Source organism: Lycium barbarum, chromosome 12, assembly GCF_019175385.1.
Source record: "Lycium barbarum isolate Lr01 chromosome 12, ASM1917538v2, whole genome shotgun sequence".
NCBI lineage: Eukaryota > Viridiplantae > Streptophyta > Magnoliopsida > Solanales > Solanaceae > Lycium > Lycium barbarum.
Window position 1 is genome coordinate 80231929 of NC_083348.1, and position 71501 is coordinate 80303429.

Here is a 71501-nt window from a genome sequence, read left to right on the forward strand (position 1 = left end):
AGGATCAAATTCAACAGAAACCATATTATCGATAGTAAATTTACGAACGGAAATAAGGTTTTTGATGAGTTTAGGTGCATGTAAAACATTTTTCAGGTTTAAGGAGGGATTTGCTTGAAGGGATGTATAACCATAACCACGAATCGGAATCATGTTACCATTACCAACAACAATGTCATTATTTTTGCTCAATTGATAGTAAGACGAGAGAGTACCTTGGGAGTTGGTCATGTGAGATGTGGCTCTGGTGTCCATGTACCAATTTTTGTCATCGGACGGATTCAAAGACATTGTGTGCATAGCATGATCAATATCCGTGGGCGCATACCCACCATGTGATGACGGGGCTGCCAAGTAGAACGACTGTGGAGGACGAGCACCGAGAAATCCTTGCTGTGACTGGGCTGGGCATGGCTGCTGCCAGCCGCGAGACTGCTGCCACCCAGCAGTGGGGTACGTGCACGGTAGGGTGGCCCACGGCTGTGGCCCCCAAGCAGCCCAGGTGGAAAGAACCACGACGGGGCAATGGACCCCTAGTGCTGCGATGCAACGGGTTGGTTGGCTTAGGCGTTATGCCGGCTGCCCCCGCCGCTGCTTTGCCCATTGCCGGCGCTACCGCGGTTGCTGTTGCGGTTGCCGCCGCTGCGACCGCGGTTGTTCTTCTTTCCACGATTGTTGGAATTTCCTCGATTGTTGAAGGTATTTTCAGAATTGTTGGGCTGCCCATTACCAGAGAAATTATGAGGATTAATATTGTGGGAAACGATAGCAGCATTCGACCCGGAGTCGTGAATGGCGTCCTCGCCATGGCTGTCTTCCTCAAGTTCGAGCATCGACCGGACAACGTCAAAAGATGGGAGAGGAGTACGGTGCTGCACCGTCGTTCGAAAGGTTGTATATTCTTCCGATAATCCTCGCAGAAGACGAAGCACAAGTCATTCGTCGGAAACTTTGTGGCCGACGTTGGCGAGATTGTCTGCAAGGACTTTTAGCTTGGTGCAGTATGCTTTCACATTCGGAAAATCCACCAATTTGGTGTTGGTGAATTTTGCATCAAGAGCAAGAGCCCTAGCCGATTTGTTGTCCTGAAAGAGATGAACAAGGCGATTCCAAGTCTCGGCTGCGATGTCCTCTTGATGAATGATCGTGTTGAGAAGATCATTCGATATTGTACCATATATCCATTGCCGAACGATGTCATCTAGCCGTTCCCATAGAGCCTTCGCAGCAAGTTTCTCGGCTGCAGGTGCCGGGGGTGGCACGGTGCAACGTGTAAGAGAATATTTGCCGTGATCATTCTCATTCCTTGAATAGGTTAATATACAAAATTTACAACATAATTGTAGGCTACAAATAAGGAACTAATTTGACTAATATAATTCTAACATTCGCTATCCTAAAATAGAAGATTACAAAATATATTTGACTAAATATTTACATAGTCTAACACAACGAAACTAATGCTGTCTCTTTGCATAGATTAGCTGTTGTCTGTTATGTCCGCCTTTATCAGCAGTTCTTGCATGTACTCGCTAGTATTAGCAGATGACGGTCTTTTGGAATTTGGAAGTGAACTAACAAGACAGTCTTTTGGAATTTGAATAGGAAATTTAGTGTAAAAAGCGTTTGACAAGTCATCTTATACTCTGTTTAGAATCTATATACACTCTTGATGGTGTTATTTCCATCATATTACCCGTTGAACAATCTATAAACTAAAAAGCTTAAGTCATGACGGCCCCTTAAAGTTGTCCACAAAATTCAGTCATTTTTTTGCGCGGATTGCCCTTCTTTTGGGGTGGTCTTTAAATTTTGTCCTTCAAATTTGTGGTCTTTAAATTTTGCCTCTCATATTTGTGGTCTTTAAGTTTTGCCCTTTGCTTGGAAAGGTGGGCGAATACATGAAGTTCTGGGTTCGAACCCCCGCTCAGGCATAAAATAAAAAAATAATTTCGCAAGGCAGGACTGGGGGAGTGTATGCCGGATCCAGCATACAATCTTTAAGGAAAAGCTAAAGTTATGCCGGATCCGGCATAACTAAAAGTCTGCCCCATAAGACAGAATTTTTCTTAAGACATAGTTTAGTTATGCCTTATGGGGCAGAATTTTAGTTAAGGCATAACAAAATTATGCCCCATAAGGCAAGAACTTTTCTTAAGGCATAGACTTTGCCATAAGGCAAAGTTTAAGTTATGCCTTAAGGAAAAGTTCCGCCTTATGGGCATACTTTTAGTTATGTCTTTGGGGCACACTTTTTAGTTAAGACATAACTAAAAGTTTACCTTGAAAAGTAAAAATAATATATATATATATATATATGCTTCAAGGCAAAGTCTGCCCCCTCCGGCAGACTTTTAGTTAAACAAAACTAAAAGTCTGCCCCCTCCGGCAGACTTCTAGTTAAACACAACTAAAAGTCTGCCCCCTCCGACAGACTTCTAGTTAAACACAACTAAAAGTCTGCCGGAGGGGGCATAATAAAATTTAAACTTTGCCTTATAAGGCAAACTTTTAGTTATGCCTTAAGGAAAACTTACGCCTTATGGGGCATACTTTTAGTTATGTTTTATGTGGCACACTTTTAGTTAAGGCATTACTAAAAGTTTACCTTGAAAAGTTAAAAAAAAAATACATATATATGCTTCAAGGCAAAGTCTGCCCCCTCCGGTAGACTTTTAGTAAAACATGACTAAAAGTCTGCCGGAGGGGGCATAGCGAAATTTAAACTCTGCTTTGCAAAATTTTTTAAAATTTTTGACTGAGCGAGGGTTCGAACCCGAAACCTATGAATTTTAGCCGAAGAGCAAAATTTAAAGACCACAAATATGAGGGGCAAAATTTAAATACCACCCAAAAAAAAAGGGGCGAATTGCCCAAATTCAGTTAGACACTTTTACTCGGACTTATACCTATTCAACACTCTACCATTCAAAATGTGTGTCTATTAGACACTTTTTGTTGTGGACAACTTTAAAAGAGATTTCTCTGTTGAAATTACTGTATGAGAATCTCTGTTCACATCTGTTATGGTAATTTGATTAAAATATTGTTCTTATTTCTATGTCTATTCAGTCAATTATTAATTATGGACTACCAATAGAATAATTCTTAGGCTAATATGGATATTTGGCAGAAAAATGAATGATCAAATCACAATTATACAGTACATATATAAGCAGGGCCGGCTGAAGGGCCAAGCCACCAAAGCAAAGGCTTTAGGCCCCCAGCTCTTTTACGCCGCATTTTTGTAAGATCTCTAATAGGATGTTATGAGGCCTTACATTTTAAGGTAAGAAAATACAAGATACTTATAAATAAATAAAATAAAATAAAAATTATTTAACATATCATTAATGATAACCCTTGGAAATTCACATTTTGACATCAATTTTCTTTATTCCTTTCTCATAATAAATTTTGTACCTTATAATTTCTTTTCTTCTCATATTTTTGACAATTTTATGATTTTGCATTTTACTTTATGGGTGTATATTGTTTTTTATATATATATATATATATATATGCTAGAGAATTAAGAATTGTGTTATTAAACTCAAAAAGAGAGAGAGCGTGCGCGCTAAAGTCGAACTTCAATAAAATTTCAAACATTGTTTTAAAAGGCAGTGTCAGGACTCGCCCCGAGGCTCGCCTCGGGGCAGGGCAGTGGCAAAACGCCCTGGGGCTAACGTGCGGGGCTTAGTTCCTATGAGGCTTACGACCTAAGCGCCCAACCGTACGCCCTAAACACGCCTAACGCCCAACGCCCAGGGCTCGCCTAACAGTTCTTACACAAATTATATTTTAAATTCCTTAATTAAAATCATTCACCCTCATAATTGTTTAACAAAATAATGATACTTAATAGTTTTTCATCTATAGAAATAGAAGATTGGGTGTAACTCATATAACAAGTCGTAGTATTGGATATTTACTATTTGAGAACGTCGTGAGGGTGAATATCACTTAATGTTTTTCAAAAAACACATAGCGGAATTGTACATTTTCACTTGTCATTGGTCATAAGTCCTATGTATCAGAATTATCATATAATTTTATTTTTGTTCATGAAGAAGTTGTGTTTTAATTGTAATATTGATAAATTTTATTGATTATTTGCTTATAGGGAGATAAAATGAGTAGTATGATAGTAATAGTGTTTTAAGAAATTGTGTTTTTTTCCGTGTTTGAAAGTTAAAATGTTAGAATTGTTTTGCATTTCATAATAGCTTTTATTTCATTGTATTGTTTATACTTGTAAAATTATGTTATATATAATTACAAGTTATAAGCGGTGTATAACGGATTGCTTTGATCATTTTTTTGTGAGGATCAAGCGCGCGCGCGCGCTCACACACACACACATATACATATATACATACATACATACATATATATATATATATATATATATATATATTTCATTTATTTACAGTTTTCTTTTATTTTTTTTATGTAATTTTACCTATTTAAAAATATTTATTGTAATTATATTATTTTAAGAAATACTAAAAATAAATACTCATGGGGCTTACGCCCCATGCCTCGAGGCTTACGCCTCGTCGAGACGTATGTAAAACGCCCCGCCTTTTAAAACACTGATTTCAAAAACGGGTTCATTAGACAATGTCTCAAGATTAAATGAGTTGTTATATTACTATTTGAAAAATAATTATAAGGAGTAATCTATTCAATATTGTAGTATTAACAACTTTGCATCTGAAATTGTAAAATACCTCTAAATAAAATTAATATATATTTGACATGTACTTTTTAAATTAAAAAAGTTTAAAGCCTTTTAACGAGATTTTGCTTTAGGCCATCAAATTTATTGAGCCGCCCCTGTATATATAAGGATGGAGTGTTGACACGGTAACAAGTTTAATAGGTAATGTAATTGATCCAAATTTGAAACATCCATACAAAGGGACGTAATTAGTGCAAATGACATATTGAATTGATCTTCATCAAAAAGCACTATATATGCACATCTTACTCAATGGGATAGTCAAAAAAAAAAAAAAAAAGATCTCAAATTCGTTTCTACCTTTTTTTGCAGTCATATCGCTTCATTCATCAAAGCCTTTTGCTGGCCATTTTACTGGTCAAAATGATCTTGAAACTTACATTGTGCAGCTTGAGTTTCCTGATAATCTTGTTATCTTTGATTCAAGAGATTTACATCTCTGGCATCAATCATTTTTGCCTTCAACTTCCAATAACTCTAATCAGTGGTGGAGCCAGAAATTTTGGTAAGGTTGTTCAAATGTTGACGAGTATATAATTTTTTTCCGATGAATGAGTGCAACAATTTTCTTTTTAACATCATCACTGCACACCCGCCTAAAAATTTATGGTCCATTTGATTTCGTAAGTTATTCTTGATAAATTTCATTGCTAGAAAACTCTTACGGTAATTACAGTATCAAATGCCAGCAACCACAAACAACAACATACCCAATGTACGTAATCCCACAAGTGGAGAACAACAAGGGGCATTCCGAGAATGTTACAAAGCGAGAGATAACGACTAATTGATTTTCTTTGAAAAATAAAATAAAGAAAGAGAACAAAGTTGGATAATTAAAATGTTCACAGAAGCAATTAAAAAAAAAAGAACAAAATAAGTGGTTGCTAACTTGCTATTTCCTTCTTTTCCGGGAAATAGGAAGGAAAGAAGAAAGACTAAAGGAGCTTCAACAAATGAGTCCAACGTAACTCGAAACCAACATAGGAATAAACCAAATGCAAATCATAACTCAAATACAAATAAGTTTAGTCGGAACATGGAAGAAAATAAGTTCAAATACAAATCAACCAAGTAACTTCAGACATTGTTTGTATGTTTTCTTTTAAAGAAAGAAGATGACCAGCGTTTGACGCAAGCTTTAAACCGTGACTTTTAGGTAAAATTGAACTCTCTTTACCTCTAAGCTATCTATCTCAATTATTTTAAGGGTGTTCAAAATTTAATTTATATCCAGTTAATCATAATATCTAATCCATATACTAGTACCATTTTCCAGCCAAGGGTGTGCAGGTGACCACCCTTGGCCATGAATGGCTCCGCCACTGACTCTAATAATTCATTGCGCATTATTTATTCTTATCGTCATATGTATGTTGTCATGGGCAATTCGCAGAATTGTCGTTCTTTTGCGGTGGTCTTTAACTTTTGCCCCTCAAATTGGAGGTCTTTAATTTTTGTCCTTAGCTTAAAATTTATGGGTTCCGGGTTCGAACCCCCGCTCAATTAAAAAAATTTTAAAAAAATCGCAAGGCAGAGTTTGAATTTTGTTCTGCCTCCTTTGACAGACTTTGCCTTGAGGCATATATTTTATTTTATTTACTTTTCAAGGCAAACTTTTAGTTATGCCTTAAGGAAAAGTTTAGCCTTATGGGGCATATTTTTAGTTATGCCTCAACTAAAAGTGTGCCCTATAAGACGGAACTTTTCCTTAAGGCATAACTAAAAGTTTGTCTTATAAGGCAAAGTCTATGCCTTAAGAAAAAATTCTGCCTTATGGGGCATACTTTTGGTTATGCCTTAACTATAAGTCTGCCCCATAAGGCATAACTAAACTGTGCCTTAAAAAAAAGTTTTGCCTTATGGGACAGACTTTTAGTTATGCCGGATCCGGCATAACTTTAGTTTTTCCTTAAGGAGTGTATGCCAGATCCAGCATACACGCCCCCCAACCTTACCTTGCGAAATTATTTTTTTATTTTATGCCTAAGCGGGGTTTTGAACCCAAAACCTCAGGTATTTTCCCACCTTTCCAAACGAAGGGCAAAACTTAAAGACCATAAATATGAGGGGCAAAATTTAAAGACCACAAATATGAAGGGCAATAGAACACCATATTCGATTTTGAATGGGAAAACACCCTATGAATTTTTGTATGGGGAAGCACCCCATTATGACCACTTAAAGGTGCTAGGGTCACTATGTTATGTACCGACAAAGGGAAGAATGGGGGACAAGATTAAAAGTCGGAGTCGTAGGTGTGTCTTCTTGGGATATCCCTACAGACAAAAGGGTTAGAGATTGTATGACTTAGAAAACGAAGAATATTTAGTCTCAAGAGATGTGAACTTCTCTGAGACTGAGTTCCCCTTTGCTGTAGGATCATGTAACTTAATCGACAACATAGAAGTGAACCCGAACGAAACGGAGAAAGGAAGAAACCCAACACGACTTCTAAGAAGACCAGACTGATAATGTGGGAACAGACGAAATCCGGATGGATGAAGTACTGACACCAGATAACATACCCACGGAACAGCCAGAATTAGACTTAACATATGCAGTTCAGATAGAGAAAATATAGAGGAAGCACGGACGAAAGATATCCGGGCCAACGATATGCCACCGGAGGAACAATTTGGTCAGGGTAAACGTTGGAATCATGAATCGATTCGGTTGCACGACTACATCGCTGAAACATTCTGGAAAGAAAGTTTATCAACGCGACTGTTCGGTCCTCAACAACCCTCAGGTGCGCTTTATCCTTTAGCTCACTATATATCTTGTGCTAATTTTTCCTTGCAACGCCAAAGATTCTTGGTAGCAATCACCTCGGGAACCGAGCCATAAACCTTCTCGGAAGCCATAAAAAAGAAACATCGGAGAAAGGCTATGCAGCAAGAGATCCAAGCATTGGAGGATAATGAAACGTGGACATTAGAAACATTGCCACCGCATAAGAAAGCACTCGGATGTCGATGGGTGTACAAGATCAGGTGCAACTCTGACGGCACAATCTACCGATATAAAGCTGGGTTGGTTATTTTCGAAAATAAACAGGAGGAAGGAATTTATTACAATGAAATGGTTGCTCCGATTGCTAAGGTAGTAGCCGTTCGGACCTTCCTGGCAGTTGCGGGTACGTGTAATTGGGAGTTCCATCAGATGGATGTTCATAATACCTTCTTGCACGGTGACCTTATGAAGGAAGTTTATATGAAATTGCCATCAGGATTTCGTGTACCTGGTACGGACCAAGTATGTTGGCTCCAGAAATTTTTGTATGGTTTGAAACAAGCCTCACGGTATTGGTTTACAAAACTCTCAAGTGCTTTGATGAAATATGGTTCAAACAGTCATACTTAGACTACTCTCTGTTTTCAAACAGTCGTACTTAGACTACTCTCTGTTCACGATACACCGAAGAGTATGAACTTAACGTCTTAGTCTATGCGGATGACTTGATTATCTCCGGCAACGATCATAATGCCATTGAACGATTCAAAGACTACCTACATGCATGTTTTCACACGAAGAATTTGGGCCCTCTGAAGTACTTTCTAGGAGTTGAAGTTGCCTGTGGACCAACTGGTTATTTCTCTGTCAACGAAAATATGCCTTGGATATAATCTCTGAGTCTGGTTAGCTTAGAGCTAAACCAATCAATACTCCCATGGAACACAAAATCACGGTTTGGCGCTGGCCAAAGAAGCGTTATTGGGCGATCTAGAACCGTACCGACGTCTGGTCAGTAGAATAATATACCTCAATTTTACGAGACTTGAGTTGTCGTATTGCGTGCATGTTCTGTTCCCATTCATGCAGCAACCAAAAGAAGCACACCGGAAAGCAGCTCTCCTGGTGGTACGCTACTTGAAGAAGAACCCGGGGCAAGACATTGTGATGATTAGAGATTGTGATCTCCAGTTGTACGGATGGTGTGATTCAGACCGGGCTGGATGTCCGTTGACTCGAAAAATACTTACCGGTTGGTTTATCTCCCTCGAAAATTCACTCGTATCATGAAAAATCAAGAAGCAACACATTGTCTCTCACTCATCAGTGAAGGTGGAATATCGATCAATGGTAATGATAGTTTGTGAGTTGACTTGAACTTTGTTCCTAAAGGAAATTTTTTAGAGTTTGGGCGTTGAACATAAATCTCCGGTGAAAATGTACTGTAATAATCAAACGACATTGTATTTTGCGCGATATCCAATGTTTCATGAATGAACTAAACACATTGAAGTCGACTGTCACTATGTTCGGGACGCGCTGCAGTCTGGAATCATACTTCCCAGTCATGTGTCTACTAGTGAGCAATTGACCGATGTGTTTACAAAGGCTTTGGGCAAATCACAGCATCAATATTTACTTAGCAAGTTGTGCATTCGAGATCCTGATGCTCCAACTTGAGGGGTGTATTGAGACTGAATGAGACCGACCAATTTGTCCGGTCACGTCGGTGCGTCGGTAAATCCTAAGTCGGTAGGAACTCTATCCTAGTATAATAGTAATAGTTATTTATGGTAAATTTGTAATTATGGTAAAATTGAATTTTTAGTTCTTTTAAAATAGGGTTACCTTATTAGAATAGGGCAAGGAGAAACTTACTTATATATAAGGAGGTCCTTATGATAAGTGAAAGGTAGAAAGAATTTTTCTATTTTTCTTGTGTCTCTAAATTTTCGTCCATGTCTCGATTTTAACAAGATGCTTTTAACATAAAACAATTCCTTTAGATGTCTTCCGCCCTCGTAATTTATTTTAATATAGATGATAATCAGCTCGATGTTGGCTTAAAATTCTTGATAAGCATGTATGTCACTAAAGTTGTTAAGATGTCGTTTTTTCCCAAGAAAATTAACATGGATGTCACTATGAAGTTTTCACAATTAATTGATGAAGCTCCAATTCTACTCACTGCTAGAGTAAAATTAATATATTTACACAATTAAGTCATTGAAAAAGTAAAATATTTGACTTTTCATAATAATTACTGATTGGTAATCTAGAAAATGGCAAGTAACTTAATATAATTAAATTGCTTGGATAGTGTAAAATTTTTCATATAGTAAATGTGCATGACTTAAATACGTTTTAATTTAATGTTCACCCACTTTAATTATCTTCCTCTGATAGATATGGTAAAACGACGTCTGAACTAACTTTTCATCCAAGCTTCTAGATTTTGTCATTCACCAAAAGGGTATCTTATTTCTTGATTCTACATTTCTGAGTTTCACTTTTAATTTTAGATAGATTTATACATAAATCACAAGAATTCACATAAAATAATCAAAATCTATTTAAAAATTCAGAAATATGCCGCAAATACTTTAATGACTGATTGCTTGTGAAATGAATTGGCTCCAGAGCTTTTTCAAATAAGCTTTTCCTTTTTTATTTGGTTTCCTTTTCTTTTTTCCCCCATTCAATAAGACGAATATGAAGTGTTAAAAATGGAAATTTTCCTGAAATATTCACTGCCAAAAGGGCAGTCCTTGAGTCCCAAAACGTTAAATTACCACAAAATTTGCAAAATTCAAGGGTCTCTTAATCAATAAAATCACGTTTAGCTTTTCAGAAATTAAATAAATAACAAAAAGTTTTCTCTACAAAGAAAGTAGAGTCGCGACTTATAACAAGTTATTAATTGGAAAAAGAAAATGGTAATCATCTAGAAGCCGTTTTGTATGTGCACACTTTTGTGTTTGATCATAACTATTTATATATCTTCGTCTCGATGATTTATAACTAAACCATGGAATATTTAGAAAAAAAATATAGGGCATAGGCAAAAAGAAATTTCTTCGTAGAAAATAATTTGCTTATTTAATTCAATAACTGCTAACTTCACTCATCATATACTTCCTTTGTTCGAGTCATAGTTAAAATTGATGCTTGATAACTTAAGCTCATCATATATATACTTCACTTGTCTAATTTTATTATGAATAAGATTTTTTCATATTTTTAATCTATCCAAAATTCCAAATGATACATACTTATTTACACATCATGTTGAAAATTACCATCAACCCTTTAGGCTTTAGCCTTTAAGACATCACTTGAAATTTATATTTAGTTATTTACCTTCTCATCTTCGCATTGCATATTACAAGAAAGAGATTTACAATTCCTTATTTCATTTTGCAAACATACTTACCGAGAAAGAGACGTAGATTATATACTTTAATTCTTTCTTATATTATCAGCATAATTTAATATTTACATTAATGACTTATTAATTTTTTATTTCTAATCCGTTGGTACTTGTCATAGAAAGTTATTTGTAATTTAGGGGGCAAAAAAGCCACCGCACCTGTAAGAGTGGTTGAGTTGGTTCAATAAATGATTTCCCACGTAGGAAACATGAAGTAGATTCGCCTCGTTAACAATCTTCTCAATCTGAAATTATCACACGAGACTTTGCTTAATGCGGGTTTCCTAATTTTACTGTATATATAAGGGAGAACCAAGGGCTTTTATAATCCTCACAAAAATTTCCAAATTAATATTAAAATTTTCAATTAATTACTTCTAGATCCTAATGTTATTTTTTAAAGTCAATTTTACTTTTTTTTTGTTTTTTAATTATTTTATTACATAGGGGTAGGGGAAGGGAAAATGCGGGAGGGGATTACAACATGGGGATTCGAATCCTCACTAACAAGGTGAAAGTTCATGTAGCCAACCAACTGAGCTACTAGATCCCCACGTCAACTTTACTTTTTATTCTTATGGTCTACTTTTTAAAAGCTGTCGAACACATACCTTATTTCTTCTTTCACTTTCTTCTATTGATCTTATTTATTATCCTAAAAAAACAATCATTTCTTCGTAAGATATTCTTGCTTCTTATCGCTCTCTTCTTTTTCCTTTTTCATTTGTTGCATATTATCCTCCAACTTTTTTTTCCTCCTATGATTGGTTCGTTGGTTGTAGATTCTCACATGTAGGTATTTCTTTTACTTTATACTTGCATCATTGAATTTGAGAATTTCTGAAAATGTATTTACTTACATGTAGGCATTTCTGTTACATTATATTTATACTTTACCGAGCTCATGTGTTTAAAAAAAATTGTACTAAAATGATTTTCAGGTATAATTTTAGAAATTATTTAGTCTAAACTAAGGTTAAAAATCACATTTAACCAGCATAAATCCTTAACACAAAATAATGAGTGCATAATTTAATAAGTATCAAAACAGATTTAGTTTTATCTATAAATAAAATCACACGCTTACAAATTCAAAAAAACATGAAAATATTTTTTGATATATAATTTTTGCAAGTTGTAATTATCCTATTTTATCATCTTAGCTTAGGATATCGAATCACTTGTGTCCCTTTGAGATTTGCTAATTTTTCTACTTAACTTTGTTCCTCATAAAATAAAGTTTTCGTTAAAAATCATCTAATTGTGTGATGAAGAAACTTTAATAATTATAAAACTTATTAATAAAATATTATTAACCTGCAAATACATTAAATTAGTTATCCGGTAGAAAAATGTACTCCCCCCGTCTCAATTTATGTGATATAGTTTGATTAGGCACCTAGTTTGAGAAAGAAAAGAAGGACTTTTGAAACTTATGGCCTAAAACAAGTCATATATATTTGTGTAGCCGTAAATCATTTCATTAAGAGTAAAAGGAAAAGTTTTAAGTTAGATTATTTCTAAATATAGAAATGTATCATTCTTTTTTGTACAGACTAAAAAGAAATGTGTATTACATAAATCGGGACAGAAGGAATAACAAGTTATACTTATTTAATAAAATATTATATTTTATATTTTGAGTTCCATAACTAGTTAAAAAAATAAATCCGCGTGATCATTAGGGGCTTTGAAATAATGCCCACACGGTTTCGTCGGCCCAAGAAATTCTAGTTAGCTCACCTAAGCAATGGCGTCACTAAATAATGTGTTTCATTACCTTCGTCCCCAAGAAAAGAACACAAATTTTATGCCCGTCTATTTCAATTTATATAATAATCCTTTTTTTAGTCGGTCATAAAAAAAATGACACGTTTTTTATTAAATAATAATTTAATTTAATATTTTATCTTCTATACTTAATGAGATAATCTATAATTATATATTTAATTTATTTTAGATCACAAGATTCAAAAATAAAATCTTTATTTCTTTAAGGAAGTGTCTAGTTAAACTACGTCATATCAATTGAGACGGAGGAAGTAGTAATAAAATTATTATAGTAACATTTCTATGAATATCAAAGAAACAAAAAGTTTAAAATTAAATTATTACATATATATATATAAAAATATCATTAATAGAGTTTTTTTTTTTTTTTTGCTAATTAAAAGGAGACAGGAGTATAACAAAGAAACGAATTCAACACCAAGCCATTCACGACATTCCAACGACGCCGCTCGATCAACCAAGAACCAAAATAATTTACAATAATTTTTACCGCAATAATTATAAATTTTTAATCTCTACCAAATTATTCTTCTTTCTGCAAAAAACAAATGTTGATTAAATTATTTGTTCATCATAAAATATTGTTAAAAATTAAGTCTAGTGAACCTTGAGTAAATTAGGAGTTTTGATTATTTATTGCGTGATCATTAATGTTTCACGAAACCCTAGAAAAATTGCACAAATTTCAATTTACCTGTAAATTCCTCACAGATCCCAATAAACATAACCAAATCCTGAAGGTACAAACGAACCAACCAACTATTTCATCATTATTAGAAGGAAGACAAAGCAGCCTAAACAATTTTCTTCTACTACTTTTTTTCTGGGCATCAAATTGTTTTTAGCGAGTTGTTTCCTCTCTCAGGTAAAACATCAAACACTTTATGAGCAAGATTTTGTTTTGTTTATGTGATTATTTTTATAATTCTTGTTGGTCTCTGTTGCTTTTGCTTGAAATTTGGGACACTCGTGACTTTTTTGTAACGACTTTGATGTAATGTTTTTGGAAATTTATCTGTTGGGTTTTTTGACTTTTCTTACTGTCTAATTTTGACTGTTGTTTAGTGTGAATGCAGGAAAAAATTGACCTTTGATTGTGATTTTGGGGTACAAACATAATATTTGGAAAAAGGGCTTATTTTTTTGGAAGATAATGCTATTTTTCCAGTTTTTGAGCTTTGGAAAATTTTGGGTTTCTGGAAATGATTGCAAAGCTGTTGCTTTGGTTGGTTACAGGGTGTCAAAAGGTGTAGAATTTCTTGAAATTGTGAAGTTGACTTGTCAAGATTGCGGTTGACATAAGGAGTTTCGGGTATTATTAGTTTGGGGCTAATAGTTTCTGGAATGTGTGAGAAGTTTTTTATTTTTTTTTCTACTTTTATTAATTGTTCCTTGAAGTTTCTTTTAGTTGACTATAGGGAGGAAGATCTTCTGGAATGTTGAATATCTTGGCAAACTTGAATCTTGTCAGATATATAAGATAAGAATCTCCTTTCACAATTGAGCAAGTAGTCTGGAGTGTGGGGGTTCTGGAAACAAGCATGTGCTTGTAAATTGATGGAGATCTGAAATTGCGAGATGTTTGTGTAATCAGGTTTCTTTTTCACCTTTCTTTGAGTGGGTCTATCCGAAACAACCTCTCTGTTTGTGTAAGGCCTGTGTACACTCTACCCTCCCCAGACCCCACTTGTCTGGGTGGTTGTTGTTGTTGTTGTTTGTGTAATCAGGTGAGAGTTGCTACAATTTGATTGTATTGCAAGGAGATCGAGCTCCTCACGAGCCTTACTAGTTGTTTGTGTGTTCTGGAGTGTGATAATAAGAAGTTTTGTTCTCAGTAGATGCTTTTTTCGTCATTTTAGTTTAGGGGTTGTGATTTTCGTTTAAACCTATCATGGATGAAGCTACGTGCAGCACGAATGCACTGCCTCCTTTTCTTACAAAGACATATGAAATGGTGGAAGACCCCTCCTGTGATGCCATTGTCTCCTGGAGTTCGAGTAATAAAAGCTTCATTGTGTGGAATCCTCCGGATTTTGCAAGGGATTTGTTGCCTAGATACTTCAAGCACAATAACTTTTCGAGCTTTATCAGACAGCTAAATACTTATGTAAGTGAGTTAGTTCCCCTCGCACTTTTGAAGTGATATTTTGTTTCTGTCATTTTCATCTTATTTGTTAGTATTCACATGCCTTTGGTTTCTTTTGTGCACCAGGGATTCAGGAAAATTGACCCCGAAAAATGGGAATTTGCAAATGAAGATAATTTTGTTAGAGGTCAGCCGCACCTTTTGAAGAATATCCATAGACGTAAACCTGTTCACAGTCATTCTGCACAGAATCTTCATGGCCTGTCGTCACCATTATCTGAATCAGAAAGACAAGGGTACAAAGAAGATATTCAAAAGCTGAAGCATAAGAATGAATCACTTCACTTTGACCTACAAAGACATAAGCAGGATCACCAAGGACTTGAATTGCAAATGCAGGTTTTGACTGAACATATTCAACACGTGGAACATCGTCACAAGACCATGCTCTCTGCTTTAGCTCGAACCTTAGATAAACCAGTACCGGATTTGAGTCACATGCCACAAGTTCAAGTGAATGACAGAAAAAGAAGGTTGCCGGGAAACAGCGGCTTCTATAATGACAGTGACCTGGAAGATACGCGAGGGATTTCATCTAGGGCTTTGGCTCTAGAGAATATGAACCCGTCCTCTCTTCTGACAATGAACGCAGAACTATTAGATCAGTTGGAATCTTCTTTGACATTTTGGGAGGATGTGCTACAAGATGTTGATCAAGCTGGGATAAAACAGAATTGTTCAGTGGAGTTGGATGAATCTACAAGTTGTGCAGATAGTCCTGCTATATCTTACGCACAACTAGATCTTGATATTGGGCATAAGGCTTCTGGAATTGACATGAATTCTGAGCCTAATGCAAACATTACTCTTGAGGTTGCGGGATCAGAAGATCAAGAAGCAGTAGCAGGGACAGCTACTCATGTCCCAACAGGGGTTAATGATGTATTTTGGGAGCAGTTCTTAACTGAGAATCCTGGTTCAGTTGATGCATCTGAAGTACAATCGGAAAGGAAAGACATTGGTAGCAAAAAGAATGAAAGCAAACCAGTTGACAGTGGAAAATATTGGTGGAACGTGAAGAGTGTAAATAGCCTGGCAGAACAGTTGGGACATCTTACTCCAGCAGAGAAAACTTAATTTGGTAGGTTATATGATAAATGCTTTATTCGCGGTGTTGCCCTTCTGGCTTGTTGTATATCTAGTGTACTAGTAGTTTTTATCAGGGGGGTAGATATACGTGTCGATGTATAAATTGATTTTGTTCTCACTGTGCATTGCATAATATGAGGGAAATTTCGAGGTTCTGAAAATTCAATTGCATGAATTCCATGTTTTTTGTTGTTTTTTCTCTTATTAACCTTGCTCGTTGTACTTCCATTTGTATACAATAATTTCTCTTAGTATTATTTGATTTAAAATCTCCACATGTTTGCAGTCTTCTGCGCTTAATTGATTTTAGTTGGTTATCTTGTAAGATGCAGTCTTTCTTATACCTAAATTTTACTTTATTTTAAGCTACTCTGAAATTATTCGATCTACACAATTTATTCTCCAATTGTCCTATGTCATGGAATGCATATGCACTCTAAATCACAATATTACTGAAATCCAGGCTTCTGGTTTGCCATTTTCGTGATAATAGTATGCTCTTAAGTTGTAATTATGTGTAGAGATGTTAAAGAGTTTTGTTTCTATCCTCAAAGGCACTTGGTTATACAATTATGGTTGAACTTCTAGCAGTTTCTCCTGGAAACAGGAACATATGCTGCTGTTTGGAAAAGACAACAAATGCTATTTTAGATACATAAACAAGGTTAGATTACAATTTGGTTTTGAACAGTGGAGCACAATTGTGTAGAAAATAGTCAAATACACACTCCTCTTTCTTCCCTTTAATTTACCCCCCTGCACTTTTCTATGCGTACATATTGTTGTAAGAGGGTCACTTCAGAGTATAGAAATTCTGTTGTGTCTGAAGCACAACAAGAGCAAAGCGAAATCGAAGAAGCAATATGGTGAAGGAAAGACATAGTACTTTGTCTTCCTCATCATCTTATTAGAATTTTCCTACTACCCCTAGCAGTGAACACAAAACTTTAGAAGACAAATAGAACATATTCGCTTTTGATGTAGTACCAGAGAGGACAAGAGGGAAAGGGAAGGGGAAGAAATGAGAAAAGGGTGAAGAGAGAGTGAAGAGGATATAAAGACAGAAAAAGAGTATGTGTAGCAGCAGATGTTTCCTGTGTGAAGAGACAGTGGAAAGTTCAGAGCATTGAAATATGCATTGTTCTATATCCTGGAAACCTGCGGCTTATTTACCAATAAATTTTTATATATAATTGGGTGATGCCAAGCAATCTGTAAGACATAATTAAAAATTGGAGATATCAGAAGATAAAGAAGAGTCTTAAGGCAACATGGAACGCCATACATCAGTGCCAGTTTTGGAGTATATGGAAGGAAATGAACTCCAGTTGTTTTGAAGGAGAAGCAGTTGCATTTCATCGTGTAAGACGCAATTGGTTACAGTTTTTGGCTTTCTGGTGTAAGATGTGAATCCTTTTGACACCTTCTGAATTGTATTGACTCTTTCAGTTGGTAGGGATTACAACCAATCAATACGTCAAATATTATTCAAGTCTGTTAAACAAAAATACACGAAGGTCCTATTTATGTGATACAAAGTATTGAATTTGAACAAATTAGAACACTTTGAAAGTAATAGAACTCTACCTGTACTGGAAAATAAAAGACTAGATAAAATTTCATCTCTAAAATGAGATTTATGTTTATTTTATTTCTGACTGATTGAGATATAAATAAATCAATATCTTCATTTTCCTCATCAGTTCTCTCTCCAAACTTAAACACAGAAATTTTCTATTGTAGCTCCTTCGTGCAAAAGGCAAGAAGAAAGAAATATGAATATCTAGAAGAAGGAAATTTTAAAAAATTATAAATTCAGTCTAAGGGGTGGATATTAGATACCTCACCAGTAAGATGGTTTGTGGTAAAATTGTGAAGTCTGGTTAGCGTTTTCTTCCCTGTATGTGTTAGTGCTCTTTATTTGTGGTTTTGCTTTGAACTTTGATTAAAAGAGATTTCAGATATCCACTGTACTGGCGAGTGGACATGACTCTTTATTTAGCAAATGCACTATTTTCTCTTATTAGCCTTTATTTTCTGTTGGAAGCTGTTCCTTTTACCTTTTGTTTAGTAGTTCAACGGCTGAGGTTGACATGAGATTCTAACCATAAACTACTAAAAGCAGCTCAAGTAAATGTCATCACTGGGGAGAGCTTTGAAAGTTGTTACTCCTATTTAAAGACAGAATATCAGATACAAAACCTGAATTAGCATTATGTTGTTTTAATGTCAATATTCATCATGGGAGAAAGATGAGGTTTGCATAATTCATAAGGAATTCAAATCTTTTCAGTTTCTTGTTTCATTTCAGATTCTGGAAGAAAGTTTAAGAGAGCCTACCTATTTGGCTTGGTGTTCAGCTATTTTCTTTTTTTTTTTGGAATAAGAAGAGGTAACAGGCAAAATAACATAGAATTGTTTTTTTTTTTTTTTTTTTTTTTTTTTTGATGAAGTAAGAGGTTGTATTGAAAAGGCACATCAAGAAGACGCAAGAGAGTTACAAAGAAAATAGATGATAACTCCGGAATTGCAAAAAAAAACAAATGAGATCTGGGAGTCAAAACCTATAGCAAAAACTCAAAGCTGTTAAGCAATTGAGAGGGAGCTAATGAAATCTACAAGGGAAATCACATCATTTACAGGGGAATATTTGCTTCAACTAAACAGAATAACATAGAATTGTTTCCTCTCGGACTCAGGTATTCTTGGCTGGGATGAAGTCATTTCATCCATAATTTGCTTACAAATTTTTCATGAAACCAAGTGAAAGCAAGAATGTGGTTTCTTCTTTTTCACCTTTGTGTGGTTTTTCCGTTTCCTTTTATTATCCGCTGATTGTTACATCTTAAAAGCACTCCATTTCTCTATCAGGGAAGTTGTCAAAGGGGCAAAACTAGTTGCATCCAACATTCTACTAACTAGTTGCATCCAACATTCTACTAACTTAAAAGCTTCTTTCTTGTCCGCGGAAGTTTCAATAGTGACTAACTGTCGTTATTAGAGTCGTAGACTAGAAGGTTAGGAGTGAATAACAGAAATCTTGAAGTCAGATCTCTACGCTTATATCTCGTCTGGATAGATAGATCTCTAATGTAATTATTAGGTCTCTACACCCTATCATGCTTTAGCTTGTAAACTTTGCAATGTGAACCAGTTCCATTTCTTCAACCTGAAAATCCTCTGTTTCAGATTAATATACCTGGTGTTCCACTTTGCATTTATTCATGAAATGCCTTAGTAATAGGTTAGGCAAATTTCCTCCCTGAATGCAACATTACAACTCTGACTTGTAGATCATTGCTGGATCTTTGCTCTACACCTCTTTTCGAGAACCAAAGAGGGTGATGTTGCTGCAAATCTATTCAATAGCTCAAATTATGTCCTGGGAGGAAGAAACTGATAAACTTCTTCACTGCATTACTTTTTGAACTAGTAGAAGCCTCTGTAAATATACATTGCATCTTAATATTCTGTCAGAGTGAGCCTTATCGACCACCGTGGCCAGCTACAGCTTCTCACTTGTATGTGTTTGTTACGATGTCTGCACCTTTGACAAGTTAGAAACTTTTAAGACCTAAACTAGCCTATAAAATAACGAGTTCCAATCCTGGTCGGTGTGATCAAAGGTATTTGTAGAATGGGCTTGTGTATGTGATCCGTAGGTTTAGTGGAACACTGGAGGATAAAACAGCTGTCAAGATTGCAAATCGCGATGCTAAGAAGTGCTTTGTGGCTAACGTGCTGCATAAAACTTTATGGGGAAAGGGTGCTAGTGGCTTATCTAAAGTTGTGGAAAGGTATATAGAGCCTTGGAATCAGCTTTTCCTGATGAAGCTAATATGAGCTATGACTCAGAGGCAAAGGCATCAATACGAGCTTCATTTACCTCGGATTGTTGTTATGGTTGATGTAAATTGCTTAACCGTGATTTCTAGGTCTAAGACAGATATGTATGATTGCCTCTTAGTCCTCTTAATCTCGGTTTAGCTTGAGCAGATACCAAATCTGTTGAATCTGCATAGAGACTTTGCTCCAATAACAGTGTGATGAGCTAAATGTAGAGTTGAGAATGTAATAGAGTGTTTTTAGATGGTACAATTTTATTTTTTTTGACAAGTAGATGGTAGTTTCTTTTCTTCTAATCTGAAAATGTTTTATGATTTCTACTTGCTAAATTTTAATCATGGAAATGTGGGAGACTGCCATGCTCTGGACGATCTTTAAAGCTGAACTTCCTTTCCTGAAATGTGGCCAAGCCCCAAGGATGCCTTGGGGCCAAAAAGGATACCTCTATGTTATGTTGGTGTGTAGCAGGCTATAATGCCAAAGCCCCTTTTTCTTTTCATTTTAAGAAATGTTAAATCTGTTGCTGCTGCTCCTTTTCTTTGACCCTGACATCCTAAAGTGGTGGTTCTTTGTCTGAAGGCATCGACGAGTAATAGAGTAAAAGGGATTTGCAGAGGTTTCTTTTTGCTATGTAGCTGAAAGTCATCTTTGTTTTTTTCCAACTAGATTGCATATTTAACACTTCTGTCAAGAGGCCTCTTAATTGTCCCCAAAATTGCAGTGTTCTGTAATATTCATTAGAAATTCTACCTTTGATGCTATGGTATTGTAATCTGAAACTTATTAGTGAGATGTTGATTTCTCACAATCTTTTTTTAAAAGGAAAAAAAAAAAAAAAACAATGGTGATTGATTATCTTAATGTATGTCATTTTTTTGTCAGGTTCGTCCTCATTTACTTGAAATTTTAGTGCCTGATCTAGGTGTGTGATGTATCGCTAGCTCTTTGCTTCCTTGGCTATGTAGATTGTTCATTTTTGTCTGGACCTCATTGCAAAATCCACCTTGATCAATGAGAAGGTCTCTCAATAGGTTTATGCATTAGTTAGCTGCACCAAGTTTCTTATGCTCTAAAATTGAAAGTGTCTGGGATTCCTGTGGTGCTAAAGGCAGCTTGGTATATTTATCAGTTAACTTGTCACTTTTTTCATAGTGGAACACTTTTGTGCACCAAATAGCATAGGTTATAAGACCAAGTTGCGGGGGCTGCTATTTTCAAATGTGGGGCTCCTTCTAGAGACTGGTCTTTGTTTAAGATCACTGTCTTTTCTTCCTGTTAGAAGCTACATCTCTGAAGTTGTGCAATTCAATCTTGGTCAAAATTTTGTCAGGCCAGAAAGCAAATTTAGAAAATTCAGAGCTTGTTGGGGTTTTGGAAAGCAGGATTCAATCACGAATTCTTGTAATTTCATCGTCGTCACCCCAACGAAACACCCATCACCAAAAAAAATAAAATAAAAAAAAAAAATGAAAAGTTGAACAATTCGCGAATTCTTCTAATTTCAGACTGCCAATATAGTCGGTCTCTCAAGCCAAATTTGTCTGGCCCAGTGATCATTTCCAAGCACACCTGATCCAATTTTTTTTGAGTTTTCTATTTGAGCTATTAGATGCTACCTAAGTTATTAGTACCAACTATTTGTCGAAGTTTACTAGACCAAGAGCCTGTTTGGATGAGCTTATTCTAAGCATAAGCCATAAGTTAGGAATTGTAGCTTTTGACTTATTTTAGTTATTTTAACTTAAAAATAAATACTTAAAAACACGTTTTTACTTTATCCAAACACTATAAAATGGCTTAAAAACACTTAAAATAAGCCAATTCAAATGGGCTCCAAGTGTACGAATACAATAGCAAAAGCACAAAAATATTACTGTATTAGGATTATGGAGAATAAAACTAGAGTCAGATATATAAAAGTCTAAAAATCAGAAAATATGACAGGCAAAATGTGTACGCTCCATCAAACACATACGGCTCCTAACAATTAGCACCAAAATACATTGTCAATGGCATCAATCCTCTCCTTTATAGAAATAGCCACTTCCATGTCCCAACTCCACCAAGCTCACGCTTTCATGCTCAAAACTGGCCATTTCCGCAACTCTTTTGCTGCTAGCCGCCTTTTAACTAAAGCCACTATTCTTCCCATTTCTTCACCTGATACCCTTTCATATGCACTCTCTGTTTTCACTCACATTGAAGAACCCAACTCATATATCTACAACACTATAATTCGTGCTTACTCCAATAGCCCCTTTCCACAACTAGCACTTATTATATTTCTAAAAATGCTAAACTCTGTAAATAAAGTTTTCCCCGATAAGTACACTTTTACATTCATTGTAAAAGCTTGTGTTACTATGGGAAATGTTAAACAAGGTGAACAAGTTCATGGGTTGGTGAAAAAAGTTGGACTTGAGGAAGATGTGTATGTGTATAATACATTGATTCATATGTATGCGAAATGTGGGTGTTTTGGTGTTTCGCGTGGTATGATTGATTGTTTGGTTGAAGATGATGCTATAGCGTGGAATGCGTTGCTGAGTGTGTATGTTGAAAGGGGTTTGTTTGAATTGGCACGAGAGTTGTTCGATGAAATGCCTGTGAGAAATGTGGAATCTTGGAACTTTATGGTTTCTGGGTATGTGAATGTTGGGTTGGTGGATGAAGCAAGGAAGGTGTTTGATGAGATGTTGGTGAAAGATGTTGTTTCTTGGAATGTTATGATTACTGGGTATACTAAGGCTGATAAATTTGAGGAAGTTTTGTCTCTTTTTGAGGATATGTTGAGAGCTAAAGTGAAGCCTGATGATTGTACGCTTGTGAATGTGTTGTCGGCTTGTGCTGGTGTTGGATCTCTAAGTCAGGGAAAGTGGGTTCATGCGTTTATCGAGAGGAATGGGATTGAGGTTCATGATTTTCTCGCTACCGCTCTTGTGGATATGTATTGCAAATGTGGATGTATTGAGAAAGGTTTGGAGGTGTTTAATGGTACTTTGATAAAAGATATTAGTACTTGGAATGCAATGATTGCAGGGTTAAGCAACCATGGGTATTTGGATGATGCATTAAAGACTTTCGATGAGCTTCTTGCTGATGGTATCAAGCCCAATGAGGTCACTTTTGTAAGCGTTTTGTCTACTTGCAGTCAAGGGGGCTTATTAAATGAGGGCCGCAGGATGTTTGATCTCATGATTAATGAGTATAAAATTCAGCCTACGCTCGTGCATTATGGTTGTATGGTTGATTTGCTTGGGCGGTTTGGATTATTAGAGGAGGCTGAAGAACTCTTAAGCAAATTGCCGGTGAAAGAAGCTCACGCTATCTGGGAGTCCCTCTTGGGTGCTTCCAGAAGCCACAATAATGTAGAATTGGCAGAACGCATCGCTACCAAACTTTTAGAGCTTGATCCTCGAGACAGTGCTGGTTATGTTCAACTAGCAAATGTCCTTGCATCTATGGGGAGATGGGATGATGTTAGGGAAGTGCGGAGAAAGATGAGGAGTGAAGGGGTAACTAAAGAGCCTGGTTGTAGCATGATTGAAGTAGATGGAGTTGTTCACGAGTTCTTGGCTGGTGAAGGCATAATACTGTAACAAGGACAAAAGACTTCTTGTACAAGGCCAACAATGTAAATTAGTAATGGCTCTACATGCACTGCATCTAGGCTTCAGAGGAAGCTGAATTTTCCATTTGTCACAAGTGCTTGTTATTACTGTGGTACTATTTTGCTGGCCTGCTTCTACTACAGCCTGCAACTGATTCCCTTAAAACTCTTGTATTTTTCTGGCTGCCAGATGGAAATTATGGTATGTAGACTTACTTGAGTTGTAGCAAGACCTTAGGAATCATATATGATGCAAACTGTTGAAATGGGTGGAGTTTGTCTTCTTTATGCAGACCAAAACTGTTGCTCATGTTGATAGAAATAGCTCTCTTGATAAGAGAAGCAAACAGTTTGTTGTAAACTATAACAAGCACCTATCCTAAACTTGTGCTAGAGCCTAGAAGCAGCAATAAAATCTGTGTTGTAATCTCGGAACTAAATTTATTATTCCTTTGCAAGAATTTTCCTGCTCATAATTTACACTGCAATTCTTATCATTCAGGTACTTTTTTTTTGTAAGTTTCTTATCCATTAGTTAATGCATTGGTATCCATCTGCAGATGGAAGTTCTGGCTGCCAGATTGCAGTCGCAATTAAACTCAAGAGAGCTAATACATCTTGATGAACATGAATTACTTTGTTCATTGCCCTGGAAAATATATAAAACATCATTGCAAATTTCAAAAAGCAAAGCTTGTGATTCCAATTCCTTTTTCCTCATTTTAGTATTAAAGTACATTATAATTTTAAAAAAATTAACATACTCCTAACAGAGGGTAGTACCTAGAAGTTTTTTACATTTGGATTAAGAAACTGAAACTAAGCAATTGTTAGTCATCAGAACAACAGCATTTCTGTAATTCTGCTCCAATATTGACCTGGTTCAGCTCAAACCATACCTGCCGAAAGACCTTGATAATGAGGTCATGGTATTCATCACAGTTGAGTGTTAGATAACAAGCCAATAACTCTTCAAGCTCCTCTGAGCTTTTTATCCCTCTCTCTGTGATCATCTCAATCATCGAGTCTCTGAAGTCGCTGAAAGGGTCATATGAACTCTTCATAATAGCATAGCTATCGAAAACTGTCCTGTCTCCTCCCGATCTTTCCTTTGTCTTCTGTCTCATCTTCATCTTTGCTTTCTTCATGTCTTCAAGAGCTTTGATTCTGCATTCCATCTTGGCTGTTGTTCTTGGTGAATATGCTCTGACTTTAACACCATGTTTTCGTCTTCTCTTCTGGTTTATGTACACTGATTTTCTCTGCTGATAGCCACTTTCCTCTGACATATCTTTGATCTTCATGTCTTTCATCTCAAGGCATTCTGATTCAAATTCTTCTTCAGACAATGCATCCACTTCTTCCTCTAGATTCAGAGATTTAAACATCATGCAACTTTCCTCGATTGAGTTCAGACTGGAATCCGTGTAAGACAGACTCCTCGTCTTTCTTGAACTATAGGCTGTTGATTTCTCCTTCCCCCTTCTCATTACCTTCTCATTCTCGGGCTGTATCTCGAATATATCTTTCTCTATCACCTCTGGTGCTATTTCTTCCTGTTGATCAGGTTCTCTAGCATTTTCCGCTATTCTTTCCTCCAAAGCTTTTCTGCTAAGTTTCCTCAACTTGTCATCTCTGATAGAACTCCTCTTTCTGTTGCTCAATTCTGCTTCATTCTGTGAAATGCAGATTTTCTTGGGCTTTTCCCGTAACTTTCTAGAAACCATATCATTAAACATGTGAGTCTCTTCTTCTCCTAAAGTACTCTTGGAATTCCAGGATGAAACTTGATCACATTCATCATAAGAACCACACCAGAGAGGGTTCTGAATCTGTTGATTCTGTTCATGAGCTTCAAATCCGTCTTCAGTAAAAGAAAGCCTCCAATAAGGATCATCATCATCATCCCCACCATAAAATCTTCCTTCTTTCAGACGAACATCCGTCCGCGAGGTGAAAGAAGTTGAATTCACCTTGCCCTTGTGCTTCATCTTTGCTGCTTCTTGATGCTCACCGTTGCTATCCTTCTTTTGCTTGAATTTTGACAGCCAAGAAACAGGAAAAACATGAGTGATCAACGAAGATGAAGGTTTGTTTTTTCCCCACTTCATCTTTCACTAGGAAAAAACGAAAAAAGTTGAAATCTTGGAATTATGCTAGTAGTGTTTTTGTGAATGATTTTGCTTGGAAGTTTTGGAGAGGGTAAAAGAAGTGAAATAGAAGCAGTTAGGGGGCAGTTAGACTGTTAAATAGGGAAGTGGGATTCATGTTGGAGAAGGTGTCCACTTTTTTAGGTATTGTGTTTGCTTTTTGGAAATGTATTTACTATTTAGTTCAAAAGAAAGGCCCGCCATTTGAAAATCTTGTGACCACTTACCCACTTCCCCCACTTTCTAGTTTTCTGCAGAAATGCTGTTCTATCTTGAAGGAACCAAATTCACTTGGTCTCCTACCTAAAGTTATTACCCACAAGTACTTTAAAAGTCTTTTATTTTGTAGTACTACCATTTTTTAAATAGAATTTTACTTATATATTTACTACATCTTCAAAAAATTTACACTATATATATATATATATATATATATATATATATATATATATATATATATATTGTAACAATTAACCTGTCAATGATGGAAATTAACTCTTTATTTATAACTACCAAGGCTCATAATCTAATGGGAATAAGTGAAATTTTACCCTCGATAAGTGTAGGTTCGATTTCCTTTACCCCATTCCCTTTCCCTTTATGTGATCCCATTGTGATGGAAAGAAAAAAAAAAAAAAAGAGAGGGTAATGGAATTCACATATATGGGTGAAAATGTTGCAAGTTTTTTTCTATCATGATGTTGAAAAAATATAGAGTTTATTTATATAAATTATAAATTCAACATGTTTTTTATGTGCCGACTAAAATATGACCCCTAATTTGAGGGAAGGAAGTTTGGTGTAAATGGCGGTGCCCATATGCTATAGTAAAGCATACTATAATAATAATAATTGGATTATGAGAGACATTTCTAAGTATTGTTAATGATAGGTATTTTCGAGTAGTGAGACTTACACTCATTCATATTAGTTCATTCAAAGTTTCTTAGCTTTATGCAAAAATTATTGAGTGAATCATATTTTTATCAGAATTGAGGAGTCAATGGAGCACATTAACGACAAGATTGAATACCCGGATCAAATCAGAGGAAATTTAGTCCGAACTCCAAACTTGTGGAGAAGATTAGACGTCCAAAACCTTGAACATTTAGCCAACTCCTTATGAATTTATTACTTATCTTATTTCTAAAGAGAAAAAGTATTTTGTTTTATAGATATCACGAGCATACCAAAATTGTATTTAAATGCAGGTCATATGGGTAAAAGTTACAGTACTAGTTTGATGTGGAGGTGGTAGGGCACATACTAGGGCCCAAAAGTTTGCACTTTAGTTCTACCTTAAACATGATTTAGCTTTGTCTTTCTTTTGTAGATTTAGGTTCTTCTTTTGCTTTTAGCTTTGTCTTTAGTAACTTCCCCTTAACTATGGCTAACAATGATGCTCATTAGGGATTTTTACACAGTTTGCGTGATTGAGACTTGCATTATTTTAGGTTCAACTAGCAAATTATGGGCCAAAATTGCTTTGTCTTTTGAGAATGGACATTGGCTTCAGCAGGGCAGCCAATTTGTACTAATTGCTTTTCTTCTTGGCCCAATACCCAAGGTTCCTAAAGACTCTCCAAGTTATTAGTAGTGATAATCCTTTATACAAACACATACACTAATTCGTTTATAACCATTGATATCCAAACTTTCCAAAATCGATTAATTCAAATTCACGTTGGGTAGGACACATTAAAGAAAAAAAAACTTTCTCTAATCAAGGACGACGGGATCTCATCCATCCCACTATACCCATGGTGATCACATAAAAAAAATCATCCTTTCCCAGCTACTAGTTTTTTCTTTTGAAGAAAACAAAGTTCTACGCACCAGAAGAATGTGATATGCAAGCATTCTTCTTTTCTTTTCTTTTTTTGTGAAAATTTTAGTTGTAGCTCTCTTCGTTCCAATACGTAGTTACTTTTCGCCTTCCAATAATCAAAAAAAGGATTTTGCTAATATGACAAAAGTTATAAGTTTAGCTCACTTAAGTTGGTCAACTTTAAATTTAACTAGTATACGTACCCGCGCGATGCGCGGATAGTTTAAAGAAAAAATGAACGCAGAGATAATAGAAACAAATGTGTATGAACCATGTGTGATATATTGCAGATTTTATATTCTCATTTTTGTGGATCGACTAATATTTTTTATGATATATGTAGCTGCTACCGCTTTATTGGCGTTTAATTTTTGCCTATGCTATTAAGAGGATTCAAGTCTAGATAAATGTGTGTGTTGATGCTACTGTCGGCTCAAAAGTTGTTGCTTCGCCATCTTCCCGTCACCTTGAAGGATAAATGTCAATGTGTTAATTGAGAGCCATAATGTTCATCTAATTAGTACTCCCTCCATTTCAATATAATTGAATTTTTGGGGTGTGACAGACCCCTTAAAAAATCTAATTAATACCATTAATGAAATAGTCATTTGGCTAAATTACCCTATGTGTTTCCCTAAATTTTTCGTAAAGATTGAAATAGTAAGTGTTGGGATATGAAAAAACTATTGAAAATAAGGATAACTTTGGAAATATTTAATTAATAACCTTTTAGATTTTGAACAATTCACTTATCTTGGACCAAATAAAAAGTTTTAAAAGTTCACTTAATTTGAATTGGAGAGAATAGTTGCAAAAATATTAGCTTGGTTATCATTTTTTGAAATGCAACTAAAGGTGCAAGTACGAAAAAGTTGAAGATCAAAGAGTCAAAAAATAGAGAAACATTACCAATAAAGAGAAGTCTAAAATTCCCTTCTCTGTTCTTAAGTACATATAAACAGATTAAACATGTATGAGCAAAGGGGGATACAGAAGCTACTTAACTACTTGAAGTAGTAATAGGTTACTTGATCATGTTTGCTCTAATCTCTTCTATATATGTAACTCAATCCATTTATACGACATTCAATGGAAAATGTCCCGCGTAATGCACGGCGAACAACAAAAGAGCATAAATGTTTAACCAACTATATTCTGATGTTCGAAGCCTAACTCGATTTTAGACAAATATACAAATCAATGACAAGTGTTAATATATTTTACTCACAATCGGATGCATTCATTGCATTGGATGAAATGTGGTATTATTACAATGCTTTAACTTTATCATGTGGCTTTTTCTAACACATCACTTGACTTAATAAGTTAATATCCGAGCTTACTAAGAGAAAATAAAAGAGGTTAAGAAATTTATTCCAACTCAATATCAAAATAGTATCAGTTTATGAACTGTTAGGAACATAATTTTTTTAATTAGAAAAATAATGTATAGGATTTTAAGATCCAATTTATTCTTATCCTTCAAAGATAAGATTTTCTAGATAAGCCCTGCAAAAAATTGAATGGTATTTTCATGAGCAATTAACTTTTACAACTCTTAATACTTCCGAGGGTCTACGGAAATAATCTCTCTACCTCCCAAGGTAAGACTAAGGTTTGCGTACACCCAGACCCCACTTTGTGGGATTTCATTGGGTACTTTGTTGTTCTTGTTATCAAGTTGCATTGAGTATGTTGACAAAAGGATAATTGTATATTAAAAGATTCATGTCTACTTCATGATTAAATATCTCATTTGTAGTACGCATGCTTTATCCTTCAACTGGGTTTATTGTTAGTGCATTATGTGTGCTCCTTCAATAATGATATGAATTTTCATGAAATTTACCAACTCTTGATCTTATATCCTTTGTCTCCCCCGGCAATTCTCTTTGAAACGCAAGTCTTGATGCTAATTCTTGCTATGACATGTTATTTTGTCTAACAATATATAATATAATTTTAGCATTTGAGCAAATGATAGGTTTATGGCCAAATAATATCTCCTGCATTGAAAAGAAAATATGCATAAGAGCCATGATCCAAATACAAATCTCCAAAACATTTTTGGAGGGCATGATTTAGTTATTAAAGTGGAAGCAACTACGGTCCATATACTAATATATTTGTATGAATTATGTTTGCCATCCTTTTTTAATTTTGCTTTATTTCATTATTAAGTTTCGCTGAAATGTTTTAAGGATAAAATGATTAAATAGTTTCTCAACGACATATATATAATATAGTGATAAGCGATTCTTAATATTATTGAACATACGTAGTCTTAATCATGAGATGAGAATGTTGAGATGGATGTGTGGCCACACCAGGAGTGACAGGATTAGGAATGAGGATATTCGGGACAAGGTGGGAGTGGCCTCGGTGGAAGACAAGATGCGAGAAGCGAGATTGAGATGGTTTGGGCATGTGAAGAGGAGAGACACGGATGCCCCAGTGCGGAGGTGTGAGAGGTTGGCCATGGATGGTTTCAGACGAGGTAGGGGTAGGCCAAAGAAGTATTGGGGAGAGGTAATTAGACACGACATGGCGCAGTTACAGCTTACCGAGGACATGACCTTAGATAGGAGGGCTTGGAGGACCCATATTAGGGTAGAAGGCTAGTAGATAGTCTCATTACCCTGCCTTATTAATAGTCGCATTATCGTAGTATAATTTCTTGTGCTCTAATTTATGCTATTATGCTATTATCTGTTATTTCCTGTGCTTTGATTATTCTATGTTATCTGTGTCGCTTGCGTTACTTCATTTCCATATCGCTTTGAATCTCTTAGCCGTATCTGACCTCTTTTTATGTTTTTATTGAGTCGAGGGTCTCTCGGAAACAGCCATCCTACCTTGGTAGGAGTAAGGTCTGCGTACACTCTACCCTCCCCAGACCCCACGTTGTGGGATTTCACTGGGTTGTTGTTGTTGTTGTATACGTAGTCTTAATCATATGCATCATTAATTTGGATAAACTATTTGTATAAATATTTGACCAATTACATAAAAAGATTCAAGAATTGTAACAGTGGATGCTGATACACCAGGTCACCCATGAACTTTATCTGTCCTATAAAAAAACAGGTGACCAAAAAAATTGAAGAAAACAATATAGTCATAAAGATCACAGCGACTCACCGAATTGAAAATTACTTCAAGAAACTCTTTGATTCTTTCAATACAAGATTTCCTTTCAAGGCATGTTATATAGAGAGAAAAGAGGAGAATTAAAAACATAAAAAATTTGAAGACCATCAATATGAACATTAAAACCAGACAAAAAAAAATTCTATAGCTTTGTCAGGAAGTGAAAAATCAGTTCCTTACCTCAGAATTAGCCGACGACGACACTATGAAGCAGTTTTTTGCAGTCTTCAGCGATTGTTCCCCTCGATAAATTTTCTCTAATATGCAGAGGACAAATACAAAAAACAAACCAAGGAAGAAAACTACAGGCCTACAAACAACAGAAAGTAAACCAATTGATCCAAATTCTTACCTTGTGATCCATAAAAATCGTACATTGCTTGTTATATCCTTTAAATTATGTTCCTTTAAATATAGTACTTAATTACGGTTGTAACTATCCTAGCACGTTCCATTTAAATATGATTTCGTGATCTTCCCATGAAATTTAAAGTATATTTTTTTCACATATATTTCTAAAATTTAAAATAAATCCTAATTTCTAATTATTAGGATCAACTGCTGAGATGTACTCAATTCAAATGGACAACAATCATTTTTTAATTATAAGGATACATGCCTTAGATTAAGCCTTAAATTCCCCAAAAGTAGGGTAAAAACCTTAAACAATTTAAAAGAAAACTGTAAAAAATTTAAGTAACTGTCAAAATTTAAGGGAAAAAACCGTCTTCTCTTTTTTCTTTTCTTTTTCCCCTTCAGATTTTCATTTTCCTAAGTAGAATTTAAAAGAAAATGAATTGTAAATTTTTATTGTTTAACTTAAATTAAAATACATCAGTTTATTTAAAATTTATTTTTTAGTTTAAATAGTTCATATAAAAAGTATGATAACTTCACAAAAAAAAGACTCCTAAACGTACCTTGGATTATGGTGCATGATTTTAGGACTGAGTATTTATCTTTTAACTTAAATTCAAATACATCAGTTTAATTAAAATTTATTTTTTAGTTTAAATAGTTAATGTAAAAAAGTTGATAACTTCTAAAAAAGAAAAAGAGTCCGAACAATTTTAGGACTCCATCGTGATTCATGGAACAGTAGTTTCAACCGCACAAATGTTTCCTTGACAAAATATTTTAATATAATTAATTTTAATTAACAATAACTACTAACTAATTATTAACTAATTAACCACTTTTTGTCCTAAAACTATCCTTTTTTTTAATAATATATAGATAACCACTTTTTGTCCTAAAACTATCCTTTTTTTAATAATATATAGATGTTTATGAAGAAGTAATTAAAGACTTAGAATTCCATCTGAATAAGTAATTGAATATTTTTCATTTTTTGGGACAAAGAAGTTTACTAGGGGTCGTTTGGTTTACGAGTTAAGTTATTTCGAAATTATAGTTCTGAAATTATAATTCTTAGACTAATTTATTCTATCTTCCAGGTGGGATAAAATAACATCAAATTTGATACATAAATTTATACTTCAGCTAGGGGTGTACAAAGCAAACCGACAAACCGCACCAAACCGACAATCCGAACTAAACCGAAAAAAAACCCGACTAATGGTTTGGATTGACTTGGTTTGGTTTTAAAAAGAAAAACCCAAACACTATTGGTTTGGTTTGGTTTTAACTAAAAAAAGTCAAACCGAATCAAACCAACCCGACATTACATTTTTAAAATTTCAAACATAGTTTATACATAATTTTATTTATTTATAATGTAATTTATAAATGTTTATTTAACTTTTTCATAATTTTTTGTCTTTTAACATATTATTTCAAGCTTGGAATTAGAATTTTGAATAATCCAATAAGTTTTATAGCCCATGATATTAGTAACTCAAATAAAACTCAACAAAAATCAAATCAATACTAATGCTAACAAAAGTAATTCATACCTAACACTGGAATGACAATAATGTTTATCTATTCTTTAGTTTTATATTAGTTTAGAAAGTGAAAATACATTATTTAATTTATTTTTTTTTCTTTAATATCTAGTCATGTAACTAATACTTATTAGCCGTACTTATTTTAGCATGACTTAGGATTTTTAGATTATGATCATTTTCTACACGCGTTATAAATTAGCCGTATTTATTGTAGCATGACTTAGTACTTTTAGATTATGATCATTTTATTTTATGCAATTTCATTAATTTTTTTCGTTGAATATTTTACCATAATGTCATCTCTCATCTCACGTTTTGTGTTATTTTCTTAATAAATATCTTAATTAGATAGTTGTATCTTACTATGACTAAAAGAATATTTGAAGTACAAGTTATATGCTTTGTATGAAGACTTTACCCGAAAAAACCCGAGAAAACCCGAAGTTGAAAACCCCGACTTTTGTTGGTTTGGTTTGGTTTGGTTTATAGATTTAAAAACCCGATACAATTGGTTTGGTTTGGTCTTTAAAAAACCCGAACCAACCCGGTCCATGTACACCCCTAAGTCCTCAGCCAAACAAAGTGTAAATTTAATCTCAAACTTAATCTTAGATGTCCATCATATCTCATCAACCAAACCACCTCTTAACATACAATGCCAGCTTTCATAGCCCATAACGAATATGGAGTTGTCTAAGACTAACCAATTTTGTGTATTCTCACCAAATGGTTCTCTCCAAGCTACCTTCTTGTGGGGTCTGTTTTTGGTATATTGGGGTATATTGGGTTTTAAGCATTTGTAGTGTCAAGAAAATTAAAATGACTTTAATTGTATTTTATTGGAAAGAATATTTGCTACTACTTGACATCTTTTCATCTTCAAAAGCATAACTCTATTACTTCCTCAAACATGATAAAAAGCATGCCTTTATGTTCAAGAATTGATACCAATTTTTCTTAGGCTCAAAGTTCATTAAACACCCCCCCCCCCCCCAACCAAAACCCCACACCCTAAAAAACTATACTAACCTTTTATTCCATTTTCCATTTGCACTTAGCACAGCTTGTCCTTCTGAAAAAAAAAAAGATTCTTGAAATTGCTTTACATATAATAACTTCAACTCTTAGAAATAAGCTAAAGTCCTTTTTTTTTTTCTCTCGTTCTAGTGGACAAGATTCCATTTTACATGTGATATAGGGAACAAAGTTCACTTTTATTTATTGCTTTTAAGTTAGATATATGAATTTCAAAGTTTTATAAAATATGAACACATAGAGGAATACAAGGCAATCAACATCTAGTTTGTTAGATGATGCCGTTAAAAAGTATATTACATCATTCTTGTTGGAGGTTTTGTTTAAAAGAAACCATTCTGATAGTGATTTCAAGATCAAGTTTGAACCTAACCAATTATGGGAAAATGGAGCAAGTATCAACCACCAACCAGCTGCAATGCATTATTTTCTTTCTACACTTGTACAATAAAGAGGAAAATTTGGAAAAAGGACAAAAAATGATCAAACAGTCAACTTTCAAATACTTAATGAAACAATAAAGGGAGCAATATTTGGCCAATCTTTAAAGATCTGAGGTTGTTAGAATCTACAAAAGATTGAGATATTTAAAGAAAATCAATCTGAAGTCCTTCATATTATATATATAGAGCTAGTTTTCACCCCAGACTAAAAACTTAGACATGGCTCAGTATCAAACTCCACTTTCTTGGTTCAATTTGCTTTCTCTTTTGTTAATCAATGTGTTTGTTTCTGGGGTTTTCTCCTTAAGTCTTGAAGGAAATGAGTACATTTCAGCTGTCGGAGATTCAGGAATGAAATGAGACGCGCTAAGAGTGGCCATAGAGGCATGGAACCAGTGCAATGAGGTTGGAGAAGAAACTCCTAAAATGGGAAGCCCAAGAGCTGCTGATTGCTTTGATGTTCACAAAGCCTCTTCTCAACAACGAAGTGAGTTGAATTTCTTTTCCCCTTCTTTTTGTGATTCTGTTTTCTTGGTTTTCTTATGTTTGAAAATTGTTCTGTCTATGGTGTAGATCCATACAAGTTGGAACACAAAGTGACTGAGAAAGATAACAAGTTAGGAGTAGGAAAATCATTTCCTGGACTGGGGAAAGAGGCGCTTAACAACGCAGACCTTTATGCAGCAGAGAAGGAACTATATTTGGGATCAAAATGCCAAGTTGATGACAAGCCAAATCCATGGCAATTCTGGATGATCATGCTTAAGAGTGGTAACATGGATACTTATGCTGCTATATGCCCGAAAAACGGTCACAAAGTAGGTCCATCCAAACCTGTTGGCCGATTCCCATGTTTTGGCAAAAAATGCATGAATCAGCCATTGATTTACCACAATTACACAACTTTACAAGGGACTACCCTTAAAGGAAGCTTTTATGGAACATGGGATTTGAGCAAAGGTGCAAACACGACTACCTCTTTCTATTCTGTAACATGGCAGAAAGAACTAGGTAAAGGTAGCTGGATTTTTCACCATGTTTTAAGGACCTCAACAAAGTATCCTTGGTTGATGCTGTACTTAAGATCAGATGCAACATCTGGTTTTTCTGGTGGATATCATTATCAAACGAGGGGCATGTCAAAAATTGTGAGTGAATGCACAAACTTTTCGCAATTTTGTACATTTTTATGACTACTTTTTTCTGATATTTATGGTTTGAACTTACTGCAGGTACCAGAATCACCAAATTTTAAGGTAAGATTCACCTTGAATGTGATTAAAGGTGGAGGTCATAATAGCCAATTCTATTTAATGGATATGGGGAGCTGTTGGAAGAACAATGGAAAGCCATGTGATGGGGATGTGACTTCAGATGTCACAAGGTACAGTGAGATGATATTGAATCCAGAAACACCAACCTGGTGCAATCCAGATAGCCCAAAATTGTGCCCTCCATATCACACATTCCCAAATGGAACAAGAGTTCATCGAAACGAGACGTCTCATTTCCCCTATGGGGCTTACCATATGTATTGTGCACCAGGGAATGGGGAACATGTTGAGCAGCCTAGTGTTCCATGTGATCCTTACAGTAATCCTCAACCTCAGGAGATTTTGCAGATTTTGCCACATCCTGTTTGGGGTGAATATGGTTATCCTACTAAGAAAGGACAAGGTTGGATTGGTGATCCAATAACATGGGAGCTTCATGTTGGAAGGATGTCACAATCCCTTTATTTTTACCAGGTTTGGATCTATACTCTCTTCTTGGTTTCATAGTAGTATACAACTTAGGCATTTTGATCGGATTTAAGTTATGTATACTGATAGCGCAAAGATTTTTATAGCAAAAGTTTCTTAATTTGAGGAATGACATGAAAATTAATGACGCAACATGTTTATTGCAGGATCCAGGCACTGCACCAGCAAAGAGGAAGTGGATGTCAATTGACTTAGGAACTGAAATATATAGAGACCCTAATCAAGTGGCAGAGTGGACTGTCACTGATTTTGACATTCTTGTACCCAAGTAGAATTAGAAGTATTGAATGTAAAAAATATAAAAAAAGGAACACCAGAAATTGAGGGTGTACTCCAATTGAGAAATCGAAGAAGATTCTCATGAATTCTTTTCTAAATGGAAGAAGTTTCTCATGAATTTCTTTTTTTATTCTTGGATATTCTGTTATTTGATTTATTTATTTTTAAATTTAAGCAATGGTTCTTTTTTTATTATTTGGCTTAAAGTGGAAATGGTTGAACTAACCATGTTACAACAACTGATTGGTAGTGTAATTGGACATATATTAGCAAGAAAACTCCTGTCATTTCATGTCGATTCTCATTATCAATAATCAACTAAACTTCAATCTGTTAAAAATTTGACTATATGAATATTCTGTTCTCTTATGATACGAAAGATAAAACATTTTTGCTTTAATTTAAGACAACCATTATCCTTCCGTTTGGAACAATCATTTGTGACATCCTTCCAACATGAAGCTCCCATGTTCTTGGATCACCAATCCAACCTTGTCCTTTCTTAGTAGGATAACCATATTCACCCCAAACAGGATGTGGCAAAATCTGCAAAATCTCCTGAGGTTGAGGATTACTGTAAGGATCACATGGAACACTAGGCTGCTCAAATATGCCACTGCCGTTCCATGCATAAAGCAACCGTATAAGGGGTTAGCTTTAAGTAAGGGCTAATTCTTCACACAAACATTGTTTCCCACAGAGAATATATTCTAGTAGTTAGAATGTTAAAAGTACAAAGTTATTCTAAACACTCCTATAATGGGATTGACTAGCGAATATATGTTTTATTTTCAAATCAAGCACTTAAATCACGTATATAATGAAAATTTTACACATTCTATTGTTCAAAGTTAAACACTTAAATCCCTTATATAATCTAAAAATAAAATTAAAAAACTCTAAAAATTTCACACAACATTTTTGCACAGGGTTCAATATATTTAAAACTTAGTCAGAGTTGGGCGGGTAGAGGCGTAGAGCTATGACTCATAGTTTAGCCAATTTTAACCCAGTTCCTTTCAGTCTAAGTAGCAACCCGCCCATTTATTAATTTAACTCATTTTTACCTGCCCAAATTCAACTCAACCCACCCATTTAGACACCCCAACTAAAAGTATATTTTCTTCTTTACTTGTTTACTATCCCGTGAGAATCAATAATCCATTTTCAATATTACTCTTATCATTAAATAACTGTTTTCTCAAACTAAGGACCCGTTTGGTCATGAGAATTGTTCACTTTTTTCTGAAAAACTTTTTCACTTTATTTGGAAATCAACATTTGTCGGAAACTGAAAAACACCTAAAAACCTGTTTTCACTTCTTTTTTTCACTTTCAGTACATTCAAATAACCAAATATTCTTTACAAATATTATAACCAAACACAACTCCATCTCCAACTCCAACTTGAAAATTCCAAATAAAGTGAAAAATATTTGGTCCTACTAATTTTAGTATTAATAATCAAATTTAGATTTTCAGATTAATAAAGATGCAAAATATAAACTAAACAAGTAAAAGGGAACAGAAGGAGTACACTTTAGAGGACGGTAAAAAAAAAAAAAGTGAGTTGTCCTTCAGCGGCTGGCATTTGTGTGTGACCATAATAACAATACGATCAAAGGAAAGGGAATAAAAACACCAATGCCCTTAATTCAAATGCAGTACTCTGCATTTGTAGTGAAAACATTTGATTTTCATAATATATGTTAGTATGCCTCAAACACCTATATAACATATTTGCATGCATGATCAATTCTTTCACTCACTTCCAAATTCTCTCAAAAGGTTTCAAAGAAAATACTAATATCATCAATCAAGAATGAAGATCAACAATGCTGAAAATAGTGCTGCTATTGGACGAAAAGGAGGAAGAGGAGGAGGAGCTGCTGCTCGTGGCGGATCTAGACTCAATGGATTGCGGGGAAACTCTCCGCCACCCTTTCTGTTGAAGACATTTGAGATGGTGAATGATCCTGACACTGATCATTTGGTACATTGGAATACTAGCAAAACCACTTTTCTTATAACTGATCCTAACAAGTTTGCTGGAGAAGTACTGCCAAAGTACTTCAAACACAAGAATTTATCTAGCTTCATTTACCAACTCAACAACTATGTGAGTAGGATGCTGCAAATTTGACTTCTCTTTCAGTATTATTTTCTGTGCTGTGTTCCTATTTCTGTTGGATTATGTTTTCGAAATTTTGTTTCCATCTCTACTAGCTCAACAACTATGACAGTGTGTTACTGCAAGCAATCCTCTTCTGTGTCTAATATATGTTTTCTCTCATTTGAATGGATTCTTGAAATTTGACTTCTCTTTTAGTATTGTTTTCTGTTTTGTGTTCCTACTTCTGTTGGTTAATGACTCGAAACTTTCTTTTGATCTTTACTCAAATTAACACCCCTGCATTTGTTAAAGTCATCATTTCTTTGTTGTATGCTGAAAAAAGAATTCAAGTTATCTCTCACATGAAGTCTTGAATGATTATACATGGAGTTTAAAAAAAAAAAAAAAGAGATGGAGATATCACATTCTTCTGAGTCCATACAGACCTCCTATTAGAATTATAAATTAGTTGCTTGCCCTACTGCTCCAAGCTCCAACTCAAAATCAGTAAAATCACTCAAAATCACGATTTTACTTTTTTGATCTTCATGGTAGAGATTTGCATAATCTAAATAAATATATTACGCAACTTGGTTTAATTTTAGAACGCCGTTAATTATATGTACATCTTCACAAACATTGCTACCCATATATAAAGGGAGAAACACTATAATTCAATCATATGATCATCTGACAAGCTTACTCATATTTCTGAAATTCTTAAAGGATGCAATGATCTTGTAGAGCATTAAATGAAAAGGCATGTCAGAACATCAAAATCATCAGAGGAAGCAACAGGATCCAGTATAGGAGATTTTTGGCAGAATTTCAACCTGTGAAATATTAGTACATATTAAGCGTAACAATCCCATGAATCTCTGAATGCTTAATTGCTATTGAGAGGAAGTTTTTTCCCTCTTTGGAAGAAAATTTCACTTTTCCTAGTTCAAGTAGAAGTTTCTTTGTCTTTTGATCAATTGCTTGCGATTAACGAAATAAATTCCACGAAAAGTCGATGTGTTCTTTCAAAAAATTGAAACCTGGTAAGTGTAAGTTTTTTTTTTTGGCAGAAACAATGTGTAGAATATTACCAGATTTCTTGTACAGATCAAAGGCTCTCTCTATCTCTTTCAGCAATTTAAGAGTCTTTCGATGGATTTATTTATTTAAAAAATGGCTTGTTCATAATCAGAATGGAAGAAGAAGGTGTTCCTTTTCAATCAAATGTTTGGCTTTTGGTAGTTAGTAGTTAGTATTAATTAATGTGGTAAATGATTAAAACAAATGCAGTTAAAACTAAATGGCAGTTTTAGTAGTCTCTGTGTTCTGATATGTTTGCTAGGTTATTTTCTCATGTATGTTGATTTCTTGACATTTGGCTTCCTTCCAGACTCGCCCCTTTTTTACTAGGTCAACATCTAGGTGGCTTCAATCTCTAAACACTAAACCATGACATGCTTTCGTCTTAATTTGACGTTCTAATAAGTATGCATTTGGTGTGATTGTCAAAATGGCATTGATTTGTTAGAAGCTGTTTGGTTTGTTTCCTTTCTATATGAAGTACCTGGAACTTTGATTTGATAAGAATGAATGAATTTCAGCGCTTTAGGAAGGTCTGTTCTTACAAATGTGAGTACGAAAATCCATGGTTTCGAGCTAGAAAGAAGCACTGGCTGAACAATATCAAAAGCAGGATTCAACTATCCAAAGAGAACAAGCCACAAGAAGGTTCACATAGTCCTCGTGTTGATCCAATGAAGGATAATCTGGAAGAGGAGCTGGAAAAGTTGAGGAATGATCACGTTAGTCTGAGAGTAGAACTTCAGGAGTTGAAAGAAAGACAAGAAAACATGAGATCTTTCTTTCCTACTTTGCAAGGATGCAGAAAGGAAACAGAAATTAGGAATATTTTGAAGTTGCTTCTTGAGAAATCGGAAGTCAGAGGAGATTCTAGCAGCAATGATACCAGCAAGAGGCCACGAGTAGTGGAGTCGCCATATCCTGTTGCTGGTTCTGTCCAGGATGGGATTGGACATGCATTAAATTCTGCTGGTGGCTCTGTGAGTTCTAACGAACAACAGAAAGAAGAAGCAACTACTAAGAATGAGAAGAATCGCAAGTTCTGGGAAAAACTGTTTGAAGATGATTCAGAGTCTAAAAATGAAGGAGCAGAGTTTGAGCAGGAACTGAATCGTGCGAAGGCTATGGCAGAGATCGAGGAGATGGTGGAGAACAAGATTGCTATGGAAGGAGATGCTTTGATAGCAAAGACTGCTGCTAGTTTAGATGAGGAGACGGAGGCTTATCTTCAACTATGGACTTAGTATATTCTCTTTGCTTAATTCCACTACATGTTTAGATTGTGACCTTCTTATCAAATCAAAATTGTTAGTTTGTCTGCAGGGTGGAGAAGAAAAGTGGAGATGAACTACAGCTGATGAAGGTCCTCTATCCATATAGATTGTTCTTATATTTGTTCCAGGAACTATTTAATGTCTTTTCTGTTTACATAATTTCACCTAGAAACTATACTGGAATTTGGAAGTTATGGTAACTTTGTAATGATTCATAATTGTAACTATGTAGAATATCTATGGGAGTAGCCTATCTCTAAAACTTCCTCTGAGTTATGACATCTCAAGCTGCTTCTGCTTTATGTTCACAGTTCTGTGATAGAAAACAATTAGGTGAACCTCAGACAGTAATTTTCGTTTGAATTTACACTGGAAACTACACCATGGTTCTCAACTACAGTATCTTATTAAGTCACAGAAAAATAAACAAATGAAACCAATAAATAGCTATATAACAATGATATCAGACAAGAAATTGGATAATGGAAGGAGGATAGTTTCTTTGTTTCTTCTTCATCATGCTTAGATATTCCTTACCTAGGTCCTGAAAGAATTGAAGGAAACAAGGTATTGGTTGTGTCTGTCACTCTTTTGATTGCTGCAATTGATTGTGAATTTGGAACACTGTAGTCTAAGTGAGATTCAATGTCCATTGTCCCCTCTATTACTTTAACCACTATGGACATGGAAGGCCTCAGAGTAAAATCACTCTGTAAGCACCAGACAGCAAGCTTCATCATACGGACCACTTCTGATGTATTGCATTGCAGATCATCGTTGTAGTTTCCGATCATATCGATCAACTGATTGTTTTCAGCTTTTTTCATTAACAAACTAAGCAAATGTGGAGATTCCAGTGAGTGTGAATAGTCCAAGTTCTTGCGTCCACAGAGGATCTCCATTGCAACAACTCCAAAGCTGTAGACATCTGCTTTTTCTGTAATGAATGCGGTAAACCATTCAGGAGCTAAGTATCCCGGGGTTCCCCTAATTCTGGTCACTATCTGGCTCTGATCTTTATCCACTAACTTGGCCAAACCAAAATCAGAAACCTTTGCACAAAAATCGTCATCCAACAGAATGTTCTGCGGCTTTACATCTAAGTGGACTATCCTTTGCATACATTCTTCATGAAGATAAGCCAATCCTTTCGCTATATCATGGATGATTCTTTTTCTTATTTTCCAATCAAGGGTAAACTGTGTATAGCCTGTTCCGAAAATCCATTTATCCAATGATCCGTTACTCATGAAATCATAAATTAATAGCTTATGCTCTTTCTCAGCACAAACTCCAACTAGTCTAACAAGATTAACATGATGGATGCTTCCTATGGTCTGGATTTCTGCCAAGAATTCCTTCTTCCCTTGTCCAAAACCTTCGAGAACCTTCACTGCTACTTTTTGACCATCTTGAAGAACTCCTTCATAAACTGAGCCAAAGCCTCCCTGACCAAGCTTTTTCTGGAAATTCCCTGTTGCCACCTTCAGCCGTTTGTAAGAAAATCTCGGAAGGCCAGATATCTCCTCTGAGTAATCATCATTATTTTCTTGCAATGCTTGTTTTCTGTTGAAAGCAATCAAGATGCCAACACTTAATGCTATCAGAAGAAATGCTCCACTAGTTGATCCAGCTATAATGCCAATTCTTCTTGCAGCTGTAGACTCCGTACTTTTTTCCGCATCATTGGGTAATTTGATGAATGCAGATGACTCATAGCCACTTCTTTCCTTTCCATCATTTATAAGTGACAGAACAGGCGATGGTAGATAGCAGTCACCACTTGAAAAGTTAGTAAAATAGCAGAAGAGAACTACTTTACAAGAGCAGTTCTTCAAGCACAACTCTTGGCAGCTTTCCTCATCTGTTCCTCTTAGAGCTGCTGCATCAATGTCAACATAGTTAAAGTAATAGACATCCGAAACACGCACCATTTTGTGGGAGCGTTGTCCATTGCATTCCACCGGACTAACTTCCACGCACCCATTGTTTTGTTGATCATTGCTTTTTCTGAATGAACCCGGACAAGAACAAAATCCATTTGCACAAAGCTCCAAACTGCCACAGGCTGTGGGGTAATCACAAGAACTGATGAAATCTGCCAAAAGATTTTTTGGTTGATCACTTCCCTCGATGTAGGCTCGAATATATCCATCATAATCATATCTCAAAAATTTCATCCTAGAAGGTCTTGACAATACAGCATTTGGCTCATTTGGCTCAGTTGATGATATGTACAAGGCAAGAGTACCACTCACTGCTTTCACATAACTTTCATCAAAGCTATCCCTTTCTCCTCTAACCAAAAACTTAAAAATACATATGTGGCTTGTTCGATATGTAAAATGCAAACAAGCCTTGATTTGATACAGAGAGAAAGTAGTTACCTTCAGTCCATTTGGATGAAGAAACTCTAGCCACAAGTTTTTGACCAGCCCTTAATTTCTGTTCCGGAAGGAGTGCATCTGTTGGATGATCAAAAGACTGCCAGACAGTCTGATTATACATGTCATGAAGGACAAGGTTTCCAGTCTCCATCATGTTAATGCCTGATATGAACTTATTTGCAGTACTTGTAGACCACACAAGAGTTCCATCCACATCTTTTAACACTAAATCTCCATCTTGCAGCAATTGCAGCGTTCCATTTTCACGAACTGGATGGTTTCTGTTTGCAAACCAGACCAGCTCAAGGTCAGACCAGTTCTCGGCTCCTACAAAGTCCTGAATAAGACGTACAATTCCTATGGAGAACACAAAGGAATCGTCTTCTCCATTTGAAGCAAAACCACAAGCATATCCCATGTCCTTTTTTATCTCTTTGAGCATTACAATTCTCATGAAAGGTCCAGAAGATTGATTGAATGAGTAAAAAGGGTACGTTAAGGGCTTTGTAACATTGACAGCCGAAACATTATTGTTTATCCAGGTTGTGGGGATTTTTGCGGTGCGATAGTCAGGAAATTGAGCTAAAGTAAGATTCTCAAGGAGCAAAGTGATCAAAAGCTTCAATACATGTTTGACAGAGGCTAAAGCCATGATTTTTTTTTAGACAAAAAACTAAAATACCAAAAATATAATTCAAGGGAAAGGATTCAAAGGAATTCTTACATAGATGAATAGTTCATCTGTGAAATCTCTAATTTATATCAATGACTTGATGATACTTGTAATGAATCATTCCCGTCTGCTTAACTACTTGTCTGGATAGGGTAAAGATAACTTTGAAGCTGATATTGTCTTTACCTTTTTTCTGTGCTTGGAAAACTTTGGAATTATGATGTATGGACTGGAAATGTTATTTTCCTACAGTTACAAATGGCAATAATGCATTTGACTAGTATGCTTTATGTGGACAATCATGGGAAGAGAAGTGTATACGGTAAAATTCGTAGGCACCGGGCGAAAGTATCAAAAGATGACAGTGGTGATTGTAACATGTCCGATTCAAGTCGGCAAGTGAGGGGATTTGGGAAAGCATATGACGCTTCGGATAAGTAATTTGGTAATAGCTATCGGAGGAAAAAACTATAAAGGGTCCGAAAAAGTATGCTAACTCACCGATCAAACATCATTCAATGTACAACCGTTACAAGAAATCCCAAGTTTTCCTCAAGTCTTAAAAGCGCATTAATACCCTTTATTACCATTCATTATCACCCCTAATTATCTTTTATTGCAGTATGAATATTAGTAATTAATGGGGCATGATTGGTGAATCATGCACACCATAGCTCTAGTATAAGTAGAGGTTTTTAAAACATAGGAAATCATATGGCAATATAGCATACTTACTTTGTTCTATATATTCTTTTATTCTGGATTCAAAGTGTTCTTAACGGCTGAGTGTTCAACTGGAGTCATTCTTATTAAGAGATTCCTCCGAGTTTCTACAGCCCAGGCTTATTCTATATTTTACTTAATTATTGTTTTATATTTACCTGATTTCATTACTTTAGCACTTATTATCTTTTCTTACTTATAATAAATCAATTTACGTATCCTTTAAACCACTAATTTTTTTGGGTAAACAAGAAGTACATTTGAAATATCGAACTAAGTTGAATGTTATCCCTTTGTCCTAGTTGTCCATGTTTTAACATTGGACTTTTCTTCTCGTTGCTGAGATTGACGTTGACTGGGGCTTTACCCAACTCCCGTAAAGAACTCTGACAAATGAGTTGGGAAGGAACATCTGTTTCATCATAGTTGTCATTTCACTAGGTTCTGATCAGTGATAGAATTAGAATTTTTATTGAAAGGGTTTGAAAAATAAAAATATAATGATTGAAATTTAATTTGTAACTTTAAGGTAAATTTTGAACATCCTAAATCATTGAATCAACCTCTTCTCTTATTTTGTAGAGTGTTCAAAATCTATATATGTACATAAAAATTAAAAAATACCTTATATGATATAATTTTTTATCGAGAGTGTTCGGGTGAACACTCCCGGCGGGCTTTAGATCTGCCCCTGCCGAGAGACTTGTAAAAAAAATAGCACAGAATGCTACTCGAGTTTTTGTCGTGGCCAGGATAGTGTTGTAAGGTTGAACGTCCAAGAAATGATTTTTATTCCATCTGTCAGGCTTGTATGTACTCACGCTCCTGTTTTAAGTATTTTTGTATATCCGTTGTCATCTTCATTGTGTGAAGATCATCATTCCCTGATATCTTGTAGAATTCTGTGCTTAAAAGAGTAGATAACTTTTGATGTTCTTCAATTCACAGACCTCACTTTAAGTGAGCAGTGGATGAATTAGAATCTTGAGAAAAGTCTTTCATTTGTCTATCATTATAGACAGTCCCATCCATATTATCTATTCTATGAAATTCGAAAAAGATAGTCTCATGAATGACTTACTGATCCCTTGACTAACCAAAGACCTCAACTTCAGAACAGAAAAAAGTGAAAGAAGTTGGAATGTAGAAGAGGAAAATGAAGGTTGGAAATTTAACTTAAAACAAGAAAATTCTTTAGGACAGTCCATAGAAAAGAAAGATTTGTTTGTAAGCTGATATTTCCTTAACCGTGTAGCTGTAATCTTTGATTGTAGCTATTATTGACTGTCAATTTTCTCAAGAAAAGAAAATGTGATGTAAGCAGCGTATGACCTGAAAATTTGAACTTTGAATGACTGTTAAAAAGTTGAATATTCCTCCTCTATAACTTTTCTTTTTTGTCCCCTTTCATTTATAGGATCATTGTTTATCAACAAGGAACTAATTTTTATCGTGATAATCTAGAAACTATCATGGTAAATTTAGAAATAGTTTGAAATTTTGTGGATAATGGGCTCGCCTCTCTATTCTTCTTCAACATAAATAGCAAACTTTTATCTTTGACAGTATTCGAACTAGTGACGGGTGTTAAGCCCGTCAACCGGTTCGGTTTTACCGGTTCAAACCGATAACCGGACCGGTAAAACCGGAACCGGTTCCGGTTAACCGTTTATTATATATCGGTCCGGTTTTAATTTTTTTAAAATCGAAACCGGTTAACCGATAAAACCGGTGGAATTTTAAAAAAAAAAAATAGTTTGTAGCCGTTGGTAGGCTTGGGCTCCAAATTGGACCGTTGGGGTCTATTTGCAAAAATGGCCGTTGTCAAACGGTCCCCAACTCATTTTTCCCCCCCAAACCCCCCAAACGTTTTTTTAACACTTAACCCATCCCCCACCCCTATATAAGCCCCTCTCCATTTTTATTTTAATCCACATCAATTCACTCTTCTCTGTCTCTCAAATCTCAATCTCTCAGTTATAGTTACTTTGCAACAATTAGCCACTTTAAATTTCTCTCAAATAAATATTATAAAGTCTTATTATAGTTTCAATTATTAATTTTGCAATTATAATATTGTTAGTGGAGTTGGTGATTTTGCAACAATCCGAAGTAGCTTTGGTGGATTTGCAATTGTAGCCGCCTTCACTTTGTTGGAAATTAGTCCGGCAATTTAGTACTTTCGTTCCAACTCTATCTTTAATTTACGCAATTTAATTCTAGCAATTTAATTTATTGCAATTCATTTTCTTGTGATTTATTTGAGTATGATTTAAATTAATTCTATTTAATAATGGCGAAGAGATTTAGATGTGGTGCCGGTAATAGTGGTATTATTAGGCGTGGGCTTAATGAGGAAACATTTGTGGAAGAAACACCTAATTTAGGTATTGATATTGGTGAAAATAATCCACTTTTAGGTCATGAGGCAATGCAACAACATTATACCGACACTTTTAATGAAATTGATGATAAAACACAAACCCCCGAAAATTCCATAGGAGATACATGTCCTGCACAATCACATACACAAGACAAACCGCGTAGAACTCGTAAGTCAACCGCTAAAATTTGAAAATTTATGACTAAGGATAGGAAAAGTCAAACAGCTAAATGTACCCTATGTGGACAAATATTTACTTTTAAGCAAGAAACTAGTAAGGATGGTGGAACGGGTACACTAAATGGTCATATGAGAAAGAAACATATGGATGTTTGGGGAGAGCAAACAGGTTCAAATGTGGGGGTATTCAAATGACGATAGACCCACGAACCGGTAAAAATTTTAAGTATGACAAGAAAAAAGAGCGTGTAGAAATATCTAAAATGGTAGCTTATGATTTTTTACCATTTTCCTTTCCTTCGGGTTTGGGGTTTGTTACTTGCATTCAACGTTGTTATAATCCGTTATATGAGGGTATTCCTAGAAGTACTTGTAGAGCGGATGTTATAGATTTGTATAAAAAATATAGATTTTATTTGCGTCATGTATTTAATTCTTTAAATTGTAATGTTTCTCTTACCGCTGATTTGGGTCATAGTCTTAACAAGTTAGAGTTTTTTGCTATTACATGTCATTGGATTGATGACAACTGGATTATGCAAAAAAGAATTATAGCTTTTTATATGATGAAGGAAAAGGTCGTCACGATGGAAAATTTTTAGCGGATTCAATGTCTACTATTATGAGATTTTTTAACATTTATAGAAAAACATTTTATATTGCTTTAGATAATGCTTCTAATAATACAAAGGCGATTGGTCTTTTAAAAAGAGAACTAAACCCTCCGCTAAGAAATATTTTTCATGTAAGATGTAGTTGTCACAATTTAAATTTAATTGTTAAAGATGGTCTTGTGCGTTTTGACAATTCTATTCAAAAAGCTAGAGATGCGGTTGCGTTTCTTTTTTGTAATGCTAATAGGGGAAGAATTAGTGATTTTATGCTTGTGTGGAAAATAACCTTAGACCTAGGAAAATTCAAGTAGAAATTGAGACTAGGTGAAACTACACTTATATTATGCTACAACAAGCATATAAGTATAGGATTCCCATACAATAAGTTCACAACAAATATAATATTAATAATGATGATTGGTTAAATTTTACGGATTGGGAAGATGTTAAGGAATGTGTTGAACTCTTAGAAAATTTTTATAATGCAACTCTTGCTTTTTCTAAACAATTCTATCTCACGGTAACCGAAATTTTAGCCTACTTAGCGGAAATAGCTAGAGTTTTACAAGAGTATAAATATAAACCTGGTTATCAAGCGGCTATTTTTGATATGACAATAAAATTTAAGAAGTATTTTTTTCCCACCCCAACTTTATTTATATTGGGTTCTCTTTTAAATCCTTGTTTAAAAATGTCTTATACTAAAGCATTGGTTGGTCAAATTTATACATTTTTAGAAATTGAAGAGGGAGTTCAACCATCTTTAGCTGAAGTCGAAACCGCTATTGATGACGAGTTTAGAAAAGTTTTTACTCATTATTCTAATTTGAAAGAACATGCTACACTCGTTGCTCCACGCCCTACTACTTCTCAAAGTAGCAAAAATGACTTATCGGGTTTAAAAGTTTAAAATTCACATTCAACTCCTTCTTGTAATGCAAACTTTGATGAATATCACTTTTATTTGATGCAGCCAAATGTGGATATTAAGGAACTAGATGAGCTGGACGTCTTAGCATGGTGGAAGAAATACAAGGCAAGTCATCCGATACTCTCAAGAATGGCTCGAGATATCCTTACGGTTCAAGTATCAACCGTGGCTTTGGAGAGTGCATTTAGCCAAGGAAGACAACAAATTGGAGACCATAGACACTCATTATTCGGCTTTAGCTTACAAGTACTAGTGTGCATTCGCGATTGGATTAGATCGGAGCGACGCAACCAAAACTTAGAAGCGAAGGAAGGCGAAGAGGAAGAGATTGAAGATTTGATAGCAAGTGGACCGGACCAAATAGAAGACTTTGAAGATATCTCCATGGCCGAATATGATATGGGGGAAATTAACCAAATGATTGAGAATTGGTGATTTTATTCTACTATTTCTTTGCAACTCATGTATTATTTGCAAGTTAAAAAAAACTACATCTTGCAAATAAATGTTATCCAAGAATGAATAAAATATATGGCTCATTGAGCTTTCTTCTATTTACTTGTGTTCATATTTTTACTTATATGAAGTTAGGAATATACCTAAAATATACTAAGAATATACTTATAATATACATCTACTTAAATTAAAAACTAGAAAGTTATATACTTGAAAAATAACTAAAATATACTAAGAATATACTTATAATATAAATATACTTAATTTATAAAATACGAATTTATAAACTTAGAAAAAAATTAAGCTATGAATAACTTAAGTTATAATATATAAGTATATATAGTATATATATAACTTAAACATATATATATATATATATATATATATATATATATATATATATATATATATATATATATATATATATATATATATAAGTTATAAGTCAATATAGTATATATATAACTTAAACATATATATATATGTGTGTGTATGTTATATAACCTAAGTATATTGATATATATATATATATATATATATATATATATATATATATATATATATATATATATATATATACGTATATGTTGCTTGTATTGCTGTTAGTCAGTTAATATATAAACTTTACTTATAAATAAATATAATATATGTAAATATACCTACAATATACTAATAAATATTATAGTATATATATATATAATATACAAAAAAACAAAAAGAGATTTTGTCACTTTTGAACCGAACGGTCCGGTCCGGTTCAAGCAGGTTAACGGGCTTAACGTGCGTCTAATTCACACATCACATGTTGTGCTCTTACTACTGGACCAAAAGTCCTAAGAGCTTTTTCAACAAGGAACTTTAGTAAAGTAATTCTTCAAAAATAATTTCTTAAAAAAATATAAAAGAAAAAAGAGGAAAAGCACAAAGTCTAATTTCTTTTTTCGTTTCCCACCCATCAAACATTTTTGTGGCTCCTTTTTTTATATGGAACAAACATTAATCGATTGTTTGGCAGCTTAGAAGATCCCTTGTAAACCCCAAAAGCAAAAAAGGTGCACAACTTGTAATGAAAATTAAGCATTACCCCACTAGAAGTCTTAAGACATCATTTCTAAACCATCGACTAAGATTTTTTCGTTGTTTCTTTAAAAACAGAGGCTGCTTTTTTGGTTCCAAATAGAGGCAGATAATGATAGGTCAACGTATCAAACGAGTTAAGAGATTATTGCAGTGGGATAAATAATTCATAATCTTGCCTAAGTTTGTTGCCTTGTGATAATAAAAGATAAAAGAATAAAGAAATAGGTATTGGAAAACAACCCAAAAGAAGAATCAACAACGGCTGGTCTCAACTTTCTGTGGAGGAACATTTTGGTGCGCCATGCCATCATTTCTACCATGGAAATTTGCCTTGTTTTCCCACAATTTGCTAGGTTACCAGGAGCCACCATTTGATTATCCGTACCCCCCTCTGTCTCTCTCTTTCCTTTTTGTTTACTTATTTTTTATTCTTTTGATGATGTTTGGATCAACTTGCTTACACCTGAATACCTACTATTTTTCATCTTTATACATATATAACTCTTACTTCTTTTTTCATTTTGGGCTCCTGGTTCACTCAATTTTCTTTCTTTTACGCGGCATGGGTTATTTTTGGTATAACCATTCGATATCTTGAAATTCATTGGTTCGACTAATTCGAATTTCGTAAGACGAATTAAAACGAAAACTGCTCCCTACCATGACTTTTCTCCTATGACTCGAAAATGAGACAAAATTTTAAGGGTAGAAGGATCCTATCCATCCCATCATAACTTTTTATGGTCTCAGCGGGGGTGTAATTCAAAGTCAACATTGATATCCAGTTGGAGAGTTGAATAGAATTTGAAGACAACTAAATGCTTGCATAGGCAAAGTCTAATATTATCTGTTTACTCACCAAACCATTGAACAAAGAACAACAGATTTGACTAAAAAGGAAGGTTCTATTTACTCTTTCTTAGTTTAGGAATTGGTAAAATCACCATATTTGAAAGTTACAATGTAACAAACCCAACCCAATATCTTACTCAGTTACAAAGTTTTGTGCCAGTTATGAAGTTGGAGAACCATCTTTATCATATTCAGCAGACAATTTAACTTAACAGATTGATACCTTTGCAAAGTTGATTTGGTTCATGATCTCAAAAAATTTATTAGAATAAGGTAAAATGGGCATGATCAAATTAAGAGGAAGATTGAATCCAAAGGCACAAGGGAGAAAGGACTAGGCCAATAAAATCAAAGCCACAGACGGAACCAAAGAAAAGAAAAAAGAAAATTATAAATCAAAATTATGTTTCTCAGAATGAATTTTAGGACATTAACATAGTTAATTTCACCTTGTTACTACAAATGTACCCAAGAAAATATGCCAAGACTGCAATTTCTAGCTTGCACTACCATAGGTTTTTATTGAATCAACCTATTATTCACTAACATCTCTGGTAAGCCAAACGCAAAGAGACTTGAAACACATTATTCTGCAAGATGCTAAGACCACATGAATTTATGGTATTCCTATGATTTTTCTTTTTCTTTCTCGCGTTTATATTTCAATGAAAGAATGTTTGGATATTACAGGCAAAACTAAGAACAAAAGATGAATGGTGATAAGAACAGTGGGAAATACCCCCTATAATACTGGTACTGAAATGGACATGGATACTGAGACATCACCAGCAAACGTTGAATCCCTAGCTGCACCTGAGTTTCCAGCAAATGCATATCCTACACCTAACCCGCCATAATGCATTGATGCTGCATGCTCACACCGTTGGAATACTCTAGCCAGTGATGCTGCTTTCCGCCTTGCCCGCTTTGTTCCTGTAAAGAGCAATGTCTGAAGTAAACTTGCTAATGACGGAGCCTTCAAGACCCTCTCAGTAGCAGCTGCTCCGCCACCACGACATAATTCAAGCAACGCAGCAACCGCGTTCTCTTTCCCTCTAGGGGTCCCACATCGCATCATCCCAATGAGTCCTGCTACCGCCATTTCCTCATTGCCGACAGCTGTAGCACCAATTGGTTGCCTAACAATAAGCGCCAATGCACCAGCAGCTTCTTCAGCAACACCTTCACTCCCCAAAGCTCCAACTAGAGCAGTAACAGCTCCCGACTCTATCATCCTCGCACAATTTTCTGTGTGGGTAGATAAATTAAAGAGAGCAGTTACTGCATCCTTCTTCCCTCTGGGAGAACCTTCTCGCAACAGACCTGCTAAGGCCTCGACTGCCCCATCTGCTTTTGCTATTTGCTTCTTATAATCATGAACAGCAGACAGACTGAATAATGTTGCTGCAGCGTTTTCCCGTGCCTCTGTGGTGTGCCCGAATCTCAAAACTCCAACTATCAACGCCAGACACCCTACATCATCCATGATTCGGCCTTTATTCTTATCAAAAATCGATAAGTTAAGCATTGCAGTGACGGAATTTTCTTGTGCCACAGCATCTGGAGATGCAAGCAAATTCTTCAAATGTGGGATTGCCCCAGCCTCAGCTATGTGAGCACGATTTTCCTTACCGGTTTTAGCTAAAAGTCTTATCTCCCGAGCAGCAATAGTTTTTGCAATCTGTGTCCCATTCTCTAGCTGCTTAATGAGAAGAGCTGCCGTAGCTTTATTAGCTTCTAATGCAGCCTTGCTAGGTGACGCAGCTGCAAAACATTCAACAAATGGATCCCCACCCTCCAGAGGGTCATAGGGAATTTTATGAGCAGCACACCACTGCATAATCAAATTCCTAAGTGCCCGGTTTGGTACAAGTCGGGTATGATCAAGCAACTGACCTGTCTTCGGGCAAGTACAATGACCCTCCTCCATCCACCTTGATATAGATGCTCGATCGTATGTCTGCCCCGTTGCCACAATAACTGGATCCCTCATCAAATCCAACGATATCGGACAACAAAAGTCCTTTGGTACAGAAATGAATGTATCTGCAATCTCTTGACTAATCAGCCCTTTCTTCGGCTTCTTATGCTTACCGAATCTCAGTCCTATATCATCCTCTTCAAAGCCAAATAGCAAAAACCTGGAGTATCGCACCAGAGCCACAAACCCATTGAGCACTGAAGCTGTGGGTTCAATATCTCCTTCATGGTTCACAATCTGCTCCTCCAAAAACTCAATCTCAACCCTACAACTCCTAGGACTACAAATCCCCAATTTTTCCACAAAATAAGAGTACAACTGAGCAGAATCAGGAACACCTCCATTCTCAAACTCATTCAACAATGAGAACAGCTTCAACCTCAACATCTCATCATGTTTATCAACAAACAACTTAGATTTTCTTGCTTGTTTCTGCAACAATTGAACCTGTTCCCTAACATCTTCAGGTAAATTCAGTTTCTTTAAAGGGAAAACATCCAAAAGGGTTGATATTTCCTGGTTCAAATCATGAAAATGACCTGAAATCGAATGGTTTTGAAGCAACAACCATAACTTACTTGAGTGGGAGCAATAATCAAGCAAGATTTTTGACCGGTAAAGCAATAAATACAACTCCTTGAAGCATAAAAAAGCTGTAAACGGCAAATCTGAAGAACCCCTTCTACTACTACTTCTGTTATTATTCTCAAGAAGACATTCCAAGAGAACAGAAAAGACTTGAAGTTTCCTTAACAAAGACTTACAATTCTTCCTTTGATAAAAAGGCAACCTTTTACCTGAAAATGTAGAAATCAGCTCAGAAGATAAGGCTGTTAGAGTTTGTAACAACCCCACATCTGTTAGATCTACAGGTGCCAAGAATGCTTCCAGTGAAGGTGATCTTTGTCTCCTTAACGATGAGAAAATTGCAGCAGATGCCATCAATCTTGATAATTAACTTCAAGATTCTATGACCCTTTTCTTTTTGTTTCACAGAAAATTGGCTTCTTGATCTTATTTGTACAATATTTCAGTGAGATTTCTATAAGGGGATAAGAAAAACCTGTAAAACAACTCCAAGATTCTACCTTTATGTAGTTTTCATGGAAAAATTCTATGAAGAAATGTCTGAATGAAAGACCAAGAATGAAATTGGCTATTTATTATTTATTTGTATAAAGGGAAAATATAAGTATATTCTATAGTGAATCCGCGTTGAAGAAGAAGAAAGCAAAGAAAAAGCTGGAAGAGAAAGAAATGTGAAAGGGTAGTTTTCACTGGGTAATATAACATTTGTGTGTTGACAATGTCTTTTCTTTTTTTCCTTTTTTTAATATCTTTTTTTTTTCCAATTTTTTTTTTTTTTTTTTTTGGTTTTTGGCATTATCTCATTTCCAAGAATTTCAATGCTGGAACCTTAGCTTTGACGGATTATATTATCCAGATTCTTAAATCCTGTCCATTCATTTTCTTCTCTTTATTTTTCACTCACAGTATATTAATTACCAACTTTTATCAAATTCACCCTATTGAACTTCAAAATACATACTGGATAACAATTTAAGAGCAATAATAATTTCTAAATGTGAAAAAAGAGGTTGAAGATATAAAAAATTACATAAGTTCTAAGAGTTGTTTCTCAAAAGGGGGTGATGGAAGAAAAAAAAAATTACATGGACTCCTGTAAAGGATAAGTCAATTTAAAAAGTATGAAAAAAAATAAGTGAATGATGAAGCATTTACATATTGCAACAAAGTACTCTTAGAATAAAGAAAATAAATAAAAATTAATCAAGTGTACTAGATTATATATATATATATATATTCTTTAATGTGTTTATGTGGAGCTTGATATGATGATGTCAAGTAGTGAAGCATGGACACTTTTAGTGGAAGCTGATCTGTTTAATTATCATCTTCAAATTTATATTCAGTGACATTCATAATGAATATGTTGAACTATCATAATGAATATGTTGAACTAAATACAGGAAAGGGTTGGTTAATGAGGTGAAAAATTCTTACTTCGATTAGTATTTTGTAATTGTTATGGCTTAGGGTTTTGACTTATTTTGAACTAATTATTATCAATCAAGAGTTTTCTTTGTTGGGTTGTTTTACGTTTTCTTAGCAATACAAAATAAAATTTAATTTGTCTAATAATTGAAATATTAAGAGTTCTTTTTATCTAAAAAGACGTCGAAATATTTGTAAGAAAATTGGAAAAAAATGTAAGCTTTAATTTTTTTTTTAAGAAAAGAAATTAAAGAAGTGATTTCGCTTCGGCAACATTAATTTCTATTGATGACGATCCAATCTTTGCTCGACAAATATAATATAACCTTGATTGGTCCCAATGGTTTGAATGTTTGATGACCATAGAATCATATTTATTTTTCTTTATTTTCCTTTTATAATTTTTCCAAAACTTTATGGAGCAGTTAAAATGGAAAGTATAAGTACCAGTGAATAGGATAGTACTTAATAACAACAACAAAAAGTGTGTATTCTCATCACACAATTAATTCCAGGGTTGACCATAGAAAAAAGGGCGATTAGACCTTGCTTGGGCCCATTGGAACTGTAACGCATGGAAAAAGCACAAAAAAGATTATTCTATCCTTTATTTGGCAGTCTTTTGGGATATACAATTCAATATTTGGGCATTTTTAAGGGGGCTTTGACTAAACGAAAGGTTCCAAAATCCAAATCATGAGAGAAAGTGAGAAAAGTAAATAAAGATAAATTATTAACGCTAATAATAGTGCTTTTTTGGAGTATTTTTCTGCATAGTGAAAGGAATCAACATTGGCATAGGGTTCTCAAGAGCCTTGTATTTTTATTTCATGTGTGCTCTAAATGCACCATTAAAAGTTCTCAACAACCAAAGCTTTTGGATAACTTTGAGATGTGCATATCTTTATGATTGTTTTGACTTTCTGATCTCTCTTTCCTCTATAATTCATTTCCGTTTTCCTTTTTCCTTTTTCTTTGCTAATTTAATTCTTTAACACTTTTGTCAATTTTCTTTTTTAGTCACTAGGATTGTTCACCCAAGTTATCTTAGAGCCTGTTTGGATGGACTTATGCCTATAAGCTGCAAACAGTTTATAAGCTAAAAAAAATAAGTTGGGTAGTCTAACTTATTTTTTTTTGCTTATAAGCTATTTTCAGCTTATAATCTACTTTAGATAAGCTAAGTCAAATGGGCCCAATTATTTTTTTGAGCTTATTTTAAGCACAAAATGACTTTAAGTTGGCTAGCCAAACACTCAAAAAAGCTGAAAACAACTTATAAGCAACTTATAAGTCAATCCAAACGGGCTCTTAGTGTGAGCATCTTACAGAAAACTTTACTTTTTTAACTTCTTCCTTTTATCTTTTTATTATTTAAGGCAAGGATGAAGAAAATCGTTCTTATAGCCTGTTTGACTAAATTCTTGAAAAGTTAGAAGTATTTTTATTTATTTTATAAAAATAATTATTTAGAAAGTTGAGGTATTTGATCAAGCTTTTAGGAAAGAAATAATTTATTCGAAGTAATAGCAGAAACTATTTTTCAGAAATTAAAAAATATTTGTTTTCTAAAATATTTTTGGAACCCTTGCCGAAGCAAATTGTTGCTTTAATATTGGCAAAAGTAGTTCTCAAATTGATTTGTCAAATACAAATTGCTACTTTTCAAAATAAACAGATTTTAGAAGTTTAGTCAAATAGGCTATTAGTTATTCGATTTCAAAAAAAAAAAAAAAAAACTAAAATTCAAGTTCACGTCACTATATATTTGGAAGAGATTGTGTACAGAATATGAATGTTAACTGTTTATTTGGCTAATGATATGAATATGCATTTGGAACAAGTATATCTTGTTGACTCCTAAATTACTGGCACCTCAAAATATATGCAGAATTGCAGATTGTCCAGGAATACGAAATTAAATTATTAAACGTTGTAGTACTAATAAAATATTCATCTAAAAATATGTCTGATTGACGTCTAAATTGATTGATAATATATGTCCAGATCGTTCCATATATCTTTTAGGCCTTCTTTAGTGCTTGGTATGTAATGACTCTGAACATCTCATTTTTCTTTCATTTGCACTTAAAAATTGGAATATCTTAATTTAAATCAGACCTGTGTTTCTTCTTGTTCTTTTTATGTCACGTAGACATGTATGACTTTTTATGTTTGGGATTTTGTAACACAATTTCAAGTAAGATATAATATTATCGTACAAAAATTTTAAATAGCTTAATGCTATGTCAAATTACACATTCAAAAACGTAATTTTAAACTCATTACTCGCAGTCACAGGTAATACTATTGAATGAAATAGACTCCGATTTTTCATGTGATTAAATTCTTTAATCGTGCTTTTTACAATTTGTTGATGTTATTAATTGGATAAATATAATTGTCTCTAATTGATTGTATACGGGTCTCAATTTTCAAAGGAGTTTTTAATGTCATGTGTCACATGACAGTCCGTTCACTGCCTTAAGATTTCGAATTGGATGTTTAAATTTTTTCACATGGTGTTAGAGCCAAACTTTAATGAGATCGTTCAGACAATTTTATTCTCTAGTCATGTTCTATTACTTTACGCTTCTCTCAACTAAACTCATTAAGCTGTTCTAAGCTCCTTGTCTCTCAATTCATTCCATCGAGCCACAAGCTCTAGGCCTTCTTTGTAGCCTGTTGAGTCTACTCTCGTCTCATTTCTAGACCCACTCTTCAACCTATTGATATTAATTTCTCTCTTCAATCTTTCCAAGAAAAAAAACAAAAAAATTATACAATCCACATATACACCTTTCTAGCTCCAATGGGTTTTGGTCCCACTATTCGGAGGATCGAATCCTTCCGTCCCAAAACATATATATATTCTATGAGAATATCGATTGCTTATCCCCATGTTTTCCCCGTGTGGCGACATGGGGAAAAAAGGAAAGAGAGGGATGAAATTTCTCTCGCTTTTGGCATAGCGGGCCCTCAATGGGATGGCAATTTGATCATTTATCCATCTGAGTCTAATAAATTCTATTTTTCTCTTTCTTCAATAGAAAGGAGAAAGCAGGGGGGTCAATTTTCAAGATCAACCCCTTGGCTTTGTGTTTTCACATCAAGAATTATTTGCAGATGAAGAGATATCAAAGGGGCTTGCGGGAATCGAACCCACATCTTCTCCTTATTGAAATCTCTTTCTACCGGGAATTCGAAAGGTTTTTTTGTACGCCAAACAAAAATAAATAAGTAATAAAACGGTAGAATAATTTGAATCAACTTGAAAAAAAAATTCAATTATTCTCAAATTATTCAGTCAATTGTTATCTAATTGAATAATTTAACGATTTCCCTGCCATATTTGATATTGATTAGCTCACAATACGTAATGGAACACTCTTCGCTATTCTGATTGATATATAAAATAATTGAATTAGGAAATCCTCTATTTACTATTTACTGAATAATAATTTTTTTGTTGACAAAAGAATAAAGATCATTTCTATTTCAAGGTGGGGAGTTTGATTTTCCCCATCGACCTATTTGCAGAATTCAATTAAAAAAGAAAAAAAATCTATATTTCCATAGTTTTTGCCCTTAACCCAATAGATAAAATTGCTTAATGAAATTCTGTATCACTATGTCAATTTTGAGTGATGCAAAATAGGTTCTATCGAGGATCATCGAAATAAGCAAGAATACTATTTCGATGGAAAATACCATTTACTAGTATTTCAATCGAGACACTTGAACAGGGCATTAGTTCATTCTTCAGTTCTTGAATCAAGTGTAGTGGAATGATGAATTTATTTCTTCTCATTTTTTACAATAAATTAGAATTCTCGTGGAGAATAGGCAAATATACGAGATTATCCTGACCAGTACAGATGATTCGATTAAGGTCTGAATAATCAGGAATCCTATCTTCTTTTTTACCAGAAAAAACCGAACTAAATAATTTCTGCCTCGCCTGATCATTCGTTACTGAGAGGTTAGAAGTATATCTTTGCTTGCCAGAAAGAGAATGTGCATTCATTTGATCCTGATCCTTGTGGATCGAAAGGTAGACTAGACTGGACCTGCACGGCCCTCCTAATAATATTCATAAATGACTTGTTTTTGGTAATAGATGAACATTACCATATGTAAATTTGGGTGCATGATAGACATCGGTACTCCAATGCATTTCTCCGTCTGAATAAGAATAAATATGTTTTCGAAACTTCACTTTAAAAATCAAAGTGGATGTTCCTGCGCGAATCTCAACAATTAATTTTATTTAACAAGGAACTTATCTACTCCATCCGACTAGTTCCTGGTTTGAATTCCTGGCAACCCACTATCATATCGAAATTCTAATTCTCTGTAGAGAAGTTCGTATTTTTCCAATCAACTTCATTAAAAATTTGAATAGATCCACATATACCTTGGTTGACACGAGTATATAAGTCATGTTATACTGTTGAATAACAAGCCTTCCATTTTCTATTTTTATTTGTAGAAAACTCATGTGCTTGGGAGTCCCAAGAACTGAGTATATGTGCGGGAGGGAGTTAGAGAAATACATGTATCCATCGTGAATTGCTTAAGGATCTCCAAGGAAATTTAAAATATTTTGGGTCACTACATAATCCACTCAACACCCTAAGTTGTTACTCCCTCCGAATAAAAAAAAAAGTCCACTAAGTAATTTGCACACTCCTTAAGAAAATACTAGTTCCTGGGCAAAAATAAATAATTTGACTAAACTACCCCTAATTAAATATGTATTGAGATTTTATTACTTAACACTTAATAAGTGCAATTTTGGAAGAATAAGGTTAATTGTTTTTTGATTTGGCAAGTGAACACCTTTTTTTAACCAGAAAGAAATAAAAAAGTGGACACTCTTTTTTCTCTGGAGGGAATGTTGTATAACATATGGCTTGTTTGGTCAAGCTTCTCTAAGATCAAGAGTGTTCTCTCTCTCTTTTTTTTTTAATTTAAAAAATGCTTTTTTATTTAAAGTAAAGGTGTTTGGTCAGGCTTTTAGAAATTAGGAGAAGAAATATATATTTTAATAGAAGCACAAGTTGTTTCTAAAAGCTGAAAAAACTAGTTTCTAAAATACTTTTGAAAAAAACATATTCAGAAGCACTTTTTCAAAAGTTTTGTCAAATATTAATTGCTGCCCAAAAGTGTTTTCCAAATTACTACTATTAAGAAGCACGGGTGGGGGCTCATTTTCGTCATCCGTTGTGGCCCCCAAAGAAAAAAAAAATTGGGCCCCATATTAAACAGTCCATAAAAAAATTAAAAAACAATTGTAAAAAAAAAAAATGTGGGCCCCATATATATTAAACAACAACTAATATTAAAAAAAATTGTGGGCCCCATATTAAACACCAATCAGTATTAAAAAAAAAAAAACTGGAACCCACCACATTCAAACTCACGGGAAAAAAAAGTGGACCCCATATTAATAACATTAAGCAATATTACAAAAAAAAGTGAATCCCATATTAAAAAAACAAACAACGTTAAAAAAAAATATGGCCCCATATTAAACACCATGCGTATTCGTAGCAAACACTAATATAATAAAGTTTTAAATACGGAGCACAAACTACAATGTTATTGTTATATCCCGCATTTTTTTCCGCATTCGGATAGTTTAAGGTAATTGCGGGAGATTAAGAGCAAGATTATAATTTTGACCTTGTTGGTGTACAAGTTGTTTATAAATTTTTTTAAGTGGAATTAATGAGGAAGGTCAAGGGCATAAAGGGAAATTCGCAATATGACTCGTGAAAATATGGAGGAAGACGAAGGGCAAATTTGAGATTTGGAACATAATTTTTCATGAATTAGAGGAAATTTGCTAGAATTTTCAAGAAAAGGGGCCACTTGGCCGTGGACCCCACTTTCAACTTGGCCAAATGAAATCAAGCCAAGCTAGGGGCAAAATGTTTAATTACTATTGGAAGGGACTAAGTATATATACATGTGGAAAGATGATTTATTCATCTTATTTCCTCTAGAATTTTCAAGAAAAGAAGAACAAAATAAAGAAGGAGAAAAACCCTCAAGGCCTTTCGGCCAAGATCAAATTTCCAAGGAAAAATTGATAAAAACTCTTCAAAAATTATTTTCTACCAAGTAAAGGGTGCTTAACAAGGTGGAGTTGTTGTTGGAACAAGAAAGATTCAAAATCATACAAGATGCTAAGTTGTAGTTAACTGAGAAGTTGAAAAAGAAAGGTGAGTTTTGATCTTTCTTTATGTGTTGTACATGGTTTATATGTGTTGTAGTAAGTTAAAATGGATGAAATTCATGAAAGAGAGGAATATGGTATGTGGCCGTGTATATATGTATATGTGTAGGAATCATATTTCAATTATTTTGTTTAGTGTTTGGTTGGGTTGTTGTTGTTGTAAATACTATATTGATAATGGAAGTTGAATGAATTTTGAGAGGTTGTAGTGTGTATGTTGGTGTTGGCCGTATGGTTATGGTGGAAGATGGAAGAGAATAAGTCAATTTTATTTAATATTTTGCTTGTTGTTATGTTGTGGACTCTATGTTGCTAATGAATGTCTAAGGACCTTAGTGAAGTTGTAGTAGTGGAGACTTGTTTTAGAAGTTATATGAATGGAATGTAATGTTCTTGCATGCATGGAAGGTAATGTGGTTAGTATGATGTTGTTGGAATATAGATTATGAGGTTGCTATTGTTTTCATTGAAGTCGGAAGGTTTTGAAGAAAGTAGTAAATTGAGATCATGCATATTGAATGGAATATGTGAATTGCTAGTGTGATTGTTGAATTATGTTAATAGTTTGGCCGGGTTTGAATTCCCGGATTGTGATTGATGAGAATTTGGTTGTGTGGAATATTGAGGATGGTGTATTTACAGAGGAAATGCTGCCGAAATTTCGGTAGCCAAGTGTTTCCTTAAGATTCTAACTCTAAGAATCCTAATAAGAGTTTTGGTAAACATGACCAATTTGCAGATTTTGACGAGATTGCGACGTGAACTCGGAATAGCAAAAGAAGCGGAAAGAGGTATGTGAGGCTTCACCCTTCTTTCTATGGCATGTCTTAGTTGTAATAAGTTGGGTACGAGCCTCGGGGACAACCCGGTTCCCCGGAATCCGCACCGAAAGTTTTCTACCTTTTGTTCAATAGAATTGAACTAAAAAGTGTGCCAATTGTTGGAAAAACCTCCTACACCCTTAGAACTTGTATAAATGGGACCCGATTACCCTAAGACCCTCACAAGTAACGCTATAACGCGTAACATACGTAAATCGCATACGCTACCTCATCCGGCCCGAGGTGGGCCCGTTACTCTCGGATTCCCCTATAGTCTTGGTTGACTTACTTAAGGTGAATTCAAAGGGGACCTTTGATCCCGATCTTGTCACCGAATGATAAAGTACTATGACTACTCTAGCAAGAGTGTTTCTATGGGATAATGATAACGACAATGTTAGACAAGAGAATGCGCTTGATAAGTACGACCGGAACGATCCTATGACTGAGATTTCTAAGCTAAGGATCCAATGTGAATATGAAATTGATAAACTAATTTTCTAAATCGTATTTATATCTTCTAGTTATAACTTTATTTTCTAAGACTCCAAAGCCTATGACTGTCATCTACAATGCCCACGATTTCATTCTACGGTTACTGTAACACTATTCTCCGTTGATAGTCTCGCCTTAAAATTACTTGTTCCTTCAAGGTGAGACAAAGCTATCACTAGCATTCCGTAACGTAATCGGAGATCGCCGACCTTATGTCACTCCGATGAATATGTGATTTTCCTTGGCTCTCTCGTGTGATTATATGATATATGTATATAAAACGGGTATATGTGTATGGATATGTATATATATAAGATAAAGTAAATTGTATATAAGAAATGTATATGTATGTGTGTATGGGGAAAAGGGAAGGGCCACTGTTATATCACCACCTGATTCAGCTGGATTCCATCCTGGACGCGGGATGCCCGGACGCGGGATATGGGAAGAGCCGTACGCGGCGACTGTATACATATATATATGATGTATGATACATATGTAATGTAATGTGTTGGGTCACCGTTGGGGAGGGGGTTGGGAGAGCCGATGTATTCGGCGCCTGTAAATGTGAATGAAAGATACCGTTATTGAAATGTACTGTTTTCTGCACACGAGAATAAGAAATATAAAAATGTTGACTCCTATGCCCATGAAAAGAAACGTTTCAAAGATGAAAAGACAAGCCTACATGACAGCCGGCCTAAAGAGGGGCCTTCCTATGTACAGGTTACGTTCTTGCCTCGTTATACGCCCTATGGCTCCGTGATATTATTATTGATCGTACTTTATGTTACTGCTTGCATGGTTTTCCATGCCTTACATACTCGGTACACTATTCGTACTGACGTCCCTTCTTGTGGACGCTGCGTTCATGCCGCGCAGGTTAGCAGGTATACGGACCGGGTCTCTAGGGCTCTATCTGCAGCATTGGGCAGCGCTCCATTCGTTCCGGAGCCTCATATCATTGGTACTATTTTGTGTATGTATTTTCGGCGCGACAGTACTCGACCCTTTCTATGTATAAAGGTACTATGTCTAGAGGCTCGTAGACAGATATACACAGTCAGCTATGTACAGTTAAACGTATTGTATTTTGAATGGTTCGCGTCCCGGTGTAACGCGATATTAGAAAGTTTACTGCTAATGTTTATAAAAAAAAAATGTGCCACTGTTCATACAGGATAGCGAAGGGGTGCTCGGTACAAGTATCGGGTACTCGTCACGGCCCCTAGTCGGGTCGTGACAGAAGTGGTATCAGAGCAGTTCGGTCCTACGAGTTTGTCTACGAGCCGTGTCCAGTAGAGTCTTGTTTATGGGTGTGTTGCGCGCCACACTTATAGACAGGAGGCTACGGGGCATTTAGGAAATGTGACCTTCTTTGTATTCTGAAATCGTGCGATAGAGCTATGTTACCAGGCTTCCATGCTCCTTTTCTAAAACCGATGTTATGGTTTCAGTAATGCCGCCGAAGAGAAAGGCTACGACGGCCGAGAAAGCCAAGGGGGTGGCGGCCCGCAGAGTTGAACGGGAGCTAGACGAAGAAGAATCTCACAATGAAGCTCCCCCTCAGACTGTTCCTGTTCCCCCTGCACCGACAGAGCAGGGAAGAGCTCCAGCTCCAGCCCCCGCACCTCCAGTTCCGCCGCCAGCAGTTCCGGGCCAGCAAGTGGCAGAGGCCATCCAGTTACTGACCCAGTTAGTCGCCACACAGGCTCAGCGGCGAGATGCAGATCCGGGAGATAGGGCGGTAAGTGCAAGAGCTCGTGACTTTATTACCCTGAAGCCACCAGAGGTTTATGGGTCAAAACCAGAGGAAGACCCGCAGAGCTTTATAGATGAGATGCTGAGGACTCTAAGGATCATACATGCTTCGGATACGGAGTCTGTAGAGTTGGCTTCATACAGGCTGCGGGATGTGGCAGTTTTGTGGTATAGTAGTTGGATATCCTCGAGGGGAGCGAATGCACCTCCCCCGGTTTGGCAGGAGTTTACGGAGGCATTTCTACGACATTTCCTACCACCAGAGGTTCGACGGGCTCGAGCCGACATGTTCCTGAACCTTAGACAGGGAAATATGAGTGTTCGGGAATACAATCTTCGTTTCAACTCGCTAGCCAGGTATGCCCCCGCCCTGATAGCTGATAGGGGAGACCATGTGCACCGGTTTGTAAGTGGGCTAGGGCCACATTTGGTTAAGGAGTGTTTGACGGCCTCACTCCAGGACGGGATGACTATTACCCGCATCCAGTCCCACGCCCAAAATCTGGAAGAGCAGTATCAGACACGGAGAGAGGAGAGCTATCCAGATAGGGGTTCCAGAAAAAGAGGCAGATTTTCCAGAGGTAGGAGCGAGTATAGAGGGGGGCAGGCACAAGAGCAATCTGGGTATTCGGGCCAACCAGCGGCCAGTGCACCTCCTCGATTTGCGGAATGGGGATTTGACCGACCTACCAATTCAGGAACAGGACAAGGCTCTAAGGCTTCAAGACTCCAGTACAGAGCCGATTCTAGCAGGACGGGGCTTCCCCCACCACGATGTGCTCGGTGTGGCAAGCCACACTCTGGGCAGTGCTACCTGGACACCGGTGGTTGTTTTGCCTGTGGTCGGACTGACCATTTTGTACGTGATTGCCCACTAAAGGATGGAGGAGGCCAAACTCAGCCAGCCGGATCAGCGATCGGTTCGTCGTCCACCGTGCGCCCTCGTGGACAGACTTCTCAGGCTCCAGCGGGCCGCGGCCGAGGTAGAGGAGGAGCACCTAGTTCAGCCGGTCCTCCGCACCGCCTATATGCACTGACAGGACGACAAGACCCTGAACCTTCCGCAGACGCGGCCACAGGTACTTTTTCAATATTTTCTATGATAGGCGTGTGTTAATTAACCCAGATTTTATTTTACCCTATACTGTCCTCTGTATTACTGAACATATTAAGAATTCGGGAATTTAGACGAAAAGTGGCCATACGCACAGGTAAAAGGCGAATACTGGAAATTGCGAAGGTCAGAACTGTAAATAAAGGAAAATACGTGTTACGCGGACGTTTTGAAACTACCGAGACCCCAACTTGCCCCATTTTATGTGATATAGGTAGTACGGGAAAGCGGAGGTAAAAATACTAATACCGAGACACTGAAATGCATTGAAGTTTCAAGGTTAAGCGTGCTCAGGTGGGAGTAATTTCATGATGGGTGACCCCCTGGGAAATATGCTGAAAATTTCATAAATGTGGGAACAAGAGACGACTGTGAAATTGGGTAGTCTAATGTAAATTAGAGTGTGTGGAGTGGTCAGGAACCCTATAGAAGCCATGTAGGCGGAGATGGACTAGGCTAGCAGAAGAGGCGGACATGTTAGACCTGAAATGGACTATGACTATTCAAGAACGAACAAGAGGGACTTGTTAACGCAGAGCCAGCATTCAGAGTTAAATCAATTGGCCTATGATTTGAAGGCAACCTAAGCTCCTAGAATGGATATGTTAAGCGATATGTGAGATATCTACAGAGGAGACCTCCCCGAAGTGTTACGGTACACTATGATGTCAGTTTAACATTCGAGGACGAATGTTCTAAAGGGGGGGAGGATGTTATATCCCGCATTTTTTTCCGCATTCGGATAGTTTAAGGTAATTGCGGGAGATTAAGAGCAAGATTATAATTTTGACCTTGTTGGTGTACAAGTTGTTTATAAATTTTTTTAAGTGGAATTAATGAGGAAGGTCAAGGGCATAAAGGGAAATTCGCAATATGACTCGTGAAAATATGGAGGAAGACGAAGGGCAAATTTGAGATTTGGAACATAATTTTTCATGAATTAGAGGAAATTTGCTAGAATTTTCAAGAAAAGGGGCCACTTGGCCGTGGACCCCACTTTCAACTTGGCCAAATGAAATCAAGCCAAGCTAGGGGCAAAATGTTTAATTACTATTGGAAGGGACTAAGTATATATACATGTGGAAAGATGATTTATTCATCTTATTTCCTCTAGAATTTTCAAGAAAAGAAGAACAAAATAAAGAAGGAGAAAAACCCTCAAGGCCTTTCGGCCAAGATCAAATTTCCAAGGAAAAATTGATAAAAACTCTTCAAAAATTATTTTCTACCAAGTAAAGGGTGCTTAACAAGGTGGAGTTGTTGTTGGAACAAGAAAGATTCAAAATCATACAAGATGCTAAGTTGTAGTTAACTGAGAAGTTGAAAAAGAAAGGTGAGTTTTGATCTTTCTTTATGTGTTGTACATGGTTTATATGTGTTGTAGTAAGTTAAAATGGATGAAATTCATGAAAGAGAGGAATATGGTATGTGGCCGTGTATATATGTATATGTGTAGGAATCATATTTCAATTATTTTGTTTAGTGTTTGGTTGGGTTGTTGTTGTTGTAAATACTATATTGATAATGGAAGTTGAATGAATTTTGAGAGGTTGTAGTGTGTATGTTGGTGTTGGCCGTATGGTTATGGTGGAAGATGGAAGAGAATAAGTCAATTTTATTTAATATTTTGCTTGTTGTTAAGTTGTGGACTCTATGTTGCTAATGAATGTCTAAGGACCTTAGTGAAGTTGTAGTAGTGGAGACTTGTTTTAGAAGTTATATGAATGGAATGTAATGTTCTTGCATGCATGGAAGGTAATGTGGTTAGTATGATGTTGTTGGAATATAGATTATGAGGTTGCTATTGTTTTCATTGAAGTCGGAAGGTTTTGAAGAAAGTAGTAAATTGAGATCATGCATATTGAATGGAATATGTGAATTGCTAGTGTGATTGTTGAATTATGTTAATAGTTTGGCCGGGTTTGAATTCCCGGATTGTGATTGATGAGAATTTGGTTGTGTGGAATATTGAGGATGGTGTATTTACAGAGGAAATGCTGCCGAAATTTCGGTAGCCAAGTGTTTCCTTAAGATTCTAACTCTAAGAATCCTAATAAGAGTTTTGGTAAACATGACCAATTTGCAGATTTTGACGAGATTGCGACGTGAACTCGGAATAGCAAAAGAAGCGGAAAGAGGTATGTGAGGCTTCACCCTTCTTTCTATGGCATGTCTTAGTTGTAATAAGTTGGGTACGAGCCTCGGGGACAACCCGGTTCCCCGGAATCCGCACCGAAAGTTTTCTACCTTTTGTTCAATAGAATTGAACTAAAAAGTGTGCCAATTGTTGGAAAAACCTCCTACACCCTTAGAACTTGTATAAATGGGACCCGATTACCCTAAGACCCTCACAAGTAACGCTATAACGCGTAACATACGTAAATCGCATACGCTACCTCATCCGGCCCGAGGTGGGCCCGTTACTCTCGGATTCCCCTATAGTCTTGGTTGACTTACTTAAGGTGAATTCAAAGGGGACCTTTGATCCCGATCTTGTCACCGAATGATAAAGTACTATGACTACTCTAGCAAGAGTGTTTCTATGGGATAATGATAACGACAATGTTAGACAAGAGAATGCGCTTGATAAGTACGACCGGAACGATCCTATGACTGAGATTTCTAAGCTAAGGATCCAATGTGAATATGAAATTGATAAACTAATTTTCTAAATCGTATTTATATCTTCTAGTTATAACTTTATTTTCTAAGACTCCAAAGCCTATGACTGTCATCTACAATGCCCACGATTTCATTCTACGGTTACTGTAACACTATTCTCCGTTGATAGTCTCGCCTTAAAATTACTTGTTCCTTCAAGGTGAGACAAAGCTATCACTAGCATTCCGTAACGTAATCGGAGATCGCCGACCTTATGTCACTCCGATGAATATGTGATTTTCCTTGGCTCTCTCGTGTGATTATATGATATATGTATATAAAACGGGTATATGTGTATGGATATGTATATATATAAGATAAAGTAAATTGTATATAAGAAATGTATATGTATGTGTGTATGGGGAAAAGGGAAGGGCCACTGTTATATCACCACCTGATTCAGCTGGATTCCATCCTGGACGCGGGATGCCCGGACGCGGGATATGGGAAGAGCCGTACGCGGCGACTGTATACATATATATATGATGTATGATACATATGTAATGTAATGTGTTGGGTCACCGTTGGGGAGGGGGTTGGGAGAGCCGATGTATTCGGCGCCTGTAAATGTGAATGAAAGATACCGTTATTGAAATGTACTGTTTTCTGCACACGAGAATAAGAAATATAAAAATGTTGACTCCTATGCCCATGAAAAGAAACGTTTCAAAGATGAAAAGACAAGCCTACATGACAGCCGGCCTAAAGAGGGGCCTTCCTATGTACAGGTTACGTTCTTGCCTCGTTATACGCCCTATGGCTCCGTGATATTATTATTGATCGTACTTTATGTTACTGCTTGCATGGTTTTCCATGCCTTACATACTCGGTACACTATTCGTACTGACGTCCCTTCTTGTGGACGCTGCGTTCATGCCGCGCAGGTTAGCAGGTATACGGACCGGGTCTCTAGGGCTCTATCTGCAGCATTGGGCAGCGCTCCATTCGTTCCGGAGCCTCATATCATTGGTACTATTTTGTGTATGTATTTTCGGCGCGACAGTACTCGACCCTTTCTATGTATAAAGGTACTATGTCTAGAGGCTCGTAGACAGATATACACAGTCAGCTATGTACAGTTAAACGTATTGTATTTTGAATGGTTCGCGTCCCGGTGTAACGCGATATTAGAAAGTTTACTGCTAATGTTTATAAAAAAAAAATGTGCCACTGTTCATACAGGATAGCGAAGGGGTGCTCGGTACAAGTATCGGGTACTCGTCACGGCCCCTAGTCGGGTCGTGACAGAAGTGGTATCAGAGCAGTTCGGTCCTACGAGTTTGTCTACGAGCCGTGTCCAGTAGAGTCTTGTTTATGGGTGTGTTGCGCGCCACACTTATAGACAGGAGGCTACGGGGCATTTAGGAAATGTGACCTTCTTTGTATTCTGAAATCGTGCGATAGAGCTATGTTACCAGGCTTCCATGCTCCTTTTCTAAAACCGATGTTATGGTTTTAGTAATGCCGCCGAAGAGAAAGGCTACGACGGCCGAGAAAGCCAAGGGGGTGGCGGCCCGCAGAGTTGAACGGGAGCTAGACGAAGAAGAATCTCACAATGAAGCTCCCCCTCAGACTGTTCCTGTTCCCCCTGCACCGACAGAGCAGGGAAGAGCTCCAGCTCCAGCCCCCGCACCTCCAGTTCCGCCGCCAGCAGTTCCGGGCCAGCAAGTGGCAGAGGCCATCCAGTTACTGACCCAGTTAGTCGCCACACAGGCTCAGCGGCGAGATGCAGATCCGGGAGATAGGGCGGTAAGTGCAAGAGCTCGTGACTTCATTACCCTGAAGCCACCAGAGGTTTATGGGTCAAAACCAGAGAAAGACCCGCAGAGCTTTATAGATGAGATGCTGAGGACTCTAAGGATCATACATGCTTCGGATACGGAGTCTGTAGAGTTGGCTTCATACAGGCTGCGGGATGTGGCAGTTTTGTGGTATAGTAGTTGGATATCCTCGAGGGGAGCGAATGCACCTCCCCCGGTTTGGCAGGAGTTTACGGAGGCATTTCTACGACATTTCCTACCACCAGAGGTTCGACGGGCTCGAGCCGACATGTTCCTGAACCTTAGACAGGGAAATATGAGTGTTCGGGAATACAATCTTCGTTTCAACTCGCTAGCCAGGTATGCCCCCGCCCTGATAGCTGATAGGGGAGACCATGTGCACCGGTTTGTAAGTGGGCTAGGGCCACATTTGGTTAAGGAGTGTTTGACGGCCTCACTCCAGGACGGGATGACTATTACCCGCATCCAGTCCCACGCCCAAAATCTGGAAGAGCAGTATCAGACACGGAGAGAGGAGAGCTATCCAGATAGGGGTTCCAGAAAAAGAGGCAGATTTTCCAGAGGTAGGAGCGAGTATAGAGGGGGGCAGGCACAAGAGCAATCTGGTTATTCGGGCCAACCAGCGGCCAGTGCACCTCCTCGATTTGCGGAATGGGGATTTGACCGACCTACCAATTCAGGAACAGGACAAGGCTCTAAGGCTTCAAGACTCCAGTACAGAGCCGATTCTAGCAGGACGGGGCTTCCCCCACCACGATGTGCTCGGTGTGGCAAGCCACACTCTGGGCAGTGCTACCTGGACACCGGTGGTTGTTTTGCCTGTGGTCGGACTGACCATTTTGTACGTGATTGCCCACTAAAGGATGGAGGAGGCCAAACTCAGCCAGCCGGATCAGCGATCGGTTCGTCGTCCACCGTGCGCCCTCGTGGACAGACTTCTCAGGCTCCAGCGGGCCGCGGCCGAGGTAGAGGAGGAGCACCTAGTTCAGCCGGTCCTCCGCACCGCCTATATGCACTGACAGGACGACAAGACCCTGAACCTTCCGCAGACGCGGCCACAGGTACTTTTTCAATATTTTCTATGATAGGCGTGTGTTAATTAACCCAGATTTTATTTTACCCTATACTGTCCTCTGTATTACTGAACATATTAAGAATTCGGGAATTTAGACGAAAAGTGGCCATACGCACAGGTAAAAGGCGAATACTGGAAATTGCGAAGGTCAGAACTGTAAATAAAGGAAAATACGTGTTACGCGGACGTTTTGAAACTACCGAGACCCCAACTTGCCCCATTTTATGTGATATAGGTAGTACGGGAAAGCGGAGGTAAAAATACTAATACCGAGACACTGAAATGCATTGAAGTTTCAAGGTTAAGCGTGCTCAGGTGGGAGTAATTTCATGATGGGTGACCCCCTGGGAAATATGCTGAAAATTTCATAAATGTGGGAACAAGAGACGACTGTGAAATTGGGTAGTCTAATGTAAATTAGAGTGTGTGGAGTGGTCAGGAACCCTATAGAAGCCATGTAGGCGGAGATGGACTAGGCTAGCAGAAGAGGCGGACATGTTAGACCTGAAATGGACTATGACTATTCAAGAACGAACAAGAGGGACTTGTTAACGCAGAGCCAGCATTCAGAGTTAAATCAATTGGCCTATGATTTGAAGGCAACCTAAGCTCCTAGAATGGATATGTTAAGCGATATGTGAGATATCTACAGAGGAGACCTCCCCGAAGTGTTACGGTACACTATGATGTCAGTTTAACATTCGAGGACGAATGTTCTAAAGGGGGGGAGGATGTTATATCCCGCATTTTTTTCCGCATTCGGATAGTTTAAGGTAATTGCGGGAGATTAAGAGCAAGATTATAATTTTGACCTTGTTGGTGTACAAGTTGTTTATAAATTTTTTTAAGTGGAATT

The 71501-nt window shown here is 36.0% G+C and overlaps 7 protein-coding genes across 11 annotated transcripts; 4 read left to right on the top strand and 3 right to left on the bottom strand.

Annotated features, from left to right (window-relative positions):
- The first annotated feature begins 13108 nt into the window (after positions 1–13108).
- Positions 13109–18731, top strand: LOC132622551 (heat stress transcription factor A-4a-like). Of its 5 annotated transcripts, none has more exons than XM_060337160.1 (3): positions 13109–14808; positions 14914–15928; positions 18390–18731. In XM_060337160.1, exons 1-2 carry the CDS (start codon positions 14593–14595, stop codon positions 15922–15924), a joined length of 1227 nt encoding a protein of 408 aa, XP_060193143.1. In that variant the 5' UTR covers positions 13109–14592; the 3' UTR covers positions 15925–15928; positions 18390–18731. The 5 variants fall into 5 exon arrangements, with proteins under 5 accessions (XP_060193143.1, XP_060193145.1, XP_060193142.1 ...); XM_060337162.1 differs by having other exon boundaries at positions 18394–18731; XM_060337159.1 differs by lacking the exon at positions 18390–18731 and having other exon boundaries at positions 13109–13566; positions 13767–14808; positions 14914–16140.
- A 2888-nt stretch (positions 18732–21619) lies between these two features.
- Positions 21620–23897, top strand: LOC132622549 (pentatricopeptide repeat-containing protein At4g18840). The gene has a single exon (XM_060337156.1). It carries the CDS (start codon positions 21792–21794, stop codon positions 23379–23381), a length of 1590 nt encoding a protein of 529 aa, XP_060193139.1. The 5' UTR covers positions 21620–21791; the 3' UTR covers positions 23382–23897.
- A 166-nt stretch (positions 23898–24063) lies between these two features.
- LOC132622550 (transcription repressor OFP5) lies at positions 24064–25653 on the bottom strand. The gene has a single exon (XM_060337158.1). The coding sequence runs from the start codon at positions 25501–25503 to the stop codon at positions 24223–24225; it is 1281 nt and encodes a 426-aa protein (XP_060193141.1). The 5' UTR covers positions 25504–25653; the 3' UTR covers positions 24064–24222.
- Positions 25654–33762: 8109 nt separating this feature from the next.
- Positions 33763–36080, top strand: LOC132621910 (uncharacterized). The gene is made up of 4 exons (XM_060336385.1): positions 33763–34395; positions 34482–35056; positions 35141–35656; positions 35818–36080. The coding sequence occupies exons 1-4, from the start codon at positions 34335–34337 to the stop codon at positions 35941–35943; spliced, it is 1278 nt and encodes a 425-aa protein (XP_060192368.1). The 5' UTR covers positions 33763–34334; the 3' UTR covers positions 35944–36080.
- A 1692-nt stretch (positions 36081–37772) lies between these two features.
- LOC132623836 (heat stress transcription factor A-7a-like) lies at positions 37773–40638 on the top strand. The gene is made up of 2 exons (XM_060338651.1): positions 37773–38069; positions 39665–40638. The coding sequence occupies exons 1-2, from the start codon at positions 37773–37775 to the stop codon at positions 40385–40387; spliced, it is 1020 nt and encodes a 339-aa protein (XP_060194634.1). The 3' UTR covers positions 40388–40638.
- Positions 40639–40783: 145 nt separating this feature from the next.
- LOC132623835 (G-type lectin S-receptor-like serine/threonine-protein kinase SD2-5) lies at positions 40784–42602 on the bottom strand. Its single transcript, XM_060338650.1, has one exon. The coding sequence runs from the start codon at positions 42595–42597 to the stop codon at positions 40951–40953; it is 1647 nt and encodes a 548-aa protein (XP_060194633.1). The 5' UTR covers positions 42598–42602; the 3' UTR covers positions 40784–40950.
- An 8649-nt stretch (positions 42603–51251) lies between these two features.
- LOC132621349 (U-box domain-containing protein 17) lies at positions 51252–53941 on the bottom strand. Its single transcript, XM_060335578.1, has one exon. The coding sequence runs from the start codon at positions 53617–53619 to the stop codon at positions 51439–51441; it is 2181 nt and encodes a 726-aa protein (XP_060191561.1). The 5' UTR covers positions 53620–53941; the 3' UTR covers positions 51252–51438.
- Positions 53942–71501: the final 17560 nt, after the last annotated feature.

What these genes read in the sequence shown, in the direction of transcription:
- LOC132622551 (XM_060337160.1), top strand. Translation starts at nt 14,593, where the DNA reads ATGGATGAAGCTACGTGCAGCACGAATGCACTGCCTCCTTTTCTTACA. An exon ending in TCAGACAGCTAAATACTTAT is followed by an intron (nt 14,809 to 14,913) that starts GTAAGTGAGTTA and finishes TTTGTGCACCAG; the next exon opens with GGATTCAGGAAAATTGACCC.
- LOC132622549 (XM_060337156.1), top strand. Translation starts at nt 21,792, where the DNA reads ATGGCATCAATCCTCTCCTTTATAGAAATAGCCACTTCCATGTCCCAA.
- LOC132622550 (XM_060337158.1), bottom strand. Translation starts at nt 25,503, where the DNA reads ATGAAGTGGGGAAAAAACAAACCTTCATCTTCGTTGATCACTCATGTT.
- LOC132621910 (XM_060336385.1), top strand. Translation starts at nt 34,335, where the DNA reads ATGGGAAGCCCAAGAGCTGCTGATTGCTTTGATGTTCACAAAGCCTCT. An exon ending in AGCCTCTTCTCAACAACGAA is followed by an intron (nt 34,396 to 34,481) that starts GTGAGTTGAATT and finishes TCTATGGTGTAG; the next exon opens with ATCCATACAAGTTGGAACAC. An exon ending in CGAGGGGCATGTCAAAAATT is followed by an intron (nt 35,057 to 35,140) that starts GTGAGTGAATGC and finishes AACTTACTGCAG; the next exon opens with GTACCAGAATCACCAAATTT.
- LOC132623836 (XM_060338651.1), top strand. Translation starts at nt 37,773, where the DNA reads ATGAAGATCAACAATGCTGAAAATAGTGCTGCTATTGGACGAAAAGGA. An exon ending in TTTACCAACTCAACAACTAT is followed by an intron (nt 38,070 to 39,664) that starts GTGAGTAGGATG and finishes AATGAATTTCAG; the next exon opens with CGCTTTAGGAAGGTCTGTTC.
- LOC132623835 (XM_060338650.1), bottom strand. Translation starts at nt 42,597, where the DNA reads ATGAAATTTTTGAGATATGATTATGATGGATATATTCGAGCCTACATC.
- LOC132621349 (XM_060335578.1), bottom strand. Translation starts at nt 53,619, where the DNA reads ATGGCATCTGCTGCAATTTTCTCATCGTTAAGGAGACAAAGATCACCT.